The sequence below is a fragment of the Humulus lupulus genome, chromosome 7 (assembly GCF_963169125.1).
Source record: "Humulus lupulus chromosome 7, drHumLupu1.1, whole genome shotgun sequence".
Taxonomy (NCBI): Eukaryota; Viridiplantae; Streptophyta; class Magnoliopsida; order Rosales; family Cannabaceae; genus Humulus; species Humulus lupulus.
In genome coordinates, this window is record NC_084799.1 from 193,457,558 (window position 1) to 193,529,646 (window position 72,089).

General features: G+C 37.7%; 2 protein-coding genes and 1 non-coding gene across 3 annotated transcripts in view; 2 read left to right on the forward strand and 1 right to left on the reverse strand.

The window, feature by feature from the left end:
- Positions 1-40,075: 40,075 nt before the first annotated feature.
- LOC133792500 (uncharacterized) lies at positions 40,076-40,989 on the reverse strand. Its single transcript, XM_062230409.1, has 2 exons — positions 40,833-40,989; positions 40,076-40,716 (listed from the first exon to the last, which is right to left on the reverse strand). Exons 1-2 carry the CDS (start codon positions 40,987-40,989, stop codon positions 40,076-40,078), a joined length of 798 nt encoding a protein of 265 aa, XP_062086393.1.
- A 3,803-nt stretch (positions 40,990-44,792) lies between these two features.
- LOC133793065 (small nucleolar RNA R71) lies at positions 44,793-44,899 on the forward strand. The gene has a single exon (XR_009874527.1). It is a non-coding gene; the product is annotated as a small nucleolar RNA R71 (small nucleolar RNA).
- A 14,118-nt stretch (positions 44,900-59,017) lies between these two features.
- The window catches only part of LOC133790072 (MADS-box transcription factor ANR1-like), a 19,718-nt gene continuing 6,646 nt past the window's right edge, over positions 59,018-72,089 (forward strand). The window contains exon 1 of the mRNA XM_062227657.1: positions 59,018-59,316. Within this exon, the coding sequence (XP_062083641.1) occupies positions 59,135-59,316 (182 nt within the window). The 5' untranslated portion in view covers positions 59,018-59,134. The remainder of the gene's footprint in view (positions 59,317-72,089) is intronic.

Below are 72,089 nucleotides of genomic sequence, written 5' to 3' on the forward strand. Positions count from 1 at the left end.
ATTTTTAACTACTAAACCACATAAAAAGATCTTGTTGTCATCTTCTTATTTCATTTCCTCTGATATATTCTTGTTTAATTGCTCTCCTTTTTAAGGTGACGAAAAACGGCGTCAATAGTCACCATGGTCTTTTTTCTTCAAGCTCTCAATGAAAGTGCCAAAATGTTGATTGCCTTTTTTGGTATCAACCTAATCTAAGAACTCGAAGAAATTAGAAGAAAATAACACAGATATTTTACGTGGTTCAAGCTATAAAAGAACCCTAGTCCACGAGTCTTTGGTATTAATGAGTTTGAAGCTTGTTTGAACCAGCTTCAATGGAGTCTCAGGCAACGTATATATTGCTCTGAGTTTACAATTGCGTAACTAGCCAACATTCTCAACACTTTACAAGAAGACACCCCAGCCTTATTCATAGAGGCCTGGGTCATTATTTCCCTTAATGAACATTTAATACAAATTCCCTCATTATTTGGGGAGTAAATTGCTAATTAATTACATGTGGATGCACTAATAAAGACCATGGGCCCAGGCGGATTGCACGGGGCTCATTTGTAGAAAGCTGCCCCCCAACTTCATGGGGAACATGTATCTAACCACGTCAGGATACAACACACGTTTCCCCATGTCAGGCGGTGGTGTGGGAAATTTCGATTGTCGACGGTACAAACTTGACACTACTAATTGAGGCTTGCCAAAAGTTTTCAGATGCTCTTGTTGGCCATAGCTTTCGCAAGTGACACTTGCACTACAACAATTTTCACTTTTAATGACTCTCTATAATGACTTACGCCAATGATGTAAGACATTTAAAAGTATTCATGGATATTTTATGTCTAAGGGTGAAAGTCATTAAAAGTTCTCGTTTATGACTAAGTGGGTAAGTCATTAAAAGTAGTGGGAGACGTTAATTAGAATAAATTTAAAAAAATCTGAATAAAATAATCAATTTATATATAAATATTAGATTTTGGGAGACCTCTAACTTCTCTCCTGGGAAGACGTGCACGCCTCTAACGTCTCCCCTGGGAAGATGTCCAGGCCTCTAACGTCACCCCTAGGAAGACATGCCACATCGAACGTCTCCCCAGGGGAGACGTTAGATTCCTGCACATCTTCCCAGGGGAGACGTTAGAGGCCTCCCCTGTATATAATGTTCATCTTCCCCAAGCCACACGAAAAGGAGGTGGAGCTAGGCGATTTCAGGTGAGGTTTTAAACTATTTGAGCTCTCATTTTGGCCGATTTTCATCTCTAAAAATTAGTTTCAGGGATGTTTTCAAGATTTAAATAATGTATAATAGTTAGAATAATGAATTTTTTTCTTTAATTATATTGGGTTAACATTTGAATTTTAGGGTTTTTGTATGACGGTTTTGGGTGATCTTGACTCAACTTCAAGCATATTTGAGGTAAGATTTTAATATTAAAATAATGCATTATAGTTTGAATGATAGAAAGAATCATATTTGTGCATTTTTTTATATGATTGATGGGTTTATTAGAAATATTTGTTGAAAGTTTGAAAATTAATTTTAATGAAGATTTGAGATACACAATTGTTTACATTTAAGATGATGCCACATTATTTACTATTTTTTATTTTTTTTACTATTTAATCCAAAAATTGTAGATTTTTTTAATTAAATTTTTAGGATGATTAATTATATATATGTCTAAAATAAGGAAAATAATTTAATTTTAATTTTACATACTAAATTGCATGCATGGATATAATTAGTAATTCAAGTATACATGTTTATGATTTTTTTTATTTGTATTATTATTTAATTCAAAAATTATATATATTTTAAATATTTTAGTAGTATTGAAGTAGGTTGATTATATATATTATGTTTTATTATTATTTATTTATTAATTTTATTTTGTAGGTTTTGGTTTTATCTAGAGAGATTTTTGCCTCAAAATTTCTATTTCAAGCACACATTTGAGATTTTTAAGTTTCTAAAATTGCAAGAATAAGTTATTGTTAATCCAATTATTCAGTAATCTTTTATTTATTAATTAATTTAATTTTGTAGGTTGTGAATCTAATAGTGTTGACCCTCGATTTGGCCAACGACACAAATTCAGAATAACGACAAAGAAATAAGAAGGTAATCAAGAATGGAATCAAATGGTAAAGAAATGACACAGATGATTTATAGTGGTTCGGCTCCAATTGTGTGGTAAAAACCTACGTCCACTTAGTGATATTATTGATGTTGAATCCCAATGTCGTGATCAAAGAACTAGGGTTCCTGAGTTTCACAAGCCTTAGGAGAATCACAACTTTTTGGTGGATAATCGCAATATGTTCTTTCTATGAGTATTCGTGAAAAAGGTTCAAAAGTCCCTACCTTGAGCCTTCTCATTCATATTTATAGGCTCAAGGGCGTTGCATGGGCCAATGGGCCTTAATTATCCTTAATATCAGCGTATCAAGGCAATAAAGACAAAATAATAAATGTAGTTATTACAAGATTACACATCTTTAAAGAAAATAAACTAAAGCATGCGACTAGGCTGGTCGCACCAAATTACGAGATCTGATAAAGCAACAAGAAGTTGGTCGATAGGCAAACATCACCTCTTCACTTTGACGCTACCATGTGCCAACCATGTGTAATAAATTCTTTCCACGTCATCAGGAACCATTTTTGGGTAAACATTTGCCCCCCAAGTTTATTTTACTGCGACAAGAATAAAGTAAACTTAGAAAACTAACCCTTCCCGTACCCCACCAAATCTGTCAGAGCCACCCATGCCTTTTCGAAAAAGGCAACCAATCATGTCTTTTCAATTTCCAATAAATTGCCTGACGGCTATTGCTTTTCCCCATGGTTTAAAAAAAATTCCATGATTACCTGTTTTACAGTGCTAAGATCAATATAAATAATCCCTCAGGATCATTTTTCACTTTTTAATTTTCACTTTCTCATCAAGAACACTGAAGAACAAGGCGTAGAAAACTCTGAAACCTCAAACGAACTTGACGATCCACGGAGTTTCTGCCAAGCCAACCAACTTAGTGTCTCAGAAACTCACTTCAATCTTTTATCCAAGTAAGTTTATCGACCTTTTTAGTCGTTGAAATGTCATACAATGTCTATTTTATATCTGTTTTGTATCCTGAGTTCTAGAATGTTCTTGAAAGAAACTGTTTTGGGGTAAATGGGCATACTGGTTTGCACTAAATTTGGTAGGAGAATAACATTTTTCTAGTTCGACCAAGTAGTTGGGTAGTTAGGATTATAACTTTAGGGCGTGAAATTGAAGTAAAAATTCGATTTCTACGCTTGTAGAAAAAACTAGGTTTTTCCCTCCCTTTCAGAGTCGAAAAGTTTTTTTTGAAAAACTTTTCACTTCTGCTTTTTAATCCATTTTCCAAACTGTTCGCTTGAAATATAGTGTTTTTTGTCAGACTGCTGTTGGTCATATAAAAGCTTAACTTTTATACACGAGCAACGTTATTCCAACTTTTAAACATCTTGATCCTTTTGGCCATTAGATTCTCATCTCCCCTTTCCTGTTCGCAGACTTTCATGCAAGATCTGTGAAGAGGTGAGAGGCCAATCGACGACGATCTGCTGGCCCAACTGCTCGATGATGAAGAACAACCGTCACAGCTAATTCCGGAGATCCCTTTTTCTCGAAACACCCCAAATAATGCTTTGACCCACCTCAAAACATGGGTCGAGTAAAGTCTACAGCCCAGAAAAAGAAATCATCCAACCTTTCTTCAAATCAGCCTACTCCTCTGGCTGAAATTCCTTCGTCCAGTGGTCGAGATGAAAATACTCCTGATCCTGAAATCCAAAATCAAGCCCAACTTTGAAACGTCCTTCGACCAGCCGTTGAATGGTACGTTGCTCCTCCTAGCCAAATCACGGTTAGGATGATAGCCAATTATATCAGGAAGTACAGACTTCCTGAGGTAACCTTAGTCAAACCCACTAGAGACCAGCGAGCAAACCTTCCTGGAGGCACCTTCAGCGCCTAGTCGCGATTTCATATTGAGGCAGGAGCGATCCTGCCTCTCCATCCTTTTTTCCAAGGAGTGGCCAACTATTTTGGGGTCGCTGCTTTCCAAATAACCCCAAATGGGTATAGAATGCTCTCTAAACTTTATATCCTTTACAGTCATAAAGAGTGGTTTAGTCCTACGCCACACGAGGTCAACTACATGTTCGACCTCAAATCCTACCCCAACTAAGAAAATACGAGGTTTCTTCATTTTTGCCACCAGGAAACGACCCACACCTTTCTGAGTGAGACCACCTTCATCTCCAACGTGGGGAAGTACCACCTGGAGTACTTTTTTACTACTGACATGGTCGCCAATAACCTAGCCTTCACCTAAGGAGGTAATATATTTGCTCTCCTAGTCGTTTATTTTCCTTGTATTTTATCCCCATTCCCTTAGAGAATTAGTATATTTCAGGCCTATGGCTGCGTTCGGCTCCTACTCTAGAAATGGAAGTCCGAGCAGCACTCTTGGCCAGCATGATTGACGTAGAGAAGAGTGTCAAACATCTGGTCACTGAAGCCAACCTGAGACTGGTCGGGCTTTTGGCATCTTACCAGGACATGAGGGAGTCAAAGGCGGGCCGGTGAGGAAATTGCCGAGCAACACCCAGATGTGTCGCAACCTCAAAGGAGGAGACCAACTGGAGTGACAATCAGAGAACCCTCCAGCACCCCACGAGCGGCTGCTCCCCCTGCCCCTTCGGGAAAGGGAAAAAAGAAAGCTTTTGAATCCCTAACACCTATCAACGAGTCTTCAGATGAGAACTGTACTGATCTCTCACTCTTAGATAGTTTCCCAATTCCCTGTCACTTATTTGATGGGGACAGCAACTTTAATTATACTCCAAACTTAGATTCATATTTCTTCCAGGCAATAAGTGAGGGTAGCAGTAGTTCAGTAAGTAATGTAGCGACCATTAATTATAGCTCGGGTATTTTACTTACAATTGCCTTTGTTTCCTTCTTTGACATAGCACACTCACTTATTTATACAGTCTAACTATTCATGTGTTTTCCTTCTTGTAGACATGCCATCTGAAGAGATGTTCGATCACTACAGTGTGCTTGATGCTCCTGCGATCAAGAAGAAGGCGAGCAGGCAGCATCGCAGGGAGTGCAACAAAGAGCCTTCAGCCAAGAAAACCCGTACTGAGGACCCTCCAGCATCTGGTCCTTCAAAAAATACAACGCCACCTCCATCTCCTCTCGAGCAGTAAACTCCGCCTTCACCGGTCGAGTCGACACCTTCTCCAGCGGGTCCTGTCGATCAGACGTAGCCAGTAGCCCTTGTTCAACCGAGGGATGACATATCGAGCTGCACTCTAAGATCAGCCAAGGACAGGATGACAAGGATCTTGAGACACGAGTGTAGCCGAGAAGCTATGGCTGGGACAGAGTCAATGGATGTCGACCAGATCTTGAACCGTGCTCTAAACAAGCTTCCCAGTCTAAGTTGTCTCTTCCTGTTGAGACAATCTTTTTATCTATAATAGTCATTTTAACTTTTGTTCTAATCGTAGGCAATACTAACCGTGACTGCTAGCTGGCTCTGCTCGGGGGTCATCACTGAGCAATCCAAGTCGTCCGAGCAGCGGCACGCTGAGGAGCTTAAGGGTGCTGAAGCGAAATATGCGGAGCAACTCGAGGCAGCTTAGAAGGCAAACGCGACATTGCTTGAGGAGAAAAAAAAAATTGGCTGAGGAGATGAAGGAAAAGCAGGCTGCTCTGGACAAGCTCAAGAGGCGAAGGAGAAGTACAAAGAGGCTCATCTTATCAACTTTCGTGAAGCCAAAAAGCTCGAGGCAGACCTGATCTAGAGCAGGCAGGAGGCTGAGAAGTTGGAGGTTCGGATCAATGATCTCGAAAAAGCCAACGCCAGCAATTTGGAGAGGTACAAAGGCGCCACGTCCAAATGTTTCTATGATTTCTGGAAACACAACCAAGGAGCCGATTTCAGCTATCTTCATGAGCGCATAAGGCAAACTTAGCATAGTACTTTGGTTTGATTTAACAAAATACAAAATTTTGAAAAATACTCTAAGTACTGTAGCATGCTTTTACTTATTTTGCTTATGTGTTTACATACCTTTTGATATGCTTTGCCTACTAGATGCCTTATATGCCCCCAAGTGATTGAGGAGTTTTAGGTCCTCAGTCACTTGCCTTGACCGAAACCTGTTCGAACATTTCTTCTTGGAATAAAGACTTGTAAAAATGACAATTCAGCAAAATAACACACGTAATTAGCAAATATTTGTAATAAATACAATACTTGGCAAGAATGAGTGGCTGTGCATAGTCCCTTATATTTCTCGTAATAAATGGACAAAACATGTCTGTACGAGTGATCAACAAAATGATCTTACACTTATAAGCGATCAGTCACATAAAATGACCAACCTTTTTTCATAACTTGTAAAAAGTAAAATTAATACAAGCCAATTATTTAAGAAGAATTTTTTATTGATAGTACTTGTGCAGGTGTTCTCCATTCCAATAGCGAGGAATGAGATTTCCATTCAAGCGAGAAAGTTTATAGGTGCCTGATTGAAGGACTTCTTCAATTTGGTACGGTCCTTCCCAATTAGGTCCAAGTACTCCAGCGGCCGGATCACGGGTGCTGAGAGAAAACCTTCTAAGTACTAGGTCCCTAATACTGAATTTCCTTTCGCGTACTTTAGAATTGAAGTACCGGGCGACCTTATGCTGATACGCTGCTACTCGGAGTTGGGCTTGCTCACGCTTTTCATCAACCAAATCTAGAGATTCCATCAACAACTGGCTATTGGAGCCTTGATCGTAGGTTATTCTTCGATGCGGCGGTGGATCTAACTCAACAAGCAGCATAGCCTCATATCCATAGGCCAAGGAAAATGGAGTATGGCCTGTTGTTGTTCGATGGGAAGTTCTGTACGACCAAAGGACTTCAAGCAATTGTTCTGGCCATGCCCCCTTCGCTTCCTCAAGTCTTTTCTTTAGAGTATCCTTTAGTGTTTTATTGACTGCCTCAACTTGTCTGTTTGCTTGAGGATGAGAAACTGAAGAAAAGCTCTTGATAATTTCATGTTGCTTGCAAAAATCTGTGAACAGATCACTATCAAACTGGGTGTCATTGTCTGAGACAATTTTTCTTGGCAATCCATGGCAACACACGATGTTTTTTACTATGAAATCCAGCACTTTCTTGGTCGTTATCATTGCAAGTGGCTCAGCTTCGGCCCATTTTGTGAAGTAATCGACGGCCATTGCAGCGTACTTGACGCCGCCCTTTCCTGTGGGAAGAGATCTAATTAGATCTATACCCCAGACTTTTGCATCTGTTTTAGCTCATTAAGGGCTGCTCATGGAATTTTGGAGAACCTTTGGTATTTCTCACACCTCTGCACAAATTCCATCGAGTCTTCATTCATTGATGGCCAGAAGTATCCTTGCCTTAGGATCTCTTTTGATAAACTCTTCCCCCAGCATGGTCCCCACAAAAGCGTTCGTGGACCTCTTTCATCAATTGTTTGGCCTTCTCTTTTGAAATACACCTGAGGAGTGGCATTGAGTATCCCCTTTGGTACAAGATTCCATCGACCAGGATATACGTAGCAACCTGCCGCTGAAGGGACCTAGCTTTGTTTCTGTCTGTCGGTAACACGCCCTGCGCCAGGTACTCTATGTAAGGTGCCATCCATGTATCTGCTGCCTGGATCACTAAAGAAATCTCCTCTGCTTGGATTCTTGGTGCAAATAGTCGTTCAACTGGCACTATGCTCAGAGTGTCAGCACCCTTGTCACTTTCCAATTTGGCCAAAGCATCAGCGTTTGAATTTCGGTCGTGATGTACTTGCTGAGAGTGTACTTATCAAACTGTGCCAATAGATCCTATGTTCTATTCAAGTAAGCAACCATTTTTATACCTCGGGCCTGGTACTCTCCAATGATCTGATTGACTACTAACTGAGAGTCACTGTATATTTCAAGTGACTTTATGTGCATGCTTCCGGCTAACCGTAATCCTGCGAGTAGTGCCTCATACTCGGCTTCGTTGTTAGAAGCAGTGAAGTCAAATCTGATTACACAGTGAAATTGATGCCCCTTAGGTGTTATAAAAATCACTCATGCTCCTGCGTGGTGCTCATTAGAAGAACCATCTGTGAACAACTTTAATGCGGGAGTTTGTATTTGAGGCTCAGGTGCTTCTGCTTGCTCGCTATCTGGACGCCCAGTGAGTTCTGTGATGAAATCGGCCAGAGCCTGTCCTTTCATCGCTGCTCGTGGTGTATTCTGTGATCGCCAAGTAGATGAACAAGGTTTCTTTATCAACCGGATTTGATAGAATCGGTGGTTGTGACATATGCGTCTTCAAAGCTTGAAAATCCTGTTCGCACTCTTCCATCCATTCAAATTTCTTGTTGCCTCTGAGTAGATTAAAAAATGGGACGCATTTGTCTGTCGATTTGGAAATAAATCTACTGAGAGCAGAAATTCTTCCAGTCAAACTTTGAACATCCTTGATCTTCATTGACCATTTCATATCGACCAGGGCATTGCTCGCGAGTTTACTATAAATCCCAAGAACTTTCCTGATCCTACTTCGAAGGAGCACTTGAGGGGATTCAGCTTCATTTGATATTTGTTCAAGATGTTGAAGCATTCTTGCAAGTCCCCTATATGCCCTTTTTCCTTCTTCGACTTAACCAGCATGTCATCGACATATACTTCCATGTTTGTGCCGATCAGCTCCTTGAACATGTGGTTGACCAGTCCCTGGTAAGTCGCACCAGCGTTTTTCAAGCCGAAAGGCATTACTTTGTAACAGTAAAGCCCTATATCAGTCCAAAAGCTAGGGTGATCCTCGTCAGGGGGATGCATACTAATCTAATTGTATCCATAATATGCATCCATGAATGAGAGAATCTCGTGCCCTACAGTGGCATCGACTAGCTAGTCAATTCTAGGGAGCGAGAAACAATCTTTAGGGCAGGCTTTATTAAGGTCTGTGAAATCCACGCATGTTCGCCACTTGCCATTTGGCTTGGGAACAAGCACGGGATTAGAGACCCATGATGGATAAAACACTACCCTGATGAATCCATTCTCCTTCAGCTTCTCGACTTCTTCCTTTAGAGCTTTAGATCTATCTTTGTCGAGCAGCCTCATTTTCTGTTGTACTAGTGGAAAACTCTTGTCTACACTCAGGACATGGGTAATAACCGCAGGGTCTATTCCAACCATATCTTTATGCGACCAAGCAAAGACTTCCTGGTTTTTTCTGAAAAATTCCACCAGTGTTTGCTTTATTGTTGTCTTTAAGTTTTTACCGACTTTCACAACCTTGGTTGGATCTTCCTCATCGAGTTCGACCTCCTCGAGGTCCTCATGGGTCTTATCTCTTCATCAAAATCCCCAAAGAGAGGATCTAAATCTATGTGCTCACTTTGGGCAACGCCCTATTTGGTGACATCATCACCTGATTGGGTTTGTACATCAATAGCCATTTGCAACTCTTTTCTGGCAGTTTCCCTCGATACGCCTTTCTTTTCCTTAGATATGGAGACATTGTAGCACTCCCTTGCTTCCCGCTGATTTCCCAACACGCATCCTATCCTTGCGTCGATTGGGAATTTCATGGAAAGGTGCCATATTGAGGTAACGGCTCGTAGCTTGACCAGAATTGGCCTCCAAATTACAGCATTATATGTCGAAGGACAATCAACTACTATGAAAGTAGTGAGTAATGTCCTGTTTGCAAGTGCAGTTCCTGTTGTAACTAGGAGCCTAATTGACCCAGTTGGAGTGAGCCCTTCGCCAAAAAAACCATAAATGGTTTTGTTGCAGAGCTCCAGGTCCTTGACAGACAATTTCATCCTTTCCAGTGAAGACTTGTATAAGATGTTGACTGAACTTCCTGTGTCAACCAACACCCTCTTAACCATCATGTTGGCGATTTGAAAGTCAACGACCAGCCGATCGGAGTGTGGGAATCGTACGTGCTGGGCATCATCTTCAGAGAAGGTTATCAATTCCTCCTCTGTTCGAGCCTTCTTTCGTGCTCGATCCTCCACGCTCATCATCTCGATGTCCTGGTCATGGCATAGGGTTCGAGCGTATTGCTCCCTTGCCCTCCCACTGTCCCCTGCAAGGTGTGGGCCGCCACAAATGGTGAGTAATGTACCTACCACAGGAGCTCCTATAAAGGCAATGAGTGTTGGTGTGCAGGCGCCTGCTCGTTGCCACCTTGAGCCTCTCACTGAAACCCTCCTGTGGCTCATACACATCTCCTTAGATGTCCCTACCTGATCAGGAACTCAATTTTGTCCTTCAACTAGTTGCACTCAATGGTGTCATGTCCGTAGTTGTTGTCAAAATGTCAAAATTTTGTTGTATCTCTCTTGGAGATATCATTCCTTATAGGTGAGGGTTGCTTATTGTTGAGTCTAGTTTTTGTCATGTTTAGGTGATGTTTTTAGTAGTCTTTTATTTCGTTTTTCTTTCATTTAGTGCGGGTTTATGCTTTGTTTGACTGTCTTTGTGAATATCAGGAAGAATTGAGCACTTGGAGAAAAATGTCAACGAAAGGGAAGAAATAACCAAGTTTTTCATCATATTTCGAGAAAGAATGGATCTCAACATAATTTGGAAGTGTTGGTGAATTTTTTGGATGAGAACTTGAAAAATTGAGAAATCCCTTAAGAGCCACGGCATGAGCAAAGTAGAGCCGCGGCTAGGTGGGAAACAGAACCACTGTTTTGAAGGAGATCCTCGGGCCGCGGCATAGATGGGCATCAACCCAGAATTCGACAACACGGGCCGCGGCATGGTAGATTAGGGCCGCAGCATGAAGAGACCAAAATGCCCAGAATTTTAGACACGAGCCGCGGCATGGTGTATGTAGAGCCGCGACCCGCCTCTTTAAAAATCGAGTCCTAGGGTTTAATATGGCAAAAAAGAGAAGAGAAAATACGTACGGACGGGGAGAGAAGTTCTAGTTTTGAAGGCTCAGGCTTAGAGTATTTTTACATTTTTTTCTTCTTCTTCCTGATGTTATCTTTAATTTTTGTTGTGATTAGCATTATGATTATGAACTAATTTTCTGTTTAGGATGTTTAATTGAATCACTTGAACCCCTGTTATGAACTAATGCAATTTCAATTTTCTTCTTCTTCAATCTTCTTCAATTCCATATAACCTGTTCTTATAGATTGATTATTGATTGGCCATCTATAGTCATATACATATGTTTTTAAGTCAAAATCTGAGAAGTGAGATTTAAATCTGTTGTGGTTATATTGGACATAATTCTAATTTAGAACGAAAGTATCTGAATTAATTGTGTAATTGTTTATTAAGTTGTCGAGATTAATGCTACCTTTGTGGTTCAATTTACCATAGAAATATAGGAAATTGTCACTTAGGTTGAGTTTATAATTCATAGTATGATTATAGGCTGCTGTATCAACTTGTTAATTGAATCAGGTAAAAAGAAGAAGAACTCATACTTTGCATTAGGGAATAATAGGGAGGATTGTTGATGAGATTAAATATCCTACTTGTTTATTCAGTGGTTAAATTAAAAGTTTTATTATTAGTTGTTATTCCATTTACTTTTTAATTATTGTTTCTGCACTTTATAGTTTCTTCTGCTGAGTTTATAAAAATCAAGAATTTTAATTTATCAAATAGAACAAGAAATTAATTGATTGGTAATTGATAAATCAATCCTTGAGGACGATACTTGGTTTTACCATTTTATTACGAATTGCGACTGTGTGCACTTGCATAGCAAAAATATCGCAACACTTATAAGGAACATTAGAGATGGTCGGCTGGTAGACCTCTGCTCGACTTTCGACAAGGGCCGTATAGTTGGTGAATCTCGGCTCATATCTGTTGTCTTTGGGGCGTTTATTCTCAGATGCTGACGGCTCATTGCCCGCCCTTTTTCCACCATTTTTGACATTGCCCTTGCCCTTGCCATTGGGTTTATCCGACCCGCTGGCAGCCTTGGCGGGTTCTTCCTTTGGTCCCTTATCTTTCATAGGTGATTTCCCCTCGTTGGTAATCGTGTCCTCGAGCTTGATGTATCGATCAGCTTGATCCAGAAACTCCTGGGCACTTTTTACCCCGTTCTTTCTTAGGATGCTTCAGAGGGGAGAATGGCGTCTGACCCCGGCAGTTAAGGCCATCATCTTTCCCTCGCTGCCCACTATTTTGGCTACAGCTACTGCTCGCATAAAGCGCTGGACATACTCCTTTAAGGGCTCTCCCTCCTTTTGGTGTATCACGACCAGCTGGTTGGCCTCAGTGGGGTGTACATGACCCCCATAAAATTGTCCATAAAATTATTTCACAAACATCTCCCGGGATACTATACTAGCATAAGGGAATTTAAAGAACCACTCCTGGGCGGTGTCAGATAGTGTGGCGGGGAAGATCCTACAGCAGGCATCGTCCAGCACTTTCTGAATACCCATTTGTATCTCAAATTTGTTGACATGAGATACTGGGTCTCCGTACCCATCAAATTTTGGCAGTACTGGCATTTTGAATTTGCTGGGGATTTCTGCCATAGCAATCCTTTGCACAAACGGAGTGCCTCTCCTCCGGTCGTACTATATATTTGGGATGTTTGACTCCCGACCAGCTATTGTATTGCCTGGTTCAGAGCATCAATTTGTGCCTAAACCGAGTCTGGGATTGTTGGGGCGACCGGTGCTGGATGAGCGTACTCATCGTGCCTCTCGCGACGGTCGTTGAGTACGTCCCTCAAATCATCATCCCTGCGCCTCTGCTCGCTAACTCCTAGCCGATCAAAGACATTATTCTGTCTAGGTTGCCCCCCAGCATTAGGGCTCGCCGACCTATTTTCTCTAGGTGGGGGGTTTCCACCTCTTTCTTCATTCCCCTGACCAGCATTCCCCCTGCCAGAATCGGCCTCATTATAGTCATGGCTGTCTCTAAATTGTGGCTGACTATGACGCGATCAGCTGTTCATGCTGTTTCCTCCTCGGGCTGGCATCTCCCGAGTGTCAGGGGGAGGCCTGCACTGGTCGTTGGGTCCCCGTGCATTATTATTCAGTGGGGGGAGGGGGGGCTAACCGCAGAGCCTGACTCGTTGTTCCTTCTGTTGGCAGAAGGACACTGCCCCCTGCTCCGTGGATTTGGCTCTTCGTCCCCTGGGCGTCTAGGGTGCAGGGCGGCTGCCCAACCCTATCCTGCCTTTGGCGTTGGGGATTTTCACAACCAGCCTAAGAGGGTGGCTGTTGCTCAGGATCCTGAATTGGGACATCATCCTGAGCCACAGGTGACTGCTCTGGCCTTTGAGGGCTTCCTGGCTAGAGCGGAGGACTTGGATTGGGAACCCGCTGAGGTGGCGCACTCGATGGCTGATCCGGTTGAGAGGCTAGTGCAGCCTGTCCTCGAGCCAATTGAATGGCTACTTCAAGAGCGGTCGTGGCATCCCTCTGCCAATGGTCCATGTCCACCTGCTGCTCATTCAGCTCCTAGCGCTAACGCTCAATCTCCCTTTGCTACAGCGCCAAGGTTTTTGCTGCATTCTCCTGATTGGCCAACTCATCCTGCAACACCCCCAGTGTTGCCCTCAGCATTTTCGAATCCAACTCCTCCTCTTCAATCTCTAAATGTGTTTCATTCTCAGCCACATTTGGAGGAGGTTGAGATGATGCAGCGCCAGCGGCCTGTCCATCTCTCGTGGATGTCTTTGCCATTTGATTTTCTTAAAGCTTTTTTATCAAACTCTCAACAAAAGCATCAGAATGTTGACCCTCAATTTGGCCAATGACACGGAGTCAGAAATAAGAAGGCAATCAAGAATGGAATCAAATGGTAAAGAAATGACACAAATGATTTATAGTGGTTCGGCCCCAATTGTGTGGTAAGAACCTACATCCACTTAGCGATATTATTGATGTTGAATCCCAATGTCTTGATCAAAGAACTAGAGTTCTTGAGTTTCACAAGCCTTAGGAGAATTACAACTTTTTTGGTGGATAATCGCACTATGTTCTTTTCTATGAGTATTCAGGAAAAAGGTTCAAAAGTCCCTTCCTTGAGTCCTGTCATTCATATTTATAGGCTCAAGGGGGTTACATGGGCCAATGGGCCTTAATTATCCTTAATATCAGCGTATCAAGGAAATAAAGAGAAAATAATAAATGTAGTTATTACAAGATTACACATCATTAAAGCAAATAAATCAAAGCATGCGACCAGGCTGGTCGCACCTAATTGCGAGATCTAATGAAGCAACAAGGAGCTGGTCGATAGGCGAACAACACCTCTTCACTTTGATGCTTCCACGTGCCAACCACGTGTAATAAATTCTTGCCACGTCATCAGGAGCCATTTTTTGGGTAAACAAATAGAAAAATGCATTGCAAAGTGAAGTAAATTTGCTAGCTAGGACTATTAATTGCAAAAGGTACGTACATTATCTTATTTCTTATTTTAATATTATTAAATTTTTGTTAGATGAGTTTGAATATCTTAAATATTCATCCATCGTGAAATAGGTTCTAAGATTAAAATTGTGTGTTGCGGTGATAACAAAAGTGTTATCCCCAAAATTTGAAAATGATCATGTGGCAATAGAAATGGCGAGTGACATGGAGTAGTTAGGTGATCTGGCTTAGTAGCAGCCCAGTGCATCAGTGAAGAGTTTGGACTGCTTGAGAGGTGGCATGTCCAAGCCAAGTGCACCCGAGGAGAGTACTTGGGCTAGGGTGTGCCCGGTCGGACTTTGGTATGAAGAGCACTCCAAAGGTATGGTCGGACTTTGGTCCGAGGAGTACTCCAAGGGCATGGTCGGACCTTGGTTCGAGGAGAGCCCAAGGGCATGGTCGAACCTTGGTCCGAGGAGAGCCCAAGGGTGGTGGTCGGATCTTGGTCCGATGAGAGGAGAGTGCCATGTTAGAGGAGATATATGGCATGCTAGAGGAGAGTGCCATGTTATACGAGAGACATGGAATGCTAGAGGAGAGTGCCATGTTAGAGGAGAGGAGTGCATGTCCTACCAGCATGCACATGTCCGACCAGCAAGTGTATGTCCTACCAGCACTTGCATATGTCCAGCATGCATGTGTCCGACCAGCACTTGCATGAGTGGTCAGTAGGAGATATGGGTCGACCAAATAGAGGAGGACTAAGTCAAGATTCCCAGAAACAGCTCCAACAAGAACCGGTCTTGGCACGCACGGGAATCTCTCATTCTTCCCACAAATGGGGGGTATTGTTACATTTTGAATGTTTTTTGTAATTTAAATGTAATAAATATAATAAAATATCCCGATTCTAGGGGATATCAGATGTATGATCCTAAGCCTATAAATATATGGCTTATGGGATCAGAAAAGGGGCTTCTTCTTCTTTTGAGACTTTTTGGGAAATTTTGGGTCTGAGTTTTCTAGAGAGAGAAAGTGCTTGTATCTTAAAGAACTCTTGTAATCTGTACTGAAGAAACTCAGTTGGCTCAGTTCGTCTGATCTTGAGTACAGATCTATAATCACAACTCTAAGTGGATTAGGCTATTACCAACATATTGGGGCTGAACCACTATAAAAATTGCGTGTGTTTTTTACTTTCTGTTAAAAACTGTCTGTGTCGTTTTATTTCTCTTGAAGATTTATCGTTTTTGACGTTCTCACGTCGTTGGCCAAAAACGCGGTCAACAAAAAGGTTGAGAACTATGTGTTTTAGTGAAGTAGGTTCTGAAAAATTTGTTTGTGTGCCGCGGAGCTATAAGGAAGAAACTTATTGTGTGATGTTTGACTTGTTGTTAATAGATGGTTAGATCACTATTATAGGGGAAATGCTGCCTGATTTTGTCTAGAATTATGTATTCTATTATTATATTTGAATTGTGTTGTGCTTATTTGATTGGATTTAATTAGATTTACAAATGGCTAGGTTACTAATATAGAAAAAATGTTGCCCAATTTTTCATATGTTCGGTCGTATGCTTATTTAGCTTTTATTTTCTAATTTTTCATAGACCTAGGAGAAGATATGGATAGAAAATGGATGTTAGCAGATAGGTTATCCATGGAATATAAAAACGGGGTCGATTTATTCTTAAGATTTTTTTCGAAAAATGTGAAAGACCTAAAATTTACTTCTTACCTATGTGTTAAGTGGAAATGTAAGGAAAATGGATATTAGTAAGATAAAACAACACTTATTTTTCAATGGAATTGACAAAAGTTACACGGTTTGGTATATGCATGGGGAGAGAATTCATGTCGCTCTAACTTCGCCAAGTAGACCCAATGAAGTGAGGAGGAATATAGTAGAGGAGAATTGTGATGCATTAGATGATATGATTGTTGACGCACATTATAGATCCGGAGTAGACCTAGATAAGTTTGAGACACTACTTAGTGATGCTAAGAAACTGATTTATCCGAGTTGTAAAAAATTTACAAATTTATCTGTGCTTCTTAGGTTGTACAATTTGAAAGCTAAACACAGTTGGAGTGATAAAGGGGTGACTGATCTACTTTGTGTTTTGAATGATTTTTGCCGGAGTGCAATGAAATGCCAACTTCATTTTATGAAGCAAAGAAAATATTATGCTCATTAGGCATGCAATATGAAAATATTCATGCAAGTCCTAATGATTGCATATTATATCGAAATGACTTTGAAGATGTGAAAATGTGTCCTACTTGTGGTGAGTCACAATGGCAAAAGAAAATAAATGGTGAGGATGTGAAGGAAGGAATACCCGCCAAGGTCTTGTGGTACCTTCCTCCTATTCCTCGTTTCATTCGGTTGTTTAGAAATGTTGAACATGCTAAAAATTTATCGTGGTATGCTAGTGAGAGAATAAATGATGGTAAATTAAGGCATCCAGTTGACACCCTAGCTTGGAAGAGGGTTGATTTGAAGTGGCCTTGTTTTGGAAATGAATCTCGTAATATTCATCTAGGTCTTTCAACTGATGGGATTAATCCACACACTTCTCTTAGTAGTAAGTATAGTTGTTGGCCTGTTATGCTTGTCATTTACAATCTACCCCCATGGTTGTGCATGAAGAGAAAGTTTACCTTGTTGACCTTGTTGATATCGGGACCTAAACAACCTGGCAATGACATCGACATATATTTGTCCCCTCTTATCGATGATTTGAAAACTTTGTGGGATGAAGGGGTTAATGTTTATGATGCGTACAGGCAAGAAGAATGTAATCATAGAGTTGTATTGTTGTGGACTATCGATGACTTTCCTGCTTATGAAAATTTATCTGGGTTTAGTGTGAAATGGTATAAGGCTTGTCCCGTTTGTGAAGAAAAAATATGTTCTGAATACTTAAAACACTCCTAAAAGTATGTTATATGGGTCATGGGAAGTTATTGATTAGTACGCATAAATACCGAACTTGGAAAAAGGCATTTAATGGTGAACAAGAGTTTAAGGAGGCTCATCAACCTTTAACTTGGAGTGAAGTACTTGAGAAGATGTCTAAAATCATGTTTAAGTTAGGTAAGCCTCCAACAACATCTCCCCTAGGAGGAGACATTAAATGTCTACAATGTCTCCCCCATATAGCCTTAAAATGCTTATTTGGTTGTAGTGTTGGCAACAACTCTGGGTCCGATGACAAGAACCCTAGCCCTACGAGATTGGCGAATGAAGAGAGCGATGACCATCTGAATGGTTCTCGGGGCATGGTCTCGCTTGGAGACATCCATACCGTGGAGATGGGTCACTGGACATGGCCTCGCTTTGAGACCTTCGCGCCTCGAGGACATACCTTGGGGTGTGGCCTCACTTGGAAGCACCAATTCCTTTGCGATGGGTAACGTGGCTCGCCTTGAGACATTTGCGCCTCAAGGACATCTGCGTCTGGTTGGCCAAAACACAAAACCACATTAGCACTCAAGGAGCTTAATTACTCATCTAACGAATGTCATGTGTCCTCCGGTGAAGACACGGGCAACATATATATATATATATATTCTTATTTTTCTCTTTAGTTATTTCTCATGAAAATTTATTAAATTTAATTCATCTATCTATTAATTAAATAATATATATTTATATATAACTTTTTGTTGGCTTTCAAAATTTTTAAATTAAATAATTAAAATATTTGATCCAATAAACTTTTTAAATTTATAGTTTTAATTTAGAATTTTTTAATATTTTATTATATTGAAATTCATAGTTATTTTTTTCTAAAAGAAAATTCGAAATGAGTATTTAATTTTAAAACATAACTTTTTATATAAAAAGTGTGTATCTAACGGACTCTTGATTTAATGATTTTTTATTTTTTTATTTTTAAAATAAAAATATCTTATTTTTTATTTTTTTTTAAAACTATAGAAAATATTGACTTATTTTTTATAAGTATATTTATGTCATTTTTTTATAATATGAGACATTATTTATTTATTTAAAATTTATATGACAACTAAAAATATATAATAAAAATAAATTAATATATTCTTTTTAAATAAAACTAAGTAAACACGAATTCATCTTTGTTTTTAGCTAGTACATATATACATTCGGTTTTTCCAAACAAATTCTCACTTTGTATGGTCAAGAAAATTTCTTGGGCAAAAAGACAATTAACAACACCTAAAATTAGTAAATTAAAGGAATCAACTTAATCCAAAAATAGCCATCTTTTATATATATATACATATAATAATAACACTCATAGATAGGGTTAAAATATATAATTTATGTAATAGCTAGGCTATTTTAATTACGTATGTAACATTATCACATGACATATAAATAATAAGCGCATAACTTAGAATATGAAATGGTGGAGAATATTTTTATATGTATTTTTCTCAATTTGAGTAACCGCAATCTATTAATTAATTTATAGCTATAATATACTACTATTTTCTTGATGTGATATAGAGAATAATTATTACAGAAACTCTTAAAGAAATCCGTAAGACCCTCTAAATGATGGAATATGTTCTTTAAATATGTATATATTATTTTTATTTGTTTTGCTTTAATATATATGATTCTCTTTCAATATGTGTCACTAATAAATTTATCACGTAAATGGAAAATGAATTGCAAGTGGAGAAATTAGTTAGTTGATCATTTATGTTACAAAAAGATCCCACAAGTCCTTTCGGAAGAAAAAACAAAGACAGATCCCACAAGATGTTAACTTGTCGTATTTGTATTTATATTTATATATGAAGGGGAAACTTGTCGCTATATGACTAGCATTTTTTAAGAAAAAAGAAATTAAAAGTTTCCCTTATGCATTGGTGGGTGGCTGACAGTTGCAACAATCCCAACCAACTAAACCCTCTAGGTATAATTTCTTTCTTTTAATGATACTTTGTTTAGCTTGCTAATTAAGCTAGCTGCATGAAATTAAAAACATATAACATATATGTATATAATATACTAGCTACAACATCAAATGCATTTTGTTTAGTTTTATTTATAGAATTTAATAATTATTTTTATTAAATATATATAATTATTATATAAATTAAAGACATAAACATGTTAAATAAAAAATTAAACTAAAACATTATTTATAATTTAAAAAAATATATAAATATGTATAATATGATAACTTTGTACACATAAATGATAATTATTTTAATAAAAATTAAGATTATGTATTAATGATATTTTATAATATTTAAATTTATACTAATATAAGTATTAAATATCTATTTTTGTATTAAATATTATTATAATATTAATGTTTGATTCATATTAATGTAATTAGCAAAAAAAATTAGGATAATATATTATTTTCATAATATTATAACATTCTTATTTATAAAATATAAAGAATGTTTTATAACAATTAAATTTACATTAATATAATTATTAAATATCTAATTTTGTATTATATAATATTATAATAATGATATTAATAATATTTTTATTTTAATTTATATTAATATAATTAATAAATATCTATTTTAATTAGTTTAAAGGTATATTCTATTAAATATTTAGAATATTCCGTTAAAGTTAACGAAACAAACTTTTAAAACCAAAAATTTTCATTATCTACACATTTTTTATATCTCTTTATATATAAAAAAAAATGTATAAATAACATAAATTTTTTATTTTAACAGTTTTTTTTAATTTTAGCAGAATATTCTAAATATTTAACATAATATACATTTACAACTAATTAAAAATATATATATATAATATCATTATTATAATAATATTTAATAATAGACAACATATTTAATAATTATATTAATATAAATTCAAATTCAAATGTTATAAAATAACATTATTATGATAATATATAATACAAAACTAGATATTTAATAATTATATTAATATAGATTCAAATGTTATAAAATACTATTATGATAACAATATATAAACCTAATTTTTTACTAATTATATTAATATAAATTCAAATATTATAAAATATTATTATAATAATATTTAATTTAATACTTATATTAATATAAATTCAAATATTATAAATTTATAACAATAATATATAATACATAATCTTAATTTTTTATTAAAATAATTATTATTTATATTTAAAAAAATTATCATATTATATATATTTTTAAAAACCATAAACAATATATTGATTTAATTTTTTTTAATATGTTTATATCATTTTTATATATAATATTATTTACTTATTTATTTAAAATTTATATGATAATAATATAAATTTGATAAAAATATTTAATAAATTTTATAAATAAAACTAAGCAAAAATATACTGTACATTACAATTATAACCCTATTTCCTTTTCTTTTATAAAGATTAGAGTCTAACACGTGCAATATGAAATGCCGCAACTTTTTTAATTTAGTATTTAAAGAAAAACAAACAGAGTTCTACAAATGAAAATGTTTTTAAAATTATTTTAACTAATTAAGGAAGTAAAAGAATTTATAACTAACAGAACTAAATTAAAATTTGAATAGTCTATATTAATAACAAAAAGTTTTCAATTCTTTTATGATCCATATTTGAGCAAATAGATTAGTATATATAGGTTCCGTATACATGCTAATATCATTATATAATATTTTTTAAATAATAATATGACGATATATATTTATGTATATTTACATGTAGAAATAAACTTACATAAGTAGATATGAGGAAAGAAGATCGCTAGGAAAAATGAGAATGAAGGAAAAGTAAAAAGAAAAAAATAAGGAAAATATTCTACAATCGTAGAATCTTGAGATAATGAAATGATAGTATATGTTGTTCACAGAGCATATCATCATATACATTGCGTAGAGTTAAGAAAAAACAATTGAAAAGAGGAAAAGTGCATGGAACAAGAAGGGTTGAATTATTATTTTTAAATAAAATACTACATTATTGAAAATCAACTGTTAGAGGAGAAATTAGAAGTCTAGGACAATAATGAGTCCAAATAAACTCTCATTCTGAACTAGTAACAGAAATTGTCAGTGCATGAGCCACACCATTCGCAGAGCGTGAAATAGCATAACAAGAACCATCACCTACAACATCTAATAATTGAATAACATATGACAAAACATAACTAAATACATGAGTCCCACTAAACTTCGAGATCCAAGATACCACAACACTATAATCAATCTCAATAACATCTAACTGAAAACCAAGATGAGAAGCTACCTGTAGGCCATACCAAATAGCAAGTAATTCAGCCACATCAACAGAAAAATTACCAAGAATACTCGTTGCCCAAGCCGCCCAAACCACACCACCGGAATCCCGAATAACCCCTCCAACACCAATAAATCCCCTTGTCGCCACTCACTACAAGAAAAAATACTTTTTAGCAGCAACCAAAAATCGCCGCTAATAATGCAAATGTCAGCGGCGACTAAGCATGTTCGTCCCTAACTAACCTGACGTGTCCCCGAGAAATTTGACAATTGGTCTCCCTAACCAACCTGCAGAATGGGGTACGCACGGAACATACACTGTTCTTAGGAAACGGTACTGTCACTACTCTAATAGATCCTGTCCCTAGGTCTCCCTTGGTAGCTCATGCAGATCAGTCTGTGCCAACGTACAAAGGGCAGCTGTAAGGCCCTATCACGCCTAAGTCGGCCTAATGGGCCTAGATTAACATCTTTTAATCGCGTTACATTCTTGTATTATGGCTCCGTTAGCGAGCATTTATAATTATATCCTTATTGGGCCCAGATTAGTCCGACCCAAGTCACATGACCGCCTATAAATAGGGTCATTTGTGCACTGTAGCGGGGATCCCATATTTTCTCTTTTAAGCAAAACGCTGCTGAACTTGTAGAAAACCTCCATTGTCAAAACTCTCTAAAGCCTAATACTAGTGACTCGTGGACTAAGGCTCATTAACACCCCAACCATGTAAACAATATGATCTCATTCATTTCCTTGCCTTTCTTTCGAGCTCTTATTTTTCAATATATTTGTAGTTTCTGAAAAATTCAATAAACATGTTACATCATATTTATTTAGGACAGCATTCCAAGAAAAAAATATATTCTGAGCATACAAAAAAAGATAATCAAAACATGCTTAACGATTTTTATAATATATTGGGGGATGCCTTTCAAAGATTTTTTTTTTTTACAAAAAATCTTGATATATCAACTAACTGATAAGTATATTAAAATGTAGATATAATAACTAGACATGTTTATTAAAAAATAGATATAATAAATTTTAATTTTTTAAAAAAATAAATAGATTTTGTTACACCCAGATTTCGAGATAAGAAGTTATGACCCAGAAAACTGGGCTCATAAGGTGTGAGCTCGAAATATATGCGGTCATCATAAGTTCCTATAGTCGGACCTCTTTGAAGTAAACAACGACCTCGAGGATGTATAGCCTCGAATATACTCTGAGCTTGCAATGGCATGGTGTGACACTTGTATATATATTTCTCCCTCATTGCCTTCAGGCGAGATGGCACGAGCTTGGGAAGTGTAGGCTCGAATGTGACAATACCGTCAACATCTACTTGTTTCGAGCATAGGCGAAGCTAAGCAGCAAGCTCGTGATTGACTGATAGTCTTGGTGAGTTCAATGCCAACTGCTGATCTCGAGGATTTGATGAATCTCATGTCCGAGTTAATCAGTTATGTTGACGCTGTTTTTCGTCAACTTAAAATGTAGAGCACGCAAACAATAAAACTATGGCAAAGATGAATAATACAATAGAACAACTGGGATTTTTTACGTGGTTCAGCAGTTAACTCTGGCTTGTCCACGAGTCTTTTTTATTAGGACTTTAGAATTTTCTGGAAATCCTTCAGGGATGAATTCTCCAGAGATTCTCTCAAGATATCCAAAATTCGGTCCTTTACAAAGGTACATGACATCTCTATTTATAGAGGAGATCTCATAATCCAATCCCACACGTTTCGGGGAGTTATTCATGAAATTAATAAATTTAATTACTTTAAAGTTTGTAACTCCCATATACAAGGAAACGTCCCTGAAGACCAGGAGACATATAACAGATTATTTAATATCCCTTTAATGTAGGGAAGTTACAACAATAAATATCTTTTGAATGCACGGACTACGTCTCATCAGATGACTCACTATGTCGTTCGAGGTTAGCAATCAGCATCATGTCAGTCTAGGCCTCTAAGAAAATTACGGGCTGTATAACTTTCCCTAGGACCAGCTTGGAGTAGGTAAATACCACTGAGGTCATTACATTCCGAGCTTACACCCTTGCCAAGCTCGGGCAACTTGATCCAAAGACACTCGACAACGAACATACTCTAACACTATGTCTTTTGAGCTTAGAAATAACTTCGAGGTTACATATCTTCAAGATTGCCACCTTGCTTTGAGGTTTGGCACCTGGACCATGACCCATGCACTTTAGGTAATGCGATCTCACACCTGACGAATCCAGCCTTCGAGGTCACAACCTCAGGTCTCGAAATCTGGGTGTAACATTTTGCCCCCTCAAAAGTATTAGTTCAAATCCTATGAGAAGGAAACTTTTGAACTACTTTCCTCGGGAACCGTTCCATCACACACTCAAGTATGGACACGCGTCAGTTGAGTATTGCTTATTCAAGGTACTTGAGTGCCTTGAAAATCTACACATGGCCATTCGCCTGCTACCTTTACGGTACCATCATGTCACTTATCCCTGGCCGTCGGATTTGGCACGAAATCTGGCCAATGGCCTAGATTATTTCGACTTTCAATCATCTCCATGGGCCTATAAGTAAGCTTCCGGTCATCTTCTTCATTTTCCCCTTACATTCAAACAAATTTTAGAGAGAAAATACCAGAGCCATTCTTGTCCGATTCTTGCATGTTCTCCAAGCCGAGAAGACAAAACACGGTTGGACTTTTTGAATCGGTGAGATCGTACTTGCAACCGCTCATTCAGTCATCCATTTCTCTGTTTCCACCGATTACATTTTGTAAGTTCTGTTCTTAGCTTTATATATATATTCCTCTTTTACGTGTGTTTTTGCCTCTATTGCATTTTAGTCACTGGAACTGTGTTGGTTCATTCTTTAGTTTAATGCACTAGGAGGCTTTGATCGATAGATATTAGGTTTAGGTTTCCATATTACTGGTTCTAAATCCAGTTCATATGTAGGAGGACCCAAATATGGTCTTTTTTCTGAGTTTTCAAATTTCGGAAGATGTATCTTGCACACCAAGATATTGGGTACAAAATCTGGGTTTTAAAGAATGCATGATTCCCAAAAATACCACTTTTGAATAACTGCCACCTTTTTTCCCTGATATTTTGGGATTTTCAAATATTAAATCCACTTCCCTCTCTTTTTTGTGAAATACACGCCACGACACTAATCGGGTCCCCTTGATCGAGCTCATTTCGTATCCACGTATATTCGATCTTGAACCATCTACATCGTTATTCTTGATTCCTTGCGTGCATGGCCCTCACCATTTTTTCTTCCTTACTAGATGTCATAGAATCTGGAAAGACGGTGGGGGTCGTTGCATGCCATCCCGTATTCGCCAAAAACTTTGAGCCCGAAGTTGTTGTTTACTCGGAACCAGCGTCTGATTCGTGAACACGAGCTAGCTTGTGAACAAGAAGAAAACCGAGCTCACTATCGACGTCAGATCGTCGAGGTCATGGTGAATAAGAGAAAAATTCTCTGAGAGGCTCTTTACCCGGATTTGGACTCCGAGCCTAGACTGTTTCCCCTCGATCCCAGGCTGAAAGTGACTGTTGCGTACAAGTTGGGAGATCTCAGATTCTCACTGATGGGAGAACCCTCTACTTCGCAGCTGAGGAGGGAATTCTTCGAGGCCGAACATTACTGGAGTTCGGTCACGTCGCTGGGACAGATATCTGAAATTCTGGCCCTGCGCGGCTTAGGACTATCAAGCTCGCTTAGGTGCCGGGCCCCGACATCCCACGAGCGAAGCTGCCACGCTCCGGGAGATGGAAATCCTGACAGCAAGCTAAGATACACAGCTTGGAGCCAAGAGCATATGAAGACAGGGGCGATACTGCCCTTGAAGTCTTTTTTCAAGGACTTCACAGATTTTGTTGGGCTGGCTCCCTTCCAGCTCAACACCAACTCTTACAGGGTTCTTTCTGCCCTGAGGTCACTGTACCACAAGCTAAAGTGGGAAGGACCACCGCCAAAGGAGATCCTGTATCTCTTTTGTTTGAAAATTAATCCCTCCCAAACTTAGGGAGGGGACGACTTCTACTATTTTTCGAGCTATCAGAAGGAGAAGAAGATGTTTGAAGATCTTCCCAATCATCCTCCCGACTTCAAGAAGGCCTTCTTTTGGACAGATGGCCTAGCCCCGTCTCAATTCTATTCATTCAGATGGATTCGTAAGTATTTCAATCTCTTTTTGCTCTAAACTTTGCTTTAGGCTCGTGCTTAGCTAAAATGTGCTTAGCTTTCCAGCCAACTACCATCGCCATACTCCCACCAATGAGATGAAGGAGCACAGAGAGACTTTGCTCCAGTTGCCTTACGGCAGGAGATCCCTATCCTACCTCCTGCATGAAGACAAGCTCCGAGCATGTGGGCTTTAGGGGAAGATCATTCTACATCGGACTGGTCCAATAAGAAGTATGACCGATGGGAGCTCGTTCCTCTGCCAACCGGCAACCTTCCCCCAAGGAGAGAGCCGAGGCCTCCACCTCCAGTTCGTCATAGGAGTCCACAATCGGGGAACGAGGCCAATGACGAGGCCTCAAGCTCGGGCTCGGATGATCAAGGTACAGTCATCCTTAGCTCGAAAATGTGGTCCCTTTCCCTATTAAAGCATAAACCCGATAGGTTAGTATTATGTAAGGACGTTAGGAACCATTTTTATGTATGGTCTTGGGTAGATGACAAGGTACATAGATTCGATAGTTGGCTCGGGAAATACGACACCATGTATAGCCTGAATGAGGTATGGAACGGAATAGCCGTCCAATATGGGACCAACGACTATAGGGACCTTTAGAGGTTAACATCCACCTATATGGAAGGTACTCCCCCCGCCTCTTCTGAAGATGGGGGAATTTCGTGGTCGTCGAGCACAAGCTCGTGGGAGAGTTCCAGTTAGGTTTCTCTCCACTTGTCTTTTTATCCCATGTATGTTTGCATTATGTTGAGTTACTTTATTTTTCGATAACTCACTGTGGTATAACTGTGTAGGCGAAATGGACTCCGATCTCGACAACATTCTTCGGAGTGGCAGAGCCCAGAGGAGTAAGCATCCCAGAGGGTCGTGAAAAACTGACCGTCCCGCCAAGTTTCTTAAAAGGACCAAAAAAACACCACCTCCCCCGGCTCCGGTTGCCCCGAGCTCAGTCGAGATTTTTTCGTCGACCCTACCTCCTGCTCCTCATGCACCCCAAGTAAATCCTCCAGTTGGCCCGCCTCCGAAGAAACCCTCGTCCTTGAAGACGCCACTGCTCTCGATCTCTACTCATGTTGATGAGTATGTGATCGACAATGCTGCTAGATCCCACTGGGCTACACTAGGCTTGGACATCCTGTCTAGGGTGGGCCAAAGCTTCGACGCTCCTCACTGGCAGTTCCTGAAAAATGCCAAAGACTGCAACACTCTTTATGAGAAGAGTGTTGAGCTCCATGCTGCGGTAATCTTTCTTCTCTCGCTAGTTAGTTGTATTTGTACTTAGCCCATATACTAATTTTGTGTGTTTACCGTATGTCAGGCTCTTGATGTCGATGCTCAGCTTAATTATAGGCTGAACAACGAAGTTCACTCGAGCATGTCTCTTGCTTAGGAGGCAAAGGACCTTCAGCTTAAACTGAGTGATGAGCTTAAGTCCACAAAAGCAAAGGCAGAGGCAGGAGCCGAGGAGCTTAAGGCTAAGATATCCGAGCTTGAGAAGGAGAATGCTCAACTCCAGGAGGTCAATGCCAAGCTTGAAGAAGAGAAGGCCGCCACTTTTGAGATCATTGAGGGTGAAAAGGCTCATCTTCTTCAAGAGTTTAAGGAGAAAAAGGACTGGGCAGTCGACATGGCCATGTACAGAATCTGGGCCAACAATGTCGACCTCGACACCTGCTTCTTAGGCCATCTTGAAGCAGATCTCGTGGCCAAATGGCATGTTCGGCTTGAAGCGGAGGAGGCTGACCAGGAGGCTCAGGAGGATAGTCATGTTATTCGTCCTGGTGAGTCTAGTGTTGCTGATACTGAGAAGGCTAAAGACACTGCTGAGAAGGCCATGGATAATGTTCCTCCTTCTTAATTCTTGCCTCGGGGCTGCGTCCCTTAGAATCTTTTGTAATAGCCTTTTATGTAGTATTTTTTATGCCCATGGGGCTGATACAATTTTTTGTTTTGTTTTTGACTTTATCTTAATATATATGCTTTACATTTCTCGGGTTGAAATATTTTGCACATTTTATATTAAAGTGTCATATATGCCTATTTAACCACACCAACATAATTTGGATTTAAGCTCGAGGTTCAATGCATTCATGCATAGTTTGCTCAAATTATCCGCTTCCGACCTCGTTATTTCTCAAGGTCGGATATTACTTTTACCATGCACCCGAAAGTACTTATATGGCATGTAATGCAGACGGTTTAGTTGTATCTTACTTTTTAGTTACTTTTTCTCGTCCTCGGTTAGTTCTCCGAGGTTATGAGGTCGAAACTATTATTTTGCAAGATACTCCAGCCTCGATCTTGGCTAAAATGAAGTGGGTTATGCTCCAACTTCCTGCCGTTTAGTTTTAGATGGTTTGTTCTAAACCTATTGAGATCGTGTTAGGTTTGTAATCCATACACTTAAAAAGAAATTTTTTAGTTTGCATATTTGGTTACATCCAAACATATTTATTTGTTTTTGCCAGTTAGGTTATATCCAAACTTATCTTGTTTCGCACATTTGGTTATTTCCGAATACTTGTGTTTCGTATATGTTATTTTATTTTTTCAAGCTGGTGGTATATGTGCCACTGATGCCCTCTTAATATCCTATGAGTGAGGCCATAGGTTATTAAATTAAGAGAGATTGCAAAAAATACAGCATATTAAACGAAATCAAACTTTATTCGAAGAAATCCAAAAATAGAAAAACAGTACAGATAAACAAGCATGGTTATAGGCAACATCTTTCCTATACTATTGATAGTAAGGTTGTAGGTGTCCGCCATTCCATGCTCGTGGTACTAGACTTCCATCCAATCTTGCCAACCATACGAAAGATGTTGGCGAACACCTATGACCTTACTATCAATAGTATAGGAAAGATGGTACCTAGATTTAGAACTCGGAGAAGTAACCGGGCTGAAGGTCATGCCAACCCAACTGCAGAGGCACCTGCTAGAGTATGGAATAATCGAGCTCCCTCGGGGGCTCGGACCCGAAATCCTGGTACTGCGCAAAATGTGGAAGAACCTGATTGAGCAAACTCAGGGCCTTCTAGGACCCATAACGGATGGCATCCACCAACGCCAATAAGACACCCACCATCTCCAATAAGGCACCCCTCACCATTTTGGAGGGATGCTCAACCGACCCATGGTGACAAGGAAAGGCGATCTGGGCGAAGGCGGGGGGATGGGGAAACTGCTAGGGAGCATAGGGGTCCTAATCCAACGAGAAGCCAAATGTCTCAATCTCAAACTGTTGAGACAAGGCGACAAGAAAGAAACTCATCTTGAAATAATCGTGCAATGAGTCATGCCAGCAAAGGCTCAGGTGACACCAAGTTTGTGAGCATATATGACCAGGAACCTAGGAACACTGGAAATCGAAGAAATCACCTAGATTTACGGGAACATTTGAACCATAACCGGGGGCGTGATAATCCATCAAATCCATATCTGAGATAATATCTCAATGGGTGTAAGCACTCTGCGCCTAGGCGCGAAACTGGAGTTATAATTAACGATAACTAGTTCCCACTGATTCAAGTCAGACCCCCCGTAGATCCAATCCAAGAAAGGATTGAGCAGTTAGAAAGAGCATTCAGGCTCTTACAAAACAAACGAAGCCGAGAAAGGGATGAAGAGTTCGATGAAGAATTCAAACCTTTTTCCCCCACACATCTCTAGCACCCCGTTTCCTCAAGGATTTAGAATTCCTCATGTCCTGCCATTTGATGTAAATTTTAATTCGTACAATCATTTAAGTACATTCAACACAATCATGCGAGCCAGTAATGTGGGCTACGAGCTCAGATGCATGCTATTCCTAGCCTCGCTCACGGGACCAGCAAAGAACTGGTTCAAAAAATATAAAAGACATTCAATTGCTTCTTGGGATCAATTATCAAGAGATTTCAAGAAGCAATTCAAGGCCATGGTCGGCATTAGGCCCAAGGCATCTACCTTGACCAACGTCCAACAGCAGTCAAATGAGACACTGAAAAGTTATCTCACAAGGTTTAACTTGGAAGTTGCTCGAGCTCGCGACGTTGATGATAGTGGCCATTTAATGGCTGTCTGAGCTGGAGTAATGCCTGGAAGTCCTCTCTAGGAGGATATGCAAAGGAAACCTGTAAGGTCCTTAACCAAGTTCAATCAACGAGCTCAGAGGTTTTTTAATGTAGAAGAGGCGAGGTCAGCATTAAATATGACCTCTCAGCCCATAACTACAACAACAAACAGAAACTCTGCCTCGACCTCGGCGGATCCTATGACCTCAAAACCCCCCGAGGACAACCCTTCTAAAAGAAAGAAAAATGAAGGGAGTAATCTTGAGATGGAAGGAGGAAAGAAGAAGAAAGGCGAAAGATATTTCTCCATATACAAGGTGTATAATGAGCTCAATAAGTCTCGGGAGAATATCTACCTGGCTAACGAAAACCAGGTCCCTTTCAGACGGCCTGGCCCTATGAGAAACCAAATGGCGAAAAGAGACTCCAACAAGTACTGCAGATTCCACAGAGATATCGGACATACAACCGATGAATGCGGGCATTTAAAAGATGAGATCGAAGGTCTGATCTCAAGAGGATATATCACGCAGTATGTGAGAAATCAAAACCCTAACTAGGCTTCCACCAGCCAAAGGCCAGCAGCTACACTGCCTGCCCAGAACAGCAATTCACAAGCACGGGAAGATGAACGACCCCCTCCGATTGATGGAGAAGATGTCAGATCTCGGGGGGCCCATATTGCAGGATCGGGCAAGAATGCCCTGAAAAGATATGTGAATAAGCTAAAAACTGGGGATGGGTCTCTCTACGAACCAAAATCCAGAGCTCTGAAACAGCAAAGGGTTGAATCTCAACACAACTTTTACTGAAGATGACGCATCCCATGTACATTTCCCTCATAATGACGTGTTGGTCATAACCCTTCAGCTCGCAAACAAGAGGGTACACCAAGTCCTGATTGATAAAAAGAGCTCGATAAATATCCTCCACAAAGCCACTTTATAAAAGATGGGACTTGGACTTCGTGACCTAAAGACCTGTGCAACGACGCTGTACGGCTTTGCAGGAGAAGAGATTGCTTATAAGGGGTCTATCAAAATCCCTGTAACCTTGGGAGACTACCCACTCTCAGTAACCAAGATGATAGAGTTCGTAGTGGTGGATCTCCCATCTACCTATAACATTCTGCTCGGGAGACCCGCCCTAGTAAGGTTGGGGGTAGTTTCTTCCATTAGTCATCTGGCCATCAAGTTCCCGACTTCTACTGTTATCGGAACTCTGAAAGGAGACCAACTCACAGGGAGGGAATGCTACAGCATTTCCATTAGAGGGAAGAAGCAGACAAGCGCCCAAACACTTAATGTAATTAAAGATAAGAATGGGAAAATTTTCAAAATAGACGAAGAGATCGATCCAAGAATAGAAGAAAGGGCCGACCTCGAACTGTTAGAAGAGCTCGAAGAGGTCAAGTTCGAAGAGGTTAATCCCCTAAAAACTATGAAGATAGGGAAAAACCTTTCAGAAGAAACAAAGTAGCAATTAATTTGCTTCTTGAGGAAGAACCAGGATGTTTTTGCATGATCGCATTCAGACATGGTGGGGATAAATTTGAATGTGATAAGCCACGCCCTTAACATTAATAAGAGCTTCCCCCCAAAGCAAAAAAAACGAAGACTCTTAAACGATGACAGGAAGAAAGCCTTGAAGGAAGAGGTCAACAGGTTAAAGGAGAATCAATTTATACAAGACACCTTCTACTCTGATTGGGTCGCTAACCCGGTACTGGTTCCAAAACCTAACGGAACATAGAAAACTTGTATCAATTACTCTGACCTCAATAAGGCATATCCTAAAGACTGCTTTCCCCTACCTCGGATCGACCAGCTCGTAGATGCCACATTCGGGTATGGACTTATGTCGTTCATGGATGCTTATTCTGGATATAACCAGATTGCCATGCATTTTCCAGACCAAGAGCATACAAGTCATGCCTTTCGAGCTTAAAAATGCTGGAGCCATGTATCAAAGGCTCGTAAACATGATGTTCTCCGAGCAGATAGGTAATAACATGAAGTGTATGTTGACGATATGTTGGTCAAATCTAAACATAACAATAACCAGGTGGACGACCTCGAAGAATGCTTCGACGTGCTACGAAAGCACAACATGAAGCTCAACCCCCAGAAATGCTCTTTTGGAGTGTCGTCGGGTAAGTTTCTGGGTTTTATAGTAAACGCGCGAGGAATAAGGTTAATCCATACAAGATCCAGGCTCTAATTGAAATACCCTCACCTCAAAAACATAAAGATGTCCAAAGCTTAACTGGATGAATGGCAGCATTAAGTAGGTTTATCTCGAAATCTACAGACCGTTGTCTTCCATTTTTTAACCTTTTGAGAGGGGGCAAAAAATTCGAGTGGATAGAGGAATGCAAGCTAGCTTTATAGGAGCTAAAGAAACACCTCGCAGAACCTCCCATCTTGTCGAAACCTATCACACGAGAAATCTTGTACATATACCTCGCTACAACTGAGCACGCCATCAATGTCGTGCTCATCCGAGAAGATCAGAAGGTACAAAAACCAGTCTACTATGTCAGCAAAAGGTTACTGGGGACAGAATCGAGATACCCATTAATCGAGAAGTTGGCTCTCAACCTAATCCACTCATCTCGAAAGTTCCAACCTTACTTCCAAGCACACCCCATCCATGTGCTAACTGACCAACCACTACGAAAAGTCTTGTCTAAGCTAGAAGCCTCAGGCCGATTATTAAAATGGGTTGTGGAGCTCAGACAATTCAAGATCACTTATCATCCTAGGATGACCATAAAAGGACAGGCCCTAGCAGACTTCATTGTGGAATGTACGGGAGTATATGACGACAAAATTATAACCCCAGCCCACGAGTTGTGGAAACTTTATGTCGATGGATCTTCCAACGAAAATGGATCGAGGGTAGGAATGATATTGATCACTCCAACTAGAAGTTGATTTCATTCCTCTTTAAGATTTGGCTTCAAAGCATCTAACAACGAGACTGAATACGAAGCTCTATTGGCAGGACTTCGAATAGCAAATGAGCTCAAGGCTAAAGCAATTCATTGCTACAGTGACTCACCATTAGTGGTCAACTAGATCTTAGGGGAATACCAGGCTCGCGGAACAAAATTGCTTGTATACTTAGAACAAGCGAAAGCAACACTCGGACATTTCGAGTTCTATGCGATAGAGCAGGTTCCTCGAGAGCAAAATTCAAATGCAGATGCCCTAGCCAGGCTCACCACATCCAGCGAGGTCGACACACTAAATGTAGTCCCAATTGAGCACCTGTCGATACCTAGTATTAACAAGCCTGAACAAGAAGATGTCAACATGATTAACTTCGAACCTGGCCCGAGAAAATGGCCAAGTCGAAGCTGTGAATAAGACTCTTCAGAGTTCTATAAAAAAGAAATTGGAAGAAGCTAAGGGAAAATGGCCCGAGGAGTTGTCCCAAGTTTTTTGGGCATATCGAACTACGGCTCACACTTCAACAGGGCATACTCCCTTTTCCCTGGCATATGGGTGCGGGGCCATGTTACCATTCGAGGTCAAAATTCCCATGATTTGCAGCCACGCTTATGACCAAGCCTCAAACCAATCCCAACTCGAAGTAAATATGGACCTGATTGAAGAAAGACGAAACGAAGCTCAACTGAGGAATGCAGCATATCAGCAGCGAGGTACACGATACTTCAATAAGATAGTCCGGGAAAGAAGGTTCGTATTGGGAGACTTGGTTTTAAGGCTCGTGTTTCTCGCTACAAGAGATCTAGCTGCCAGCGTGCTTGGACCTAATTGGGAAGGACCTTACCAGATCGAGTCAATCATTTGACCTGGAGTTTACAAATTGGCAAGATTAAACGGAGAGTTGGTGCCACGAGCATGGAATGGCAAACATCTACGACCTTATTATCAATAGTGTAGGAATGATGTCTCCTATAACCATGCTTGTTTATCTTTACAAAGTTTCTGTTGATAAATTGTTCAATTTTGAATAAAGTTCATTTTCGTTTCAATATGTTGTATTTTTTACAAACTCTCTTAATTTAATAACCTATGATCACACTCATAGGATATTAAGAGGGTATCAGTGGTATATCTATACCATCAGTTTGAAAAAATAAATAGCGTAAAAATGTCTGGACTATTAACCCAACATAGAATTCATAAGTGTATTTTCAAATTGTTTAGATATAACCAAATGCGCGAACTAAGATAATTTGGACGTAACCAGATTATTAAAAACAAAGTGTTTGGATATAACTAAATACGCGAGCTAAAATTTGGACATAACATAATTATCAAAAATAAAAGTGTTTGGATATAACCAAATGCACGAACTAAGATAATTTGGACGTAACTAGATTATTAAAAACAAAGTGTTTGGATATAACCAATTACGCGAGCTAAAATTTGGACATAACCAAATTATAAAAAATAAAAGTGTTTGGATATAACCAAATGCACGAACTAAGATAATTTGGACGTAACCAAATTATTAAAAACAAAGTGTTTGGATATAACCAAATACGCGAACTAAAATTTGGACATAACCAAATTATCAAAAATAAAAGTGTTTGGATATAACCAAATGTGTGAACCAAGATAATTTGGACGTAACCATATTATTAAAAACAAAGTGTTTGGATATAACCAAATACGCGAGCTAAAATTTTGACATAACCAAATTATATAAAATAAAGTGTCTGGATATGACTAGGTACGCGAATTAGTACGATCTAGATATAACTAGATCGAAAATATATAAGTGTATGGATTACGAACCAAACACGACCTAAATAGGTTTGGAATAAACCAGCTAAAATTGATCAACACAAGTGGGAAAAAATTAACCTATTGCGAGCTAAGTCGACACCGAGGCTGGAGTATTTTGCAACAAAAGTTTCAACCTCACAACCTCGGGGAGCTACCTGATGACGAGGAAAAGTAACTAGAAAAGCATAATACAACTAAACTACTTATCTTACACGCCATATAAGTACTTTCGTGTGCATGAAAGTAAGCTCCGACCTTGATAAATAAGAGAGCGAACACGGATATATCGAGCAAACTATGCGAGGATGCATGGAAACTCGAGCCTAAATCCAACATGTGTTTGTAGGGATAAACAAGCATATAAGCGGACTCTTAATAAAAAAATTACTTAAAATACTTCAATCAGAGGGATATAAAGAAAAAATGTTAAAATAATGACGAGCATGGTATTAAATATATCAAAAGCCCTTTTACGAGCTGTAAATTGTATTTACCCCAAGGGCATGACAAACAAAAATTATAAACTATTACAAAAAAGTCAGAGGGACGCAGCCCAGGATCGAGATTTAGGAGGCAGGAGCACTCTCCTTAGCCTTCTCTGCACCCTCCTTTGCCTTCTCTGCATCATTGAGAGCACTACCCTCACCAGAACGAATAGCATGACTATCCTCCCGAGAAGCTTCCTCCGCATCAAGCCGAGCTTGCCATTTGGTCACGAGCTCTTCCTCAAAAGAGCCCAAGAAGCTTGTGTCGAGATCGACGTTGCTGGCCTAAATCCTGTACATAGCCAAGTCAACTGCCCGATCCTTCCTCTGCTTGAACTCTTCGAGAAGACGAGCCTTTGCATCCTCCATTACCTCGTAGGAGGCCTTTTTCTCCTCCTCAAGCTTGGCATTGATCTTCTCAAGCTCCTCAATCCTGGAACTCTTCTCTTTAAGCTCGGCCTTCACCTTCTTAATCTCGGCCTCCAGCTTGGACCTTACGGCCTTGAACTCATCGGTGATCTTGAGCTGGAGTTCCTTCAACTCCTGAGCATAGGACATGCTCGCATGAACCTCATTGTTCAGCTTGTAATTCATCTGAGCAACTGCAGTTAGAGCCTAACACACAAAAAAATCAAGTTAGAGCATACTCCGAATAAAATCATAAATAACGCGGTAAGAGAAATTACCGAGGATATGAGTTCGGTAATCTTATCATAAAGGACATTAGGGTCCCAAGCATTGACCAGGAACTGCCATTGAGGAGCCCCAAGGTTGCTAATGCTTTGGCCTACCCGAGATAGGACGTCCGAGCCAAGAGTGGCTCCGTGAGTCCCGGCGACATTGTTGATGACATACTAATCAACATGAGTAGAAATCGACAACAAATGCCCCTTAGTCATCGCTGGTTTCTTCGAAAGTGGGCCAAGGGTTGGAAGGATCTGGATGGCAAGAGGCGGAGCATCTCCCGTAAGAATCTCGACCCGGGGAGTAGTTCCACGACGGGCTCATAACAGTAGGAGTTGGGGGAGGAGGAGACTTCTCGGTCCTTTTAGGGACCTTAGCAGGCCTCTGATCGGCCTCGGGCGCTTACTTCTCTTGGCCCCCTCACCACTGGCGAGCATGTTCTCGAGGTCAGAATCCATTGTGCTTGCACAATCAAATCACATTAGAGATCGAGCTTAAAAACGCTAAAATTAGCATAGAGCAAACAGTTAAAGGAATTAAGGACAAGTGACAGGAAACCTAACTGGAACTCTCCCCCGAGCTCGTGCTCGGCGACCAAGTAATTCCCCTATCTTCAGAAGAGGCTAGGGGAGACCCTTCCCTATACATGGAAGTCAACCTTGAAAGGTCCTTATAGTCGTTTGTCCCATATTGGACGGCTATCCCATCCCAGACCTCATTAAGACTATACATTGTGTCGTATTTCCCTAGCTAACTATCAAACCTATGGACCCTCTCATCTACCCAGGACCATACATAAAAGTTGTCCCTATCATCTTCACATATGACTAGGGTGTCAGGTTTATGATTGATTAGGGAAGGAGAACACAAGGCCGAGCTAAGAATGACCATATTTCTGTCACTCAAGCTCGAGGCCTCATCATTGGCATCGTTCCCCGAGCACGGACTCCTAAAACAGCGAGCTGGGGATCATGCCTTAGAACTTCACCTCGGAGGAAGACTTCCAGTTGGGAAAGGCACAAACTCCCACTTGGTATACTTCTTGTATGCCATTTCATCTGTTGATTGATCCTTCTCCAGGAGGTCGCAGGCTCGAAGCCTATCTTCGTGAAGAAGATAGGACAGGGAGCGCCTGCCATATGGAAGCTGGAGCAAAGTTTCTTTGTGATCCCTCATTGCATCAATGGGAGTAGGACGGTGATAGTTAGCTGAAGAATCGAATATATTATAAGTAATTTGAGCTTAAACAAAAGTAGACCATGAAAAGAAAAAGGATCGTATACTTACGGATTCGCCTGAACGAGTAATATTTGGAGGGACCCAAGCCATCCGTCCAGAAGAACGCCAGTTTGAAGTTAGGAGGATGGTCCTCGAAAATCTTCTTCTCTCTGGGATAGCTCGAGAGGTAGTAGAAGCCATCTCCTCCCCGAGCTCGAGATGGGTTGCTTTTTAGACAAAAGAGATATAAAATCTCCCTTGGTGACGGTCCTTCCCACTTTAGTTCGTGGTAAAGCAACCTCAGGACTGACAAGACCCTGTACGAGTTGGTCTAGAGTTGGAAGGACGCGAGCCCAACAAAATCTAGAAAGTCCTTAAAAAAGACTTCAAGGTCAATAAGGCCCCTGCCTTCATGTGCTCGTGACTCCAAGCTGTGAGCTTTAGCTTATTGTCTCAAACGTTCCAACAAAATTTCCTAGATCATTTTCCAATACACATGTTATCAAGGATTTCGTCTCAAAAGACAAGCAATGCAAGTTCTATCATATTCCACAATTCATTCCTCATACCCAAGAAAAACATGTATAACATATGATAATTATCCACATTTACACAACATATTCAAATTTCCAAAAAGCATTCAAATTAATCCAAAGAGTAATCAACCAAGCACACAGTTATTCATGCAATTACTATTTCACAAATGATGACAAACGATATTAATAACAAAATTTTATCGGCTTAACTGTTCAACAATAAAGAAAAAACTAAAATAACACACAGTAAACTAAAAGAACAAAAATAAAAAAAATAAAAACAAAGTGAAATTGATAAGCCCCTCCCCCAAACTTAAATTTCACATTGTCCCCAATATGACATGAAGACCAAGGAGAGAAGACTTACCTCAGGAAAGACACACCACATCAGTATGGCGGAGGTGGTGGTGGTGGGTTGTATGGAGTAAACTGTGGTGGAGGGGTGAAGTAGTTTTCATCAGTAGAACTCATAGTCCACCTAGTGACTAAAGCATTCAATTCTTCTATATGAACACGCCCGTACTCATTCTGCTGTACCAAATAGTCATTGAAATGCTGATTTTGCGCATGATGCGACTGGATTAAATGCTAATTCTGGCGGATGATATAATCCAGTCAATCGTGCGTACGCTAAGTGTGCTCATCAATAGGCCCACCAAGTGCCAAATTTGAAGGTGGGTTACTAGGACCCGCGCCATCAGCTCCCTCTTCCTCCACATGGTCAATGTCAGCTACTTCATTAGCCCATCGATGCTTATAATGTTGCCCAGGTGACAGCAGGATAAGAAAGCCCGAAGGAAAAGCAGCAAACAGAGTCTGATTAATCGGCCCCATGGGCTTCCGAACCAAATCACTAGAATAGACCGGTACATCATAAGTAGCACACAGGTCGAGATAAAAGTACCATGAGCAACACCAGCAGTAGTATTGAATCTACTAATGTTGCGAATGTTGTAATGAATGACTTGGCCCACATCAATTGTCATCTTTGTCATGATAGCATATACCAATAAACAACATTCTCGATCAATAGTACATAAGTGAGAGGTTGGCAACAGGCGGGAACTAACAAAATAAACCCAAGCCTTGGCAAGCTGATTAAGTTGCCACCAGTTCATGTCTTTGGGCTTTCCATGCTGATAGTTAAAATGAGCCCCCTCCATACTCAAAACTTTAGCCACTGCTTCATAATCTGGTTCACTAAAGTGGGTCAACTACCAATGCTCATCATCAAGCGCAGACAATGTAGGGAGGTGCAGCAATGAGTTAAATGAATAAATTTCAGTAGGCACCTTTTTACCCTGAATAAAATTGTGATTTTCTGCATCAAGGTATGGGAAATTGGCGTAGAACTCAAACATTTGCGAGTAATTGGCCATGCCAACACGGGTGGAGTTGCAGAAAAAACCCCAATTTCGTCTCACTATCTCAGCCCGAATGAGATCATAGGCAAGATTATTTTCAAGCGGTTCATCTTGAAACTCAAACCCCCTCTCCCTAACCACAAATTTCTCATGAATTTTTTAAAACATATCAGCCGCCTGCTTATTGACAAATAAGTTAGTATCATAATCTGCAGGAGGAGGTGGTGTTTGTTGAGCTCGGGATGAAGAAGCTTTCTTTGAAGAGGCACCTCTAGCAGGATTTTTTTTAGGACCCATTTCTCCAATACAACAACACACTAAAATCCCCAAATGTTCTAAGAAAAATTGAGCAGAACCTCCCATTGTTTTTCCACTCTCCAAAAATTACCAAATTACAATAAACAAGCAACCCAACCACTTACACCAGAAAAAACCCTTAAATTTCTCAAAGAAAAGTCACTAAATAGTCCAAAATGACAGAATATATCCAAGCTTCCATTGAGAAATCACTAGAAAGGATATGAGACACTTACTTGCATGTGAAAATCCTTCTTCTTTTTGTCTCCTTGGCAAATGAAATACTCATAATGGGATGTAAAAATTGGGAGAGAAAGGAGGCTTTGAGTGATGGTGAAAGTGAAAAATGTGAAAAAAAATGAAGAAAGGGACAAAAATTAGGGTTTTTTACCCCTGGCTGCGCACACGGGCTGTAGCTCTAGCCATTCAATGCCGCGGCCTGCCTAAAAAATGCAAAAAATCTGGGGAATAATGTCACGGCATTAGTCTATCCATGCCGCGGACCGCCTCAAAAATCTGAGAAAGCTGTATCTGAATGTTGCGGCTCTACATCTCCATGCCGTGGCCCGCCCCATTATTTCTGAAATCCTGAGCCTCTGGAACGAGCTATGCCGCGGCTCAATATGACTATGTCGCGGCCCTTAAGGATTTTTTTTCATTTTTCACGTTTTTCACGATTCTAAAAGTCCAAAAATAAACCAAATATCCATAATTTACAAGTGCGAAAGTAATAAAATTAATACAAATAAGTAGGGTGCCTCCCACAAGCGTTGTCGTTAACGTCATTTAGCCGGACGCTGAACTCCTCTTCAAAGAGGCTTCAAAAGAAGAATTGATTCGCCTGATCAAACATACTGCCTAGATATGGCTTCAACCACTGCCCAATCACCTTGAAAGGCTCTCCATTTTTGCCTTGCACCTCCACCAAGCCATATGGAAGCAACTTCACAACAGTAAAAGGGCCCGACCATCTGGATTTTAATTTTCCAAGAAATAGCCTCAACCATGAATTAAAAAGAAGTACTTGCTGTCCAGGTTGAAATTCTCTTCTGACTAGATTCTTGTCATGACAGGCTTTTGTACGGTCCTTATAGATTTTTGCATTTTCGTATCCCTCGTTACGAAATTCATCAAGTTCATTCAATTGCAAAATTCTATTTTCATTAGCAGCAGTCCAATCCAAGTTTAACTTTTTCATTGCCCAGTATGCCCTGTACTCTAGCTCTACTAGAAAATGGCATGCTTTCCCAAAAACTAAGCGATATGGGGACATACCTATCGATGTTTTAAACACAGTTCTGTAGGCCCATAGTGTGTCATCCAACTTCTTTGACCCGTTTTTCCTTGAACTACCCACAGTCTTTTCAAGGATACTTTTCACCTCCCTGTTTGAAATTTCAGCTTGACCATTTGACTGGGGATGATATGGCAATGCAGTGCAGTGGTATACACCGTAGCGAGCTAAAAGTGTATCAAGTTGTTTGTTAACAAAATGACTCTCTTCATCAGTAATGAGAGCTCGGGGTGACCAAAACGAGTGAAAATGTGTTTATGGAGAAAGTTTAACACAGTTTTACTGTCATTGGTCTTTGTTGCAACAACTTCCACCCATTTGGACACACAGTCAACAGCTAACAGAATGTACTCATTATTGTACAACGGTGGAAACGGACCCATGAAGTCAATGCCCCAAACATCAAACAACTCGACTTCCAAAATTACATTGAGAGGCATCTCATTTCTCTTAGAGATATTGCTCGTGCACTGACACCGATCACAAGCCTTCACAAAAACGTTAGCATCTTTGAATAAAGTTGGCCAATAAAAACCACTCTACAATACCTTAGCTGCTGTTCTTGTGGCTCCAAAATGTCCACCACATTGAAAGTTGTGGTAGTGGGAAAGAATAGAATGCATTTCATCCTCGGGTACACAACGCCGAATAATTTGATCAGTACAATTCTTATAGAGAATAGGTTCCTCCCAGTAGTAATGCTTCACCTCAGAGTAAAATTTCTTCAACTGCTACCTTGTCATCTCAGGAGGCACAACCTTTGCAACAAGGAAATTCACAATATCCGCAAACCAAGGCACAACATAATTTTTACTTACTCCAAACAACTGTTTATCTTAAAAGGAGTCATTGATCTGCACATCTTTCTCATTTTGACTCTCTTCTATTTCTAGTCTAGACAAGTGATTTGCTACAAGGTTTTCAATACCCTTTTTATCGCGAATCTCCATATCAAACTCTTGTAGCAATAAATCCCATCTAATTAAGTGAGGCTTTGCGTCCTTCTTAGTCATCAAGTACTTGATAGTAGAGTAATCAGTATACACAATCACCTTATTACTAATCAGATAGAGTCTGAACTTGTCACAAGCAGAGACTATGGCTAGCAACTCTTTTTCTATTGTGGCGTAATTCAACTGTGCATCATTGAGAGTTCTACTAGCATAATAAATTGAGCAAAATACCTTATCAATACGCTGCCCCAAAACTGCACCCACAGCATAGTCACTAGCGTCACACATCAATTCAAATGGTAAGTCCCAGTTTGGAGCCACAACTATAGGTGCAGATATGAGTTTCTCCTTTAGTACCTTAAAGGCTTGAAGGCACTCTTCATTGAAATCAAAAACCACACCATTCATTAACAGTGAAGAGAGAGGCTTAGACACTTTGGAAAAATCTTTGATGAATCGTCAATAAAATCTCGCATGGCCAAGGAAACTTCTCACTCCTTTTACTGACACTGGAGGTGATAATTTCTCAATTGTTGCAATCTTTGCTGTATCCACCTCAATACCATTTCTAGAAATTTTGTGTCCGAGAACAATTCCCTCTTTTACCATAAAATGGCATTCTCCCAATTCAACACCAGATTTGCCTTTTCACAATGATTCAACACGTTTTCCAAGTTACCCAAACAGAGGTCAAACAAAGAGCCAAAAATAGAGAAATCATCCATGAAGATCTCAATACACCTTTCCACCATATCTGAAAAGATAGCCAGCATGCACTATTGAAATGTTGCTGGAGCATTACATAATCCAAATGGCATTCTCCTGAAAGAAAATGTGTCATAGGGACATGTGAATGTTGTTTTCTCTTGATCCTCTGGTGCAATAGCAATCTAATGGTACCCTGAATACCCATCCAAGAAACAGTAGTAGTTGTGGCCTGCTAATTTGTCAAGCATTTGATCAAGGAAAGGCAAAGGAAAATGATCATTCCTTGTTGCCTTGTTGAGCTTGCGGTAATCAATACAAATCCGCCACCCCGTCACAGTTCTCGTTGGAATGGGTTCTTTGTTTTCATTTTTTACCACCCTTCTTAGGTACCACTTGTACTGGGCTCACCCATGCGCTATCAGAAATTGGGTAGATCACTCCGACGTCCAACCATTTAAGAATCTGCTCAAGTACAACTTCCTTCGTGGCTGGATTGAGTCTTCTCTAAGCCTCTATAGATGGCTTGCTATTCTCCTCCAATAAAATTTTATGCATTACTATTGAAGTACTTATTCCTCTAATATCCGCCAATGTCCACCCAATGGCCAATTTATGATCCCATAAAACCCTCAACAATTTTTCCAACTCTGATTTTGAGAGGTCAGCTGAAACTATTACTGATAAAGTCTCCTTCTCTCCCAAGTATGCATAACACAAATGATCTGGAAGAGCCTTTAATTCCAACTATGGTGGCTGCTGAATGGATGTTAGTGGTCTTTCAAGCCCCTCTGCTAATTCTTCTAACTTCTTCCTGTATGGTTGGTAAGAATTGATCCAGTTTACATATTCTCTCATCTCAGCATCATCATCATCATCTACCTCATCACCTGTTAACACTGCCTCTAAAGCATCACTACTCACCCTTCTTTTTGAGATTGCCTTCTCTATCACGTCCATAGTATAGCAACTGTCACTAGCCACCGGATACTTCATGGCCTTGAAGACATTAAATACCACCTTATCTCCTTGAACTCTAAGTTTAAGCTCTCCCTTTTGAACATCAATGAGAGCATGGCCTGTGGCTAGAATTGGTCTACTGAGAATAATAGGTACATCCATATCCTCCCCCATGTCAAGAACGATAAAGTCAGCAGGAAAAATAAACTTATCCACCTTCACAAGAACATCTTCAATAATACCCCCATTGATGTTTCACCGATCGATCTGCTAGTTATAGAGTGACTGTTGTTGGTTTTGCCTCACCCAAATCAAGTCTTCTGAACACAGATAAGGGCATCGGATTAATACTCGCCCCCAGATCACATTAAGCGTGCTTACATTCAAATTTTCCAATTGTGCAAGGTATAGTAAAGCTCCCCGGATCTCTCAACTTTTGGGGCAACTTCCTCTGAAATATTGCACTACACTCTTCAGTGAGTGACACCGTCTCGTAATCCTCCATCTTCCTTTTCTTAGACAAAATCTCCTTCATGAATTTCACATAGCTGGGCATCTGCTCTAAGGCCCCAGCAAAAGGAATATTGATATGCAGCTTTTTAAACACCTCTAAAAACTTAGAAAACTGTTTATCCAGTGTAGTTTTTCTAAGCCTCTGAGGATATGGAACTCGAACTGGCTGGTCATCAACAACTGGAGGACACTTTTCTGAATTCTGGTGGTCTTCAGTAACCCGTTGTTCTGGTGTATTAGACTGTTCACCCATCTCCTCATTCTGAACCACTGACTGTTGTACCCTAGGCTACTCAATTTTTTTACCACTCCTCAGAGTAATTGCCTGAACTTGATCCTTAGGATTGACTTTAGTATTACTAGGAAAATTTCCCTGTGGTTTGTTATTAAGCATATTAGACAACTGCCCCACTTGTGTTTCCAGATTTCTAATAGTAGTCTCTATCATGAACTGAGTTTGAGTGTTGGTGAGGGTCAATAATGCAGCTTGCAATTCATTAGGCCTATCGGGTGGAGCTTGATTCATTAATTGTTGAGGCCTAGGCTGTTGTGATGAAGAGGCTTGATGCATTGGTTGCTGAGGCATATTCTGCTGAAACTGGCCCTGAAACTGAGGTTGCTGGCTCTGATTGTTCCTCCAAGAAAAATTAGGATGATTTCTCCACCCAAGATTGTAATTATTGGAGAATGGATTATTGAATGGCCTCTGAAAATTTCCCACAGCTTGAACCTGAGCTTGGTCCATAGGAATGTTATTACTACTATTGGCAAGACACTAATCAATAGAGTGAAGACCACCACAAATTTCACACCTAGCTGCCATCTGAACCGCATTAGCAGATACAGTGCTCTGCTGTAATTGTTTTGTCAAGGAGGCCACTTGCGCTGTTAGAGCAGTGATTGTATCAAGTTCATGCACCCCAGCTACCTTTCTAACCCTAGATGACCTCTCCTTAGACCAATGATGATTATTTGTAGCCATGTCCTCTAGCAACTCATATGCTTCATTGACACTCGTACTCATGAATGCCCCACCAGCTGCAGCATCGATAATCGTTCTCGTTGTACCACATAGCCCGTTATAAAAATTGTGAACCAGCATCCAATTTTCTATACCATGGTGGGGGAATTTCCTCAATAACTCCTTGAAATGCTCCCACGCATCATATAATGACTCTCCATCCATCTGATAGAAGTTATTAATTTCTTCCCTCAATTTAGCAGCCTTCGAGGGAGGGAAAAACTTATCCAAAAATTTATGAGCAAGGTCTTGCCAAGTATTGATAGAATTTTCCTGAAGTGAATTAAGCCAGCTCTTAGCTCTTTCCCGCGGAGAAAATGGGAAGAGTCTCAACCTTATAGCATCAACGCTGACCCCATTGTACTTGAAAGTGTCGCACAACTCCAAGAAATTCGCCAAGTGCATATGGGGGTCTTCGAAAGGAAAACCACCAAATTGAATAGTGGACTGCACCATTTGCAAAATTGCTGGCTTAATCTCAAAATTATTGGCCTCCACCGCCGGTGGTCTTATACAGTTCTGTACTCCCGTTATAGTGGGCAGTACATAGTCTCTCAAACTTCTGGCAGTAGGATTCTGAACCGAATGTTGTAGAACTTCGGGATCCTCATTATTCCTCTCATTTTGTGCCATCTCTACCTGCCCCTCTTCTGCTACGCATATAACACAATCACCTGAAATTTACAAAGAAACGCAGCTGAAACAAATTAGAAATAAGACAAAAATAACCAAATTAGAAATAAAATCAATTAGACTGATATTGATAGTTTTCAGTCCCCAGCAACGGTGCCAAAAACTTGTTGCGGATTTTATATGCTACGCAAGTGCACGTATCGCAATTTAGTAATAATCTTGGTAAAACCAAGTATCATCCTCAAGGACTGAATCCTCAATTACCAGTCAATTAATCTTTTTTTCTATTTGGTTAATTAAAATTGAGATTCTTATAGACAAAGCAAAATAAAATATAAAATTCAGAAACAATAATTAAAGATTAAATAAAACAACGAATAATAGCAAAACCTTGGATTTAAACAATGAAATAATAGTTAAGATATTTAATCTCATCAACTATCCTCCCTATCACTCCCTAATACAAAATACTAAATTCTTCTTCTTTCTGCCTAATTCAATTAACGAGTTGACAAAACAAGCCTATAATCATATTATGAATTATAAACTCAACCTAAGTGACAATTTCCTATATTTCTATGATAAATTAAATCACAAAGATAGCATTAATCTCAACAACTCAATAAATAGTTACACAATTAATCTGGATACTCTCGTTCCAAATTAGAATTATGTCCAATATAACCAAAGCAACTTCAAATCACACTTCTCAGATTTTGATTAAAAAACATATAGATTATGACCATAGGTGGCCAATCAATAATCAATCAATAAGAACAGGTTATAAGGAATTGAAAAAGGATTGAAGAAGAAAATTGAAATTGCATTAATTCATAATAGGGATTCAAGTGATTCAATTAAAAATCTTAAACAACAAATTAGTTCATAATTATAATTCTAATCACAAAGAAATTTAAAAATAACATAAGAAAATAGATGAAAAACATGCAGTTTTTGAATTCTCCCAGCCTTCTTAGTCTCCCAAGACTCTCCAAAATTTGTCTCCCTTTTTCTCATTTTCTCTTTTTTCATAAAACCTAATCTTTTCAGTTTTTGAAGAGGCGGGCCACGGCTCTACATGTACCATGTCGCGGCCCATGTCTTAAATTCACACGGATCTTAACTGCTAGGTCGCGGCTCTCCCAAAGCCATGTCGCGACCCATGTCTCTGATTTCTAGGGTTTGGCCCTTCTATGTCGCGGCCCTCCTTAGCCATGCTATGGCTCAAGTCTCTCCTCCAAAACAATGGTTCTATTTCAAGGGCTAGCCACGGCTATACAATGCTCATGCTGTGGCCCTTAAGCAATTTTTCAACTCCTGCCTTTTTGAGCCCGAAAAATCACCAACGCATCCAAATCATGTTGAGATCCATCCTTTGTCAAAAATATTACCAAAACTTAGATATTTATTCTCTTTTTTTGGACATTTTTCCTCCAAGTACTCAAATCTTCCTGTTATTCACAAAAACTGCAAAACAAACAAAAGCATAAACTTGCACTAAATGAAAGAAAAATGATATAAAAGACTACTTAAAACACCACCTAAACATGACAAAAACTAGACTCAACAGTGGATGGAAAATTTGTTGACTCCTCCATCAGTGAAAATTTGAGTTCGCCCGATCTGTAAGCGACCGTTACTTTAAGCTTGGGGTCAAGAGGAATTGGTCTGGGTTCAGGATCTGGGTCTGGATAGATTATGACCCGATTTTTTCCTCTTTCTCTCTTCGATCTTGTCAATTTGGTGTCGAAAGTGAGCTCGAGTATCCTCTACTCACACCTCACTTCGTGCTCACAGATCAGCCGCTGATTTCGAGTAAAGGGCGACTCTGGGCTCAGAGTCTTCGGTGAATAAGGAATCGCGAGTAATGACCCCCACCGTTTTTCCAAATTCTGAAACATCTAGCAAGAAAGAAAAAGGGTGAGGGCGAGGCACACAAGAAATCAAGGATAAAAATTTAGATGGTTCGAGCTCGAATGCTCGAGACCATGGAAAAAGCTCGATCAAAAGAACGAGATCAGGCTTGGGAGAACTTGAGTTATGTGAAGAGTCGAGCCTGAGCGTGTATTCGACGTAAAGGGAGAAAAGTGGATTTATTTTTAAAAATCCTAGATTTTCAGGGAAAAAGTTGGCGGTTACCCAAAAAGGTGATATTTTTGGGAAACGTGCAATTTAAAAACCCTAATTCCATACCCCTTTTCTTGGTCTACACGACATGCCATCCGAAACCTAAATAAATAACTATATTTGAATCTTTCACGCGAAATCTAGGTTTGGAACCCATAATACCAGAAGAATCTAAGAGCTACACAAGTATCGGCTTAAACATTCTAGTGCCTAACTAGTAAATGTGCCTACAAGTGTAACAACAATACAAACATGCACGAAGAAATGTAGAAAGTAGAATAAATATATGAACATATGGGGCCAAGAATAGATAGTTACACAAAGAAGCTGGTGGATACATAGAAATCGATGATTGAAGGAGCGGTTGTAGAAATGATCTCACGGATTCGAACAAGCCAGCGTTGTTTTGTTTTCTTTGTTTGGAGAACATCCAAGAACTGAACAAATTGGTTATGGTTCTTTCTTTCTTCTTTTCTTTCTGAAAACTCGAAAACGTAAAACAAAAATGAGGAAGACGACGGGCATATTTATAGGCCCCAAAGGATGTCAAATGTCGAGTTGATCTGGACCGTTGACCAAATTCGGTATCTAATCGAACGGCCAGGAACACGTGAAAGGACGGCACCATATAGTTGGCAGGCAGACGGACATGTGGCAGGCAGACGGACGTGCATATGGGGCAAAAGACACTCAAGTACTCTGACCATCCAATACTTGGCTGACGCGTGTCCACACTCGAGTACAATTGATGGTACAGTTTCCAAGAAGGGTAATTCAAAAGTTTCCTTCTCATGGGATTCGAACTGATACTTTTGAGGGGGGAAATGTTACACCCAGATTTCGAGATAAGAAGTTATGACCCTGAAAACTGGGCTCATCAGGTGTGAGCTCGAAATATATGCAGTCATCATATGATCCTATAGTCGAACCTCTTTGAAGTAAACAATGACCTCAAGGATGTATAGCCTCGAATATACTCTGAGATTGCAATGGCATGGTGTGACACTTGTATATATTTCTCCCTGATTGCCTTCAGGCGAGATGGCACAAGCTCTGTAAGTGTAGGCTCGAATGTGACAATATCGTCAACATCTACTTGTTCCGAGCATAGTCGAAGCTAAGCGGTGAGCTCGTGATTGACTGATAGTCTCGATGAGTTCAATGCCAACTGCTGATCTCGAAGATTTGATGAATCCCATGTCCGATTTAATCAGTTACGTGTAAATATGTTTATTGTTGTACAATCCTAATATTTGAGGGATATCATTTAATTTGTTATCCGATCCCATTTTTCATGGGATGTTTTCGTATATAAAGGAAATAATGCATTAAATAGCATTATATTAATTGACTCACAGAATATCTTCCCGAAATATGTGGGAATGAATTCTACAAACCTTCCTAATAAATTGAGAAGGAAGCACCATTTGTAAAAGATCGATATATTGATTCTCGAGGGAAAGCTCCGGGCAACTATTCTCTGAAAAGTTTCCAGAAAACCTCCATGTCTTAATAATATAAACTTGTGGACTAGGAAGATTTAACTGCTGAACCACGTAAAATACATGTTGTGTTCATATTTATTCATTTCCTCCAATATTTTCTTGTTTAATTGCTCCCCAATTTAAGTTGACGAAAAACGGCGTCAACAGATTTTTATATTATGTAATTAAAATAAAAATATTTTAGTAATATTAAAAATAAATTCGAATATAATTGTGTTCACAAAATATTTTTATACTGATTATTTGTCAAATGTAAGATAATATATTTGATATATTAACTTTATACATGATAAAATGTAATATATCTCATATTGTAGCAAACAAGAAGACAATTCTCATGAATTTCCTTATTAAAAAAAAAAAAAAGAATTTATACCATTTAGACGTTGTGTTTTGCAATAGTTATCAATCGGACACTCTGTTTTAGAAAATTACAAATCGAACATTGTGTTTTGCAAAATGAAACATAATTATACTTCAAGCCCAATTTTGGTCAAGTTTTTTAAATATGACTAAAATGCTCTTACTTTTATGAATTAATTAATTAAAATTAAAAAAATAAAAATCTAATAAAACTAAAAGTATATATTTTTCATTATTAAAACTTAAAAATAATTATTATGAACAAAATCAAAATTAAGCGTAAACTCTTTATTTAAAACATATAAAAATTAAAATTAAAACAAATCTAATATGAGAAAAACAAAATCTATTCTAGTCTCATAAAAAAAATCTAAAACAAATCACCAACAATTATATACATCTTCAATAACCAAAATCATTAACAAACTCAAGAAAATGCTAAAATCTCTTATCTGAAATCAACAACAAACTCAAGAATTCTCTAAGAAAAAAAAGTCCACAACTCAAAAATCTAAAGAAATAAAAATCACAAAGAAAAAAATAAAAACACAGTCGAATCCCCATTTTCAAAACACCATGGCTGGAGTTTGTGGTGCAGCCAAACCAGATCTGTTTGAGTCATGGAAGTAGTCAAGTGATGCCATTAAAGCTTCAGTAGAAGCTCTGCAATTATACAGCTATGGAAGTCGTCAAAGTTCAGATCCCTCACCAAACCTAGATCAATCCACACGCCCCCAAGCTCCCAATCATGCTAGAACACCCTGTCGCACCAGATGTACGCCTCCCCTGCACCCTAAGCTACAGATCGCACCAGTTCGACATGCATCCCCAACACTGACGCCATCGCCGATCCCCCACGCCATTCACCATTGAAGCCACGAAGTTCCCACGTATGGGTCGACATTGAATTCGTCAAGTCCTCATAGCTCTGAGACCCCTTCCTCAAATAACCCATTGAAAACTAGATGATTTCAACAAACAAAAAAATTGGATATATTGCACAATCCTCCGCCTCCCCATCCAAGTCGTGCACGACACCTATCTTAGAATTAGTTATATATTCAGTTAGTTTAAGTTGTTAGTTAGACTGAGTGGTTAATTAGTTAGATCCCTAACTAACTTCAGCTCGAGTTGCTTCTTCTTCTTTTTGCCTATATATATTGCCATGTATTGTGTTGTTAAGATTAAGCTGAACTGATTCTATTATTCAGAAACAAAGCAATTTTCTCTTGCTCTAATATTGAATCTTCTTATATGGTATCAGAAGTAAATCTCTCCACCATTGCTTCCATGGCGAGACCTTCCACTCGTTCACAAGATGGTATTCATCCACCTACGACTGAGAACTCCCACTCTGAGCCAATCTCCGATGATCCTTCCGCTGCAAATCCCCATCCACCTTCATCGACGGCTCCACGGAGAACTCAGACTACAAGACCGCCCAATCGCCCAAATATTGGATCTGAAATTCCCAATCCAATGGGCTCTCCTGGTGATCTTCCTTCTGGTGATTCCATTCCACCACCGAATCATCTTCGACGTTCACAATCCTCCATTGATCGACCCGCAAACAAAGACTTATCCAGTCCCTTCTTCCTCAGCCCCGGAGATCACCCTGGGTTGATTTTGGTTTCTTCCGTTCTGAATGGAGTAAATTACCAATCATGGAAGCAAGCAACCACTATGGCCCTAGCTGCGAAAAACAAATCAGGCTTCATCGATGGCTCAATACCTCGGCCAGATCCTGGTAATCCCCTTCTCAATTCTTGGATTCATTGTAATAACATGGTGATGTCTTGGTTATTACATTCTGTCTCCCCTGAAATATCACAGAGCATAATGTTCTTTGATTTTGCTCTGATATGTGGCATGACCTTGCTGAAAGATTCAATGAGGGGAATGGACCCCGAATTTTTCAATTACAAACTCAACTCACAAGTCTGCAACAAGGTGATCAATCTGTCACCTCCTACTTTACCAGACTGAAATCTTTATGGGATGAACTCAAAGAATTCCAACCCAACACCACTTGCACATGTGGTGCAATGAAAACTCTTCTTCATTACTGCAATCAAAACCAGGTCCTACAGTTCTTGACAGGTCTGAATGAATCATACTCATCTGTACTAGCTCAGATCCTACTCAATGAACCAATTCCAACCCTATCCGGGTGTTTGCCATGATCATTCAAGAAGAGTGCCAAAGAACTCTTGGTTCTTCTACTCTTTCTTCAATGGCCTCTTCTGTTCGTCCTCCTTCTTCGAACAATCCATCACTAGCAAAGAAGCCTCGACCTTCTTGCTCCAACTGGGCAAACCAGGTCATTTGGTGGACAAATGCTTCTTCATTCACAGCTTTCCCCCTAGTTATGGAGACAAGAAGAAACAAGACAAAGGCAAAACTGTTACTAATCAAGCTTCCACTAGCACCTTTCCTGATGAAACTCCAGGCACACAAGTTAATACTGATCTTTCCACTCAGTGCCAACAGCTCATTTCTCTCCTCAGCTAGCAACTAAACCAAGCAGCCCCTAGGCCTGAACCTGCTGTACCCCCCACTGCTTCAAACATGGCTGGTAATAAATTCTCTCCTCTTTCATGGATAATTGACAGTGGTGCCACACACCACATCTGCTCCATTAAATCTTTCTTTTCTTTTTTTTCTAACATTTCCTTTCGAAAGCATGTTCTTTTACCTAATGGCACCAACATACCAGTTCATAAAATTGGTTCTGTCCAAATCAACTCATCCATCACTTTACACAATGTGCTTTATGTCCCCGATTTCAAGATCAACCTCTTCTCTATCAATGAATATATCAATAACACTTCTAACTTGATCTTGTTTAAATCTGAAATATTCCTTATTCAGGATCCTTCGAAGAATGTGGTGATTGGGACAGCTAAAAAACCAGGGAAACTTTATGTTTTGCATCAAGAGACTCATCCCCTTGTTAATTCCAGTCAATCTCATTTTATTTTTAATCATAATAATGTAAACCATTGGCATAAATGACTTGGTCACCCATCTATGTACATTTCTAATACATTCAATAAAAAGATTGACTCTTCTTTTCAACCTAATCACCATTGTTCTGTGCGTCACTTAGCACAACAAAAGAAACTACCTTTTGTTTCTCACAACAATTTTACTGAAGCGACTTTCGATTTGATCCACATAGATATATGGGGACCTTTTCACATAACTAGCATAGAGGCATATAAATACTTTCTCACAATAGTTGATGACAAATCACGATTTACTTGGACATATATGCTCAAAACAAAAAATCTGAAGCACAAACTGTCCTACCTTCTTTTTTTAATATGGTTTACACTCAATTTTCAACTCCAATAAAAGTTGTCCGTTCAGACAATGCTAAGGAGTTGAACATGCACTCCTTTTTTGCCTCAAAAGGCATCATTCATTACCACTCTTGTGTGGAAAGACCACAACAGAATTCAGTGGTAGAAAGGAAACACCAGCACATTCTAAATGTTTCCAGGGCTCTTTGTTTCCAATCTCATTTACCCCTAGTTTATTGGTCATACATCATTCAGACCAGTACATACTTAATCAACCGAACTCCATCTGCCCTGTTAAAAGGCTTCAGTTCATACGAACTTCTTTATAAAAAACCTCCTGTCTATGACCATTTAAGATGTTTTGGGTGCTTAGCTTATGGCTCCACTCTAGATTCTGATAGACATAAATTTTCACCAAGAAGTCATGCCTCTGTCTTCATTGGATACCCCTCTGGCATGAAGGCATACACTCTACTCGACCTTCAAACTAATCAAATTTATCATTCAAGAGATGTAATTTTCCATGAGACCATTTTTCCCTTTTTGTCTCAATCATCTCAGGAAGAAATTGATCATTGTTTCAATCCTTCCATTCTACTAGTTAACATTACCATACCAGCTGCCATACCAACTATTATACCAGCTGCTACACCAGCTGCTATACCAATTAACAACTCCAAACCAGTTGCCATATCAGTTTACAACCCCAAACCAGCTGCCAGTCCTCCAAAATTACACACTAAAACAGGGTGCATCTCAAAGAAACCACCACCACTTAAATGACTACATATGTCACATTTCCTCCACCCAACACCCCATATCAAATTACCTCTCATATAACAAACTAACACTTTCCTTCAGAGCTGCCATTCTAGCTGTGTACTCGGAGGTTGAACCACAAACTTATGCCGAAGCTTCAAAAATCATCCATTGGCAACAAGCCATGGACACAGAAACTGATGCTTTATAAAAGAACAAAACTTGGATTGTCACCATTCTCCCTCCTGGCCATAAGGTCATTGGGTGCAAATGGGTATACAAAATAAAGTACAAATACAATGGTGAAGTAGAACGTTACAAAGCACGCTTAATAGCCAAAGGCTACAATCAAAAGCAAGGTGTCGATTACATCCAAACTTATGCACCAGTAGCAAAATTCAATACTTTAAAAATTATACTTGCCCTTGCTGCCATGAACAATTGGAACATCCACCAATTAGATATAAATAATGCTTTCCTACATGGAGACTTACATGAGGAAGTATACATGAAACTCCCCCCTGGTTACAATGCTCCACCCAACTCAGTTTGCAAACTAAACAAGAGCATCTATGGCCTCAAACAGGCCTCTAGACAATGGTACGAAAAATTACGTACCACACTAATTGCTGATGGTTTTTATCAATCAGCTTCAGATCATTCTCTATTCATCAAGAGAACCAACTCCCTTTTTTTGGCTGTACTCGTATATGTAGACGACATCATTGTTGCTGGCAACAATAACTCTGCCATTACTCTCTTCAAGCAAGCCTTAGACACCAAATTAAACTAAAAGACATTGGTTCTCTTCGTTTCTTTCTCGGCCTTGAAATCGGCAGAACCAAACAAGGAAATTCAATTTCCCAACGACCCTTTACACTTCAGCTATTAAAAGAAACAGGGTACCTAGGAGCAAAACCAGCTTCAACCCCCATGGAACCCAATCTAAAACTTAGCAAAGATAAAGGAGCTCCAATCCCACAATTTATAGGAGCTTGATTGGGAAACTCATTTACCTTACAATAACAAGACCAGATATTTCATATGCTGTTAATCACCTCAGCCAATTTTTGACTTGCCCTCGAGTACCTCACCTACAAGCTACACAGCGTATTCTGCAATATCTTAAAAGTACTCCTGGTCAGGGACTTTTTTTCCCATCAGATACGTCTCCCAAACTTTCGGCATATGCTGAAAAAAGTCTATCTACAACCAATGTTCAAGTATCTTTCTTTACAGATGCTGATTGGGGAAGTTGTCAAGACACTAGATGCTCCATTTCCGGGTATTGTGTCTTCCTAGGCTCTTCTCTTGTCTCATGGAAATAAAAACAACAACAAACCGTTTCCCATTCTTCAGCAGAGGCTGAATACCAAGCCATGGCAAATGGAACATCTGAAGTCACTTGGGTCCTTGCTCTCTTAAAGGATTTTGGCTTCTCTCATGATCATCCAACTTACCTTTATTGCGATAACACCGCAGCAATCCACATCAGTGAGAACCCTGTCTATCATGAACGCACCAAACACGTCGAAATAGACTGCCACTTCATCCGAGAGAAGGTTCAACAAGGATCCTTAAAGCTCATCCATGTTTCGTCTTAAAACAAATTAGCTGATATATTTACTAAAGATTTATTTCCTACCCCTTTTTCTACAATTGTATCCAAGATGGGCGTTTTTAACTTGTACACTCCATCTTGAGGGGGGCTCTTAGAATTAGTTATATATTCAGTTAGTTTAAGTTGTTAGTTAGACCGAGTTAGTTAGATCCCTAACTAACTTCAGCTCGAGTTGCTTCTTCTTCTTTTTGCCTATATATATTGCCATGTATTGTGTTGTTAAGATTAAGCTGAACTGATTCTATTATTCAGAAATAAAGCAATTTTCTCTTGCTCTGATATTGAATCTTCTTATAACCTACGCTTCCCATCGCCTCCTCAGCCGCATGAATCCCACCTAGACGAGTCCCAACGGCGTCTTTGATCCTACCAATATCCACATCTCTGACCTTTGCTTCTAGAAGATGGATGATGCAGCAAGAAGAAGAAGAAGAAGAAGGAAAGGAAAAAGTAAGAGGAGGTAGGGAGGAAGAAAATCGACGGGATTCGAATGAAGGGATCGGGGAAGAGGGGGAGATGGAAGAGAAGAGAGAGGAAGGAGAGAGAAATAATTTTTTTAAATATTTGGTTTTTTAAAAAATTAAATTAATATTTTTTATTAGTTAATTATTTTTATTTAAAATATTTTTTAATTATTAAATAATTAGTAAATCTTAAGGGCATTTTAACTATATTTAAAAAAAGTTTGATTGAAATCAAACTCATGGTATTATTATGGTCCATTTTCCAAAACACATTTGTAATTTTCCAAAACTATAAATCTCATTGATAATAATTGCAAAATACAGAGTCTAAATTAGTATAAATAATTAAAAAAATTAGACAATTCTTAGTATAAACTCATGAAAAAAAAGTGGTCATTGGAAAATGTATTTTTATAAAGCGATCACATGATGATGATGATACCTTTTTCATGATTTCGGCATTGTTTGCATAGAGGTTTTGCATTTCCTTACTTTTGTCTTGTTTTACTTTTATCCTTTGGTAAAACTCCATTTTCGAAACAATTATTTAATAAATATTTAGTACAACTAACTAACACATGCACTTTATGTAAATGTAAAAACAACTTTTTCCTCATAAATATATAATAAGACAATTTGCGTTGAGCCTGAGCTGACTAGAAATTAGTACTTTATTAACAATAGATTCAATATTATATTTATATATATATATGGTTTTAGTACTATTACTAAAAGAGGCACCCCCATTTACAAACATTGAATATATATAATATATAGCTACTCATTCTCAATAATATTCCAATTAAAATACACTACACGACCTATTTTATTTTTTTATTAAATATATGTACATACATGCATACATAAATACATACACCTTTATGCTCTCTCCCACTTTCTCATGTACTATTCAATTATTTATTTATTTATTTCATTTTGGGTTGGAGGCGAAAGTGTACAACGTAAGCAAAAACTCTTTGGTCAGCACATTACATTTATGTAGCTTTCACTTATGTCATCAAAAATGTTTAAATTACTAAAAATTTAAATATTAATTTTGGTGGCAATATTCTTGTATATGAAGGCAATACACATATGACTACATATAATCAAAGGGGGAGTACGACAAAAGCTAAGAAAAAAATCAATCAGATATGTATATATCACATCTTTGACAAAAACATATATGTGATAAAATACTTAATTTAAAAATAAATAAAAAAAATTAGGTGCATATCATCATTATAACATTTTTTTTCTTCCAAGACTTACCAAGTCAACCATAATTTGTAACAGGATAATAAATTGACCATTACTTTCTTTGTCTATATGTATCAGTTTTTTTTTCTTTAATAAGTGGAATATTGAATTGAATCTCTTTTTTTTTAAATCGTAGAATTATATGGATGGAAAAAAATGTATTAATGATTGTAACAGAAAATTTATATTTGACATAATTTTTAATCTCCAATATAAATATACAGTACAAATTTTTTTTTATAGGGGCTTCAATTTAAACTTTATTGGTAGGGCTCTCAATGTTTCTTGACCCGTAAATAGTTTTCGGCGTAACTTTTTTTTATGACCGTGTATATTGTAGCTATTTAGAACATCCTGCAAATTTTCAGAAAATTCCGAATAGTTTACAATACCGAAAATTAGGTTCAAATGTGTTGTTTTCCACTCGCATAAAAAAAATTAGTCACGCGTGCAACAACATGTTTCAATCTAGTTTTCGGTACTATAAACTATTCGGAATTTTTTGAAAATTTGCAGGATGCTCTAAATAACTACAATATACACGGTCATAAAAAAAAATCGCGCCGAAAACTGTTCACGGGTTGTAAACACTGAGAGCCCTATAAGCCCTATAAAAAATTCCCCTAAATATATATATTTTTACATATACATGGGTGAACAATATTAATTATTGAAAGTAAATTTTTAATTTAAATTTTGTATTGCTATCATACTCAATATAAATTATATATATTAAAATAAATATTGGTTTGAGTGTTTAATTAATAAAACATATATATTTGTGTTAACTACTAGGCTTTACAAAGTATATATGATTAGTAAAGTTCATATGCATGATATAGAGATGTATCATGCATGCATATATGAGTGAATATCAGAGCGATCTAATTATTCTAGCCAAAAAAAGAAGTCAAACAAACAATTGTTATAGTTTCCAAAAATGATAATGTTTTTAAGTTCCTCTTTTTCTAAGTAATAAATTTTAATTTCCCAGTCTTTCTTACTAATTATGTTATTTACTAATGATATCTTAAACCCAATAAGCTTTGAATGATTAAAAGATAGTTGATGCTATAAGGCACCTTAAAATGCCTAACAAGTGGCATTTCATAAGTGGTAGAATTTAAAATGGGATCTCATATAAGGTATTTTATAGCAAAACTCCTAAAAAAGTATGCTTTGTCAATATATATCTATCAATAAGGTAGAATATAGAAATTGACAAAAACAAGAGTAAAAAAAAAAACTACACCATCTTCTTCAACACAATAATAACATTAATAATAAGCAAGTTGCAATGAAAAAAATGACAATTTTTCACAAATTTAGTCAGTGTAGTCAGTCGACTTTACCAATCAGCTTAATCAACTAGTCAGTTCAGTTTGTTTCAACAATCTTATCAAACTAATTTAATTTAATTAATCAATTAATTACCTAAATATAAAAATAATATTATTACTTACATTATAAAACAAAAGAAAACAAATATATGTATTAATAAATATTAATAATCACATGCAAAACAGCAAAATAAAAAATAAAGACTATTCAAGAATAGAAAGGTACACAAACCAAACATAAAAAAAATAATTAAAAAGAAAAAAAGGATCCTTTGGTTTGTTGTACCCTCTCCCATGAAACGAAAGAAAGTGCCCTCGTTCTAATGGCTCCACGTGTCGGCGATCTATTCGCTACACTTCTGCAATCATTCAGCTATTTCCACGCCCCCCCACGAATCAAGGACTCTTTCTGAAAATCCTAGGATTCCACTCTTCCCCACGCGCACCATTCCCATTTTTGCACGCTCAAACTCTAACTTCGACACGTGTCCTTTACAGTACAAATCTTCGAACTCCTCTGTCCTAGCCAATACCAAAGCTCCTCTGAGTTTGATTCACTATAGTAAATGTCGGCTGCAGAGAGCGAGTACTTACTTTTAGTGTACTTTCGCGCGTGGATCTGAGGATCATCAAAAGAAACCAGTAAGTGGTTTTGTGAAGCGTAAAAGGACCGCTCTTAGCATTTAGTTTCCAAAATAAGAGGTTTTTTGGTATCTGGCAGAGAAGGATTTCCTTAATATTGCCATATACAGCATAAAATATTTTTATTTTATTTCTCCTTATAGCTCCTCTCTTAACCAAAAAAAAAATTTCCCCTTGCCTCTTCTAGCCTACATTCCAACAAAAGTAAGAGTTCTTCTTCTTCTTCTTCTTCTTCTTCTTCTTCTTCTTCTTCTTTTTTTAAATATATGTATGTACATGTTGATGAATACCCAAAAACTGAAATTGGAAAATATTTTGTTGATGAGTTAGGTTTTTTTTTTTTTTTGGTTGCTGATCTTGCAGAAAGAAAGAGTGAGAGACTTAGATCAATCCTCAATTGTTGTTATTATTAATATGGGAAGAGGTAAGATTGTGATCCGAAGGATTGACAATTCAACGAGCAGACAAGTGACTTTCTCAAAGAGAAGAAATGGTTTGCTTAAGAAGGCCAAAGAGCTTTCCATCCTTTGTGATGCCGAAGTGGGTCTCATTATTTTCTCCAGCACTGGCAAACTCTATGACTATTCTAGCTCCAGGTTTCATCAATTTTCTCTCTCTCTTTCTCTCCATTTTTTTTAAAGAATATTAATTAGTATTTTTTTTCCCCTTATATTACTTGTTTTGCTTCTACGTGTGAACTTTGTGTCAGACTGCTGTGTTGGCTAGTCATATGTACTTAGGTAGTTCATAACAAGTACTTTTGTTTGAGTTGATCTATGTGAATATTTTCTTGGTGCAAGATTTATCAGTTGGTACTATTGTTGGAACTTTCGTTATGTAATGGGTGCTTTTGTTTTTCCCTTTATACATGATTTTTTAAATAAATAAAGCCCACTACTCTGTTATAAGTTTTTATAAAAGAAAAATAATTTACCATACTAATTCTTTGGAATTAAGATTATTAATTAACAACAACAGTAACGAATTCATGTATAACATATGTCGATCTACTTATGATGATCTAATATTGAGAAGATGATTTAGGACTATAAAAACATATAGTGAACGATTTATAGCAGTAATTGAGTAAAAACTTGGGACGAGATCATGCTACTATATCATTATGTGTGTATATATTTGTATATATGTATGTATATTTCTATATATACACGCATGATTGATGAAAGTGTATTTGTAGTAGTATATTAAGGGATTCTATATAGTGGAAAAAAGGGACAGTAGTAAAGTTATGCAAGAAAATTTGGCACAATTTATAGTTGTTTTAAGTTATAAATAGTACTGTCTATATATATCTAGCGCTAAACAAAAAGAATATCGAATATTAAAGCCTTGAAAATTTATCATCTTATTCTTGTTCTAGGATTCTTTTTCTTACTATAATCCACTAATAATATATATATTCGGAAACTAACGTCTAATTATAGTAACATAAGTAAGAAGTAGGCCTTCATTGAAATCATACAGAATATAAAACGTCATGATATATATCAAAACTTGGCCTGAATAAGAGATCAAAATCTTCTTATATATTACTGTTTATCATAGTTAGTTATATGGATTTGACATTATATAGACATTTATATTTCTTCCCCCTAGCTTTAGAAAGAATTTTGAGAACCATGACAGTGTAGTTATGTATGCCTATTCTAGTTTTTATAGTATTATTTGTGCAATATTTGCAGTAATATGCGATATTCAACAAGTTCATCATGAACCTATATATATATATACATGGATTGGACTATGTATACACACATGTATATGTATATATTTCTATATATTGGGAGGAAAGGTCAGTTATGAAAAGATACACCAGAAAAGTATGGAAAATAAGAAAAGATATGAAGAGATATTTATATAAGTGAAATATAACTCTTCATAAAGTTCACTTTATCTATTAATAGAAAATAAATAAATAGAGAAAACAAATATAATAAGATGATATTCAACAAATACATATATTCTGGTCTATATGGATTTTCGCATCAAATACAATTTACAAATAAGATAACCATGTTGTGATTAGACAACCCAATAAGATGATGTGATCATGAGTTAAGACAGTGTCATTGAGTTATTTGATTTTAGGGTTTGTAATAATGACACAACTGGATATAATATATATATATATAATATTTATATAGTATTCATTAAAAAGCTCGAGATCACCTTCATTATTAGGATATTGACATCATATTAAATTGATTTCTCCCATAACTATACATGTATATAGAGAGACATAGAGTGAGGAGAGAGAGAGAGTTGTTTCTTAACTATATATATAATCTCTTTCTCTCTATGATCTATATAGAGATCTATATATATAGAGAGAGATAATTAACTAATTTTACATGAATTATTATACATGATATATAATTAAACATAAGTTGTTTGAGTATTAGTTGTCATTTAATTATGAGGTTAATATCATGGAAGTATATGTATATATACATATGAATTAGGGAACTTGGACCCTAATCAAAAGTAGGACATTTCTTGCTTAATGATGTACTCGAAAAAAATTGATAGTGTTCACCTTCAACAATTGTATGTAATGAATTAATGATATGAATGTACATGTAATCAATGACATGTGGAGGTACATGTAATCAATGATATATTAGTACATACCAAGATATATATTATATATTATTAATACAAACTATAGGTTATTTTCTTTTTACTTAAGAGGGTGTTTAATATAGGAGTTTGGTGGGAATGGGAATTGGATAACGTATGTTTGATAAATTTATATTTAATGGCAGGGTTTGTGTTTTTAAGGGATCCTATATTTTAGTTTGATTTCAGAGTAATCTTAACTCCTTTAAACACTTGAGTTTCACATTTTTTTTTATCTAAATCCCCTCTAACTTTACTCTTACAAATACAAACCTCATACCAAACATCGCAGTGAAATAACGATCCTTAAAATTTAAGGAGAGGTTATAATGTTACGTTAATAATTAAACAACTATAGGCAAGAAAAGAAAGTAAAAAAAAACCAAAGTAGACAAAATATTATAAAAGGAAATAAACAAATTAAGACTAGCTTTTGTAAACTATAAAAAAAAAAATTGAGAAGAGAATTAAGATGTGAAAACAACCCCACTTACACACAAAACAAATTGCGATTCCCCAAAGAAGTTATCATAACTAGCACACAACCAAGAGTAATACTATAGATTCTCTCTCTCTCAAAAAAAAAAAAGAGTAATACTAGACTGAGATTATTATATGTACATGTAAAAGATAAGCGACCATGTTGAAATAACACTCAAGCCATACCAATTTATTGAACAAAATAAAAATAATAATGAGGGACATATACCAAACTTATTATATTCATTAAAAAAAATATAGATAGTATCAAAGTGATAATGTTTTATAATGAAAAATTTCTACTAAATGATCATTACAATTAAAATAATCATTTAGTTATACCGATGATATATATAGTATCATAATAGTTGTCATGTTTGTTCTTTAATTTATCTATCAAAATGATCATAAAACTAATTGTAATAATTTATTTATATGAGATTAAATACCTTTTAGATTACATATTTAGATAGAACCCCAATTTTAGATTTTGTTTGTAAATGTAAAATGAAACTTTATGTATATAGTATAAATTCTATAAATACATACCACAAAAATAAATGTTCTACAAAATTATTAATAACAAAACATATCGAAATATCGGGCAAAATGTTTTTTTTCTTTATTTTATTTTTTATCATAAAGTTCCTGTAAAAATCTCTAATATTAATATATATATATATATATTTATTGTTTCCCTGCGCACCATTGAAATTAGAGAAATTAGATATAAAAATTACGAATATTGTTTTTAACCAACACAGTACTCAAGTCGAGTTTGGATTGGAGAAGAAATTCAACTAAAGAAGTACTAATAATTATAACCTCCTTTTGTTTATTAGTGATACTTGGAAACAAAAGAATATGGAGTTATGATATTGATATTAAATTGATATATGTAATGTTTAATCATACCTATATCAATATGGTGCTGAATTTTTTTTAATGGGACTATATTAAGTTATCCCATACTAGAAGGATTATTTAGGGTGATTGATAAATTTTGAATATTTTTTCTAATTTCATAACAAAATCACAAGATAAAAATCTTACTTTCCAAACTTCACCATAGATAATATTTGTAATTAATAAATTCAAAATGTTGTTTATATATATAATCACTAACATAATGAATATAAGGATACATTTGCTAAAGTAAATAACTAAATTGAACTTAAATTAAATTCAATGCTTCTTACCCTATATTTGAAACTACATATGTATATATACGTGCAATGTATAATTTCCTTTATAAACAAAGGTCAGAATCACAATACTAACCAAAGAATAAATAATAAGAAGCCTTGCTTTTCTATATATATATATATATATATATATATATGAAATGGATCTTGCTCAATATGAAAACTTTTATTGAATATAGTGACTGTTTGTTTAATATATTTAAATATATATACACACACCCACACACACACACATATATATATACATACTTTCCTTTTCCATAAGATCTGATATTTTAAGTATATTTTATATAGGATAGATATCATTTAGTTGTAATCATGTTAACATAGATCAATTGCATGAAATCTTATAATCTCCATGAGAGGCTTGCATGCAGTATCGGAAAGAGTCATTGGAGGACAGTAACCTTTTAATTTTGTTTATGTTTTATAATTTCTTTTTTATATAATAACTTAAAATAAAAACAAATATTATTATAACTTCAAACTTTGAAGATTTTTTTTTTTTACAAAAATACCTTCCTAAAAAATTATAAATTTTATTCGTCACTATTTGCATAAATATGGAGTGTATCTTATTGTTGTAAGTGAAGGGAAAAGCCTCATAAAATTAGATTAGAGCTCTCTCTCTCTCTCTCTCTCTCTCTCTCTATATATATATATATATATATATTTATATATATATGATCAGTACTGATTGAATAAATTTGTCAAGCAGAAGCCCCTTGCAATCATTCAACTTCCCATTTTTTTTTCCTTTAAATGAACAGCCATTAATTGTTGGAAAGCAATAAATTACGTGCAAGCTTCATTTGCATGGAAATCTGATCTTTCGTATTTTAAGATTGCATCATGTATATTTATGAAATAATGCAAGTAAAAGGATATATATTAATGGTCGATAGGATAGGTATAACTAAACTATTAGAAATACTCATTGATATCACGTACGTTTATGGTTAGAAAAAACGTATAGTTTTTATAAGCACATACACAGAGTGGTTCTTCAGTCATGATGATATTTTTTGAGGATTTCTCCTCTCTGTTGAAGGGAAACTCAGTATTAATTAATGAAAGGGATAGGCTTTTTAGATACCTATGTGAATGAGAGACAAATAATTACTCAAAAAATCTTATGTTGCGATCATGGAAAATAAAAAAGTTTGAATATGAATACTATTGTCATAGAAAAACCTATCAATCTAATTCAAGAAACCTCTAATGAGATTAGTGTTGTTATCACCCTAGCTATACAACTCGAGCTTACTTAGAACCAAAAAAACTCAAGACAACCTTCAAAGGCAAAAGAATATCACACAAAGAACACGAAATTTTATGCTGATTTCAACCAATCGCACTACTACAACAACACACATTTCCTTGTCACTTGTTAGTGTCGGTCAAAAGTATTGACCAAGACTTTAGAACCACAGAGCTTTTAATTAGGCGCCAAGCCAAAAATGCCCAAAACCTCTATGATTTGAGTCATTATTTGTCTCTAGTATATATCTTAAATAACTAACCAACACAATAGCTATTAAATTAAATCAATTTTTCAAAGTAAAAATAAAAGCCTATAAAGCTCACGGAATAAAAAAAATCCCTAGTATATATCTTAACTTCTCTCTAACCCTACCGCTGTCACTCTCTCCCATTCTATCTTTGACTCTCACATACTCTCTTTCCTCACTATCCTCTTTCTCTGTCTTCTTTTGAGAAGCCATCGCCAACTGCCCCAAAAGTCTCAAACTCTTTTTTGCCAAGCCTTTGCCAACTGCCCAAGAGCCTCATCTTCCTTAATTTTCGTCATGTTGTGGCTTTGATTGTAGATAATGCAACTACAGATTGCAACTGAGACTTTTAGCTAACACAACCTTCATTCACTATAAACACAAATGAAGTCAAGGACCTCAATTCTATGGTCATTCTTTGCCGCATACTCCGAACCCACAAAACCCTCTAAGAAAGCAGTACCCTTCGACTTCCAATGCATAAGACCATAATCAATGGTGCTTTTATACCTCATTATAATTTACTTTAATACCTGCCAATGATTCATACTAGGATAACGTGTAGATGCTCAACAAACTTAAAGCACAAATCAAATCTGGTCTAGTGCTCACCATCAAATACATCAAGTATCCAAGTGCATATAACATAAGGGACCTTGGTAATTTATTGATTCTAAATACCAATTTTAAAACACTAATCATTTGAAAATATAAAAATGACCCACCAAGAAATATTCACCGACATGGCATCTTCCATACTAAATATATCCAATGAATTGGATATTTAAGAATACTTTGGGACAACAAAAGTATCATCACCAGATTTGTTTCTTGTAGTATCAATGCCTAAAATCATTTTAGCCCTAACCTTGACAATCCTCCTAAACCCAATAGGTCACTTCATGTTGATAGTTTAATCTAATATTCAATTTATGGATGTGTTCTTGACATCAAGTCGTTCTACTTTCTAGTCAAAATTAAATCAACATTACTATTGCGGAAGAAATAAAAGTGAAGGATTTTATTGAATGAGAAGTTGTTAAAAATACAATAGGTGCAGAGCACCTTATATAGAAAACAAGAAGCAAAAAACAGCAATAAGCTGAGCTGGTTTTTAAATTAACCAGATGAGGCCAACTAACCAACTAACAATATCCTAATTCTAATATCCCCCTCTCAAGGTGGATTGTATATGTCAGATACAGACATCTTGCTGATATGAATAGAAAGAGTTGTGGAAGGGAGTGGTTTGGTGAAAGCATCAGCTAGTTGTAAGGCGTTGTTGACTGGTATCAATCAGATGGTGGAGTTGTTGATCTTGTCACGGATGAAGTGGCAGTCGAGCTCGATATGCTTAGTACATTCATGAAAAGTTGGATTGTTGGCGATGTGGATGGCAGATTGATTGTCACAATAGATGAAGGCTGGGGTGTTTTGTGGAATATGCAGATCTGTGAGTAGATACTGGAGCCATGTAATTTCACTGTTGGTAGCGCAAGAGCACGATATTCTGCCTCTGAGGAACTTTTTGAGATAGTTTGTTGTTTCTTCGTGCGCCAGGAGATGAGGCTATCTCCTAAAAAAATGCAGAACCCAGTAGTGGATCGACGAGTGATAGGACATGAGGCCCAATCTGAGTCTAAGAAGCCTCTGAGATGGAGAGAAGAGGTAGTTGAGTATAACAAACCTTGACCAGGGTAGCCCTTTAAGTATCTCAGCAAGTGATGAACAGCTTGCATATGAGTGGTTCGGGGAGCACACAAGAATTGACTCAAATAATTGGCGGCATAGGTGATATCTGGTCGTGAAAGAGTGAGATAGAGAAGCCTGCCAATGAGTTGACGATAAGGTGAAGGATCTGCCAGTGGTTCACCTTGAAGATTGTCTAACTTGGCGCGAGGATCCATAGGTGTCTTGGATGGTTTGCTTCCTATGTAACCAGTATCTTCGAGAAGTTGTAAGGTATATTTTCATTGGGAAAGAAAAAGACCTTCTTTTGCTCGGGAAATTTCAAAGCCCAAGAAGTATTTTAGTTGTCCGAGAGCTTTTAATTTGAATTGTTTATGAAGGTTGTCTTGTAACTGGTGGAGAATTGATATGTTTGGGCCGGTGATGATGATGTCGTCCACGTAAACAAGCAAGGCAATGAAGGTGTTATTAGATCCTTTGGTGAATAAGGTGTAATCGGCCTATGATTGCTTGAAACCTTCAAGAAACAGAGCTTTGGACAGCTTCTTATACCATTGTCGAGATGATTGTTGTAGTCCATAGATTGATTTGTGCAGCTTACAAACTAGGTTGTCATCTGTAACAAAAGAAGAGGGAAGTGTTAGACCTTTGGGTAAAGTCATGTAAACTTCTTCGTTGAGATCTCCATTAAGAAAAGCGTTGTTGACGTCCATTTGAAGAGTGTGCCATTGTTTGATGGTGGAAATTGCAAGCAGCAGTTTGAATGTGACCATTTTGGCCACATGTGAGAAGGTGTCAAAGAAGTCCAAGCCCTCTTGTTGTGTGTAGCCTTAAGCGACGAGGCGGACTTTGTATCGTTCTATAGATCCGTCACTATTGTATTTTATTTTGTAGACCCATCTGTAACCTATTGCTCTTTTCTTGGGTGGAAGAGGCATGACAGTCCAAGTTTTGTTGGCATGAAGAGCATCTAGTTCAACATTCATGGCATATATCCACTGTTTGTACTGGATGGCCTGGCTATAGGACTGAGGCTAAAGATGAGATGAAACTGCAAAAATAAAAACTTTGTGAGAATTTGAAATCTTAGAGTAAGAAATAAAATTGTTAATATGATGAGGTGTAGAAGAATGATCCTGTATAAGAGAAGGACATTCAAAATCCCATAGGTAGCTAGGTGGTTTAGGAATCCTACTGGTCCTTCGTAGAGGTGGTGCATGTGCATCTGGTGAATATGATGTCTCATTGGTTTGTGCCATTTGATTTGGTAAAGTGGTAACTGAATCTGTTAGAGATGCATCTGTACTAAAGGAGTTTTTATCTTGCAGAGATTGGTTAGATATAGAAGAATCTGAAGTATGCAAAAGATAGTCATGAGTGGGAGTGTTTGAGATGTGATGAGAGGGTAATACAAGTTGTGGAAAGGGATCAACATCTGTAGCTGTATCATTAAGCTTATGGAAAGGAAATATGTGCTCATGAAATATAACATTTCTAGAAACAAAAAACTGTTTGGAATTAATATCATATATCCTATATCCTTTGATGTCTTTAGGATATCCCATGAAAACACAAGTTCGTGCTCTTGGAGCAAACTTGGTTCTGTGAGCAGTAAGAGTAGAAGCAAAGCCCAAACAACCAAATGACCTGAAATGATCATACTGAGGTGGTCTTTTAAACAAAATCTCAAAATGGTGTTTTGTTTTGTAAATTTGGTGTAGGGAGTCGGTTTATGATGTAAGCAGCAGTAAGGATGCATTCACTCCAGAATTTGATAGGTAAATGTGCTTGAAAATATAAAGCTCTTGCAACATTTAGTAGATGTTGATGTTTTCTTTCAGCAACGGCATTTTGCTCGGGTGTTTCTACACATGTAAAATCATGTAGGATCCCATGTCTAGAAAACAAATCTTTGAAAACAAGTTCTAGAGCATTATCTGATCTGAAACACTTAAAAATGCAATTAAACTGAGTTTGAACATAAGATAAGAACTGTGGTATAATAATGGTAGCATCTGATTTTTGGTGTAGCATATAAATCCAAGTAAATCTATAATGATCATCAACAAGGATAAGGAAAAATTTATGATTATAATGAGAAGAATTGTGGTAAGGTCCCCATATATCACAATGTATTAAATCAAAAACATGAGTAGCAAAAGTATTATTCTTTAGAAATGGCAATTTCTTTTGTTTTGCCATAGGACAAATATAGCAAGGCACATTTTTATGTAAAGAAGTAGTATTACAATGTAAGCTAGAACTGAGTAAATCCAAGTATTTATTAGACAAATGACCAAGTCTTGAATGCCAAGTCTCAGCAGAAACAAATAAAACGTAAGATGATGTTGGCGAAGGATCCAATATGTAGTGACCACTGTTGGATTCACCATTTCCAATCATCTTCTTGCTGTGGGTGTCCTGTATATAAAATCTATTAGTTGAAAAATTGACTGTAATGGGGGCAATAGCAGTGAGAAAACTGACCGAAATGATATTGTATTTGAAAGTGGGAACATATAAAACATCAGTTAGAATGAGATGTTCATTGACTGCAACAGATCCACTTCGATTCACCAATAAAGACTCATTATTGGGTAAAATAAGTTTAATTGTAGATATAGGGCAAATGCATTGAAACAGATTGATGTTAGAACATATATGTCTTGTAACACCTGAATCTACAATCCAAGATCCACTCAAAGGAGGCATAGAATGATGGGATAAGATAATACCTGTGTTACATGTTGAGGAACTAGGATCTTGCATACCAGATTGTTGTCCAGCCAAAAGATTGAGTAGTTGCTGGTATTGTGTGGCAGTTAACTGAGGGAGTAGCGCATGATTCTCCATGGTGTTCGAACTGACTTCACTATCTGTTTGAATCTGATTAGCTAAGGCATCTTTGGGTTTATTTTTGTTGTAACCAGGAGGATAACCATGCAATTTGTAGCATCTCTCTATTGTGTGTCCAAGAATGTTGCAGTGTGTACAAAAAGGTCGATTCCTTTTTGGTGGGTAAGTTTTGGAACTCTGAGAATCTGACTTGTGAGAAGAAGATTTGTCACCTTGAAAAGAAAATGCCATGGTGGGATTAGAATCTGTAGTAGTGGTGGTATGTCCTCTCTGGTTTTCTTCTTGAGCAACCAAGTGAAAAACCCTGCTGACTTCAGGCAACGGATCCATGAGTAAGATGTTTCCACACACTTGAGAAAAGAAATCGGAAAGTCCCATAAGAAATGACATTATGTACTCCATGTGATAGTGGTCTTTAAGTTTCTTAACACCTCCACAAGTACACCCATTACAAGTACAAGTTGGTCTGTAATTGGAAAGTTCTTCCCATATAGTCTTCAGTTTGGTGAAATACATGCTCACGGTTTGAGTATCCTGCTTTAAATTCATTAACTCCTTCCTGAGATTGTAGATATGAGGTCCATTTCTTTGATGAAATCGAACCTTCAGATCAGTCCAAATTGCAGCTGCAGTTTCATCATATAAAATGCTAGACGAGATTTCTTTAGAAACAGAGTTCAAGATCCATGAAATAACTATGTTATTGTTTCTAATCCAGGCGTTATACAAAAGGGAATCAGTGGATAGAGGTTTTTGAATAGAACCATCCAAGAAACCTAGCTTGTTCTTCACAGATATAGTAAGTTGCATGGCCCTACTCCAAGATACATAATTATCTTGGCCAGTGAGAAGTTGGGATACCAAGATGTTACCTGGGTTGTCTCCGTGATGAAGATAATACGGATTTGCAGGATCTTCAATCAGAGATTTAGAGTGAGCAATCGGATGATCTTGTTGAACATTGGTAATGGCGGGATCTGAGGTTTGAATGGCGGGATTTTCAAGCGGATGATCGATCGTCGGCAGACATTGCGAGAAACAATTTGATTATAAAGGAAGATCGAGAGAGACAAAAGAAGAACAAGAGAGTAAAAATCAGAACGCACACACCTCGCTGGAGAAGAAGACACGGCAACAGCGGAAGAGGAAGAAGAACCAAGATCGGTGGGAAAGCTTAACCTTCCCGCTCTGGTACCATATTGTAGAAGAAATAAAAGTGAAGGATTTTATTGATTGAGAAGTTGTTAAAAATACAATAGGTGCAGAGCACCTTATATAGAAACACAAAAAACAAAAAACAGCAATAAGCTGAGCTGGTTAACTAATTAACCAGATTAGGCCAACTAACCAACTAACAATATCCTAATTCTAATAATTACCATTGTAGTCTTGTAATTCACAACTAGTGATGAAAATATCCCATTATAGTCTAACCTTATTATACCTACAAGTCTATTGGGTTTTTTCTTTCTTACTTTCACTTTAAAGATCCATTTGCAATCAACTACCTTCTTACCCTTTGGTTTTGGAACAATGTTGGTATATGAAGTTGAGAAAGGATATAATACTTATTATCAGCATTTGTTTAATCTTTGATAAAAAGTTAGTAGAGGTAATGATAGTAGTAGATAGTGTATAGGTAGATGATGGTGATAAGTTGATGACGGATGATATGGATGAGAAGGTTGATGGGACAAGTCACAATTAATAAGAGGAATTGATTTTGTGAATATAGAAAGGGTAGAATTCCTATAGGAAAGATAAGGCTTAAGTAAAATAGACTTTATTTGATTTGAGTTGTTCTTCATACATCCATTTGCTATACAACCACATATATATAGTGGTTAAGGTCGGCGATAACAAACCGACTTTTACAAAACTATTTCTAGATTAATCTAGTTACTTTTCATTCTAAACATATCTAGATTTTTCTAATTCATTAGTTTAGTAAAAATTTTAACTAGAATTCTCTAGAAAAATAACTTCTAGAAATGTGTAGCACTTTTCATCACTCCTCATTAGTACACATTTCAATATATAACTTCAATCATGTCTCTTAGTAGTTCAAATTTACCTCTTGGTAGTGACTTTGTGAAAATGTCTGCTAGTTGATATTCAGTCTTCCAGTGCTTGAGTTCTATTTATTTTTTTGCTTCAACTCCTTGGATGAAGTGATACTTAATGCTTATATGCTTGACCCTACTGTGAAATACATGGTTCTTTGCCATTGCTATAGCTGATTTGTTATCGCAATAGATCTTTGTATCTTTGTCTTGTGATTCTCCCATGTCTTCAAGTATTCTTTTTCAGCCATATAACTTGGCTTGTAGTCATTGCTGTTGTAATATATTCTGTTTCAGTTGAGGATTGCGCAACAGTTGCTTGTTTCTTAGACGCACGGGAAAATATTCTAGATCCAAGTGTGAAAGCATATCCTGGCGTACGCTCTTCATGTCTTCTATTGATCTTGCCCAGTCACTATCTGTCTAGCCAATGAGTTTCGATTCGCGTGACTCCATACCATATTCTGTAGTTCTTTCTCCCTTGCAAGTATCTAAGGACTCTCTTGGATGCTCCGTAGTGAACTTGACTTGAATCGTGCATGAATCTTGATAGTAAACTGATTGCATACATGATGTTTGGTCTTGTAGCTGTTAGATAGAGTAAGCTGTCAATTAAACTTCAAAATTTTGATTCATCAGCCTTTGGTGAGTCGTCATTTTTCTTGAGTGCTTTGTTGTTGTCTAGTGGAGTTGATACTGTCTTACATCCCTCCATTTTGAACTTCTTCGAGAACGTCTCTGTGTATTTCTTTTGTGAGATGAAGATCCCATCTTCTTTTTGAGTTATTTCGATCTCGGGAAAGTAGTGCATTAATCCCAAATCGGTCTTCTCGAAACTCTCCATCATGTCTTCTTTGAATTTCTTGATCATCTCCTTATTGTTTCTTGTATAGAAGAGATCATCAACATATAGAGAAACAACAAG

Excerpts from the sequence above, each read along its gene's own strand:
- LOC133792500 (XM_062230409.1), bottom strand. The coding sequence starts at position 40,989 with ATGCCTCTCAATGTAATTTTGGAAGTCGAGTTGTTTGATGTTTGGGGC. Across the intron at positions 40,717-40,832 it reads TGCAACAAAGACCAATGACA|CTCGCTACGGTGTATACCAC; the intron begins GTAAAACTGTGT and ends ATACACTTTTAG.